Genomic DNA, 72089 nt, shown 5'->3' with positions numbered 1-72089 from the left:
CCTGTAGTCCCAGCTACTCAGGAGGCTGAGGCAGGAGAATGGCGGGAACCCGGGAGGCGGAGCTTGCAGTGAGCCGAGATCGCGCCACTGCACTCCAGCCTGGGCAACAGCGTGAGACTCCGTCTCAAAAAAAAAAAAAAAAAAGCCACTTTCATAGTATATTTTCTTTCATCTGGAGTTCATTTTTTTTCTAATAACTTAGAGTTTAGCTTTATTTAGGGACCTTAAACACTCCTTACGCCGAGTTCTATTAGGTTAACTTGGGTTGAGTATGGCTGCGGTGGCTAGCACGAAATTGACCAACCCTCGACATCAGTAGACCATAGTTAATCTTTTGTTTATTCCTAAAGATTTATCACTGCAGGGGCCTTTGAAAACAGTATGCTGAGAATAGATAGGGCTCAAGGACAGTATCTCCAACTGAACTTTTAATGAACTCCCGTAGGCGCCAAGAAGGCGGGTAGATAAGAAAGAATATAGAAACAAGGTACTGAGTAGAAGGTTACATGTGGGAAAAGAAAGTTTGTTTTGCATTGCATTCTTTCTGCTGACGTGAGGTTTATGGAGTATAAGTAAAGTGAGGCGGAGGCTCACATGTTCTCTGTGTGTCTTTGTCTTTGTGTGTGTTCTTTCATTCCCCACCACCCCCGGTGCGGCCCCCAACAAGTGGCACAGCGAGCAGGGTCAGCACGGGTGAGTAGGGGAGAACAAGAAGGGGAACCCCCTAGGAGCGGGTAAGGCTCAGATATTGTTAAGGGGAACCTTCTTAAGCTTTCATTATGGGAATTCCATCTCTCTGGCCTCAGAATATTTATGGCTGTTTCAAGGACTGTTGCTGTCTATGGGAGTAGAAGTGAAAGAAAAAGACTTTGAAGCAGTTGTTTGCCCATGTTGAATAACATTGTTACTGGTTTCAGTATCAGACTAAAGTGCAGCTGAATCGGAAAAAATGGTTACAGGTAGTAAAAGCTTTGCTTAGAGCTCTCCAGTTAGGGGATATTATGCCTCTAAAATTGTGGACCTTGTGTAACTCTATCGCTCAGACATTAGAGTTACTTGAGACTGATTAGGAGTGTGGTAATGTAGCCACAGGAGGAAAGGTATCTGAGGATTTGGAAAAATAAAATAAAATAAAATAGATCTGAAATGGAGCTCATTTGTGCCAGGGTAGCAAAAGGGGGAGAAGAGAAAAAGCCAGCTCTTCCTTCTTCTAAAGGAAATTCTGACATGCACTGTATTATGGAAATGCTTCAACAAATATTACAGATACATTCTTCTAATTCACCTTTGTGAGCTTTCCCTGTTTCTTTTCCTTCTGCCCTGTTAAAAGAGAATTTTCCAGTGCCTCCAACCCCCGGGCTTCCTTATCTTTACCTTTGTTTGGCAAAGTTTTCTCAGTGCCTTGCCCACCATTGGGGGAGGGAGAAAAGGAAAAGATTAAAAAAAAAAAAAATTTAAGGAGCTGGATCTGTTTCCAATTATTTGTGCTTCTTTTGCTCCTAATGCTCAGTTTTCAAATGGTGGCAATAATGTCCAATTTAATGCCTTACAAATTAAATTTTTAAAAGAAATGAAAGCTGCCATTTCTAACTATGAACCCCTATCCTTGGTCTTCTTGATATTTTTTCATCAGAAAATTTGATAATTTCTATAGACTGGAAGACTTTGGGGAAGGCTTTTCTTGATCGTTCTCAGTGGTTACAATTGCACAGCTGGTAAATGAACAAGGCGCATGTACAGGCTAGAAAAAATGTTATGTGTGATCCCCCAGGAGCCACTGAGGAACAACTCACAGGCACGGGCCAATATGCTACTCTTAGTGCTCAGGCTGGTCTAGAAGATGTTGCCCTTACTCAAATCAAGACTTTGTTTTTAAGGGCCTAAAATAAGGTAGAGATAACAGGAAAATCTTCCCTTTCTTCTGTGAAGATTTTACAGGGCACAAATGAACAATATTCAGATTTCGTAGCCCGTCTTCAGGATGCTGTCTTGAAAATTGTGGGTGCTGACCTTGCTTCAAAAATTTTGTTACAAACGTTGTCTTTTAAAAATGCTTATGCTGACTGTCAAAAATTGTTAAAATCGTTAAAGGCCAATGGGGCCAATTTAGATAAATATATTAAAACTTGTGTTAGTGTTGGAAGGGCTATTTATAATGCTCAATTATTTGCTGGAGCTTTGTCTAAAGCCTTAAAAGGAAATAACAAACAAGGTGTTTGCTTTCAGTGTGGTAAACCTAGACATTTCAAAAAAGAATGTCATAAAAATTGAACACTTTTATCCCTCAAGGCAGAAAGCTGCCTTCAGAGGTGTACAAATGTTGTGGTAAAGGTCGACATTGGACAAATAAATGTCGTTTCAAAACTGATAAAAGTGGAAATTTACTGTCTCCTCTCCTGGGAAATGGGAGCCGGGGCCCACAGGCTTGGGGCCCCAACAATTTATGTCACCAGGTCTGAAAGTGTAGTTGGTTTATCAGTCTTTACAAATGAGAAATATAAGAAAGGAAAAGAATGCACAAACGAACTAGGTTTCTTGTAATAAATCACTAAACTAGTCAAAGGACCAAAAAATACAAGATCAGCGTGACTCTGAAGGATGTGAGATTATGGTTCTGCACTTGTTACATTAAAGAGCTAAAATAAATAGACGTAATATTAACAATAATAGCAGTAATAATAGCCATAGTATACTGAGTACTTACTATGTGTCTACTACTGTGAAAAAATCTTCACTTGCATTTAGTTCTTCCAACATCCCTTTAAGACTGACAAATTTTATAATTATTACCATTTTGTAGACAGGAAAACAGAGTTAAGACAGTTTTATAAATGTATCCAAGGTCATATAGCTATTATATTTTGAAAATATGACTTTCTGTCCCCAGAGCTTACATGCTTAACTCTTTCCTCTAGACTGCTCTATAAAGTACAAAAATGGTAGTCACCCTCCTTGGAATAATCGGAGGAAAGAAAAATCAATAACTAAGTAAAAGTTGTATCTCAGCACCAGATCCAATCCCAATTTCAAGTATCCATTTAGCCTTGGATAGCATCACTGTGTTTTGAAAACCAAAATCCGTTGAGTATTTTGTGGTCCACCATCTTTTACAAAGCAGATACTCTATTGAATAGTAAGCTACGAACTGAATTTCTGTACCTGTAATCACCTTATTTGTTTACAAATATTTGTTATTGACTAAATCTGCATACAATACCCAGTGAGCAATGGCCTACAACATCAAGGAATAAATTCAAGTCCTCCTTAAGGATCCCACACCTTACCCCAGTTTCTCAGCTTTATGTGGCAACTAAGCAGAGCGCCGCTGCTGACTTAGTTATTACTCAGCCTTATACTTTGTCTCCTAATAGAGGAGTATATAAATTAGCTATTAGAGTGTGTGGCCCTTTGCCAAAAGGACATGATGTTACTAATAAAATTCTTATTATGGTTCAAGTCTCACAATTTATATGCCTAGAGGCAGGGGAACGTATTCTCAATAGGGAGGGTTTGGTAGCACAGAAAAAACTGTTTTTTGGGAAACTTTAGTTTCTAATCAAAAGCCCTTATGTTCATTGCACGTTAATGAAATAGTTTTTAAAGGGTTAATTGATACGGTGGTGAATATGTCTATTATTTGTTTAAATTAGAGGCCTATACAATAGGAAAAAAGACAAGTTTCAGTTATATTCACTGGCTTGGGTGCTGCTTCTGTGGTTTATCAAGACGTAGAACCTTTAACCTGTGTCGGTCCTAAAGGTCAACAAGGTCAAGTGTTTTTTTTAATTTTTATATTGTTCCTATCAATATTAATTTTTGGGAACAAGATCTTTCACAACAATTTGCTGCTTTTTTAAACATTCCTCATATTTCCTCAGCTGCCAAAAATATGATGTTCAAAATGGGCTACAATCCTTTAAACTCATAGCCACCACTCCTATTTAGGTGAAACAGTGACCATTATTTAAAGAAATACTTAGGACTCTAAAAGAGTAAGTCAAAAAACAAATGGCCGAGGGGAATATAAAGCCACGTATTTCTGCATGGAATTCCCGTCTTTGTCTTGTCTTAAAACTATAAATGTTTGCATTAAACCTAGGGAAAGTTTACAGCCTGGTCTTCCTAATCCTGCCCTTATCCCACAAAGTTAAAAATTAATGGTCATAGATCTCAAAAATTGTTTTTTCTCTATTCAGTTACAACATCTTTTTTCTATTCTAGAAGGAGACAGTCACTTGGACAGCTCACGTCATTTAACTCCTTTGGCTTTACAGGAACTCCAGCTTGTGGAAGAGCAACTTCAAAAGGCTCATTTATATTATATCCTTCCCGATGTTCCCCTTTCCCTTTGTTTATTTCATACTTTACATTCTCCTACAGGAATGATTCATCAGACCAATCGGCCGCTAGAATGGATCTTTTTGTCCAATAAAACATCTAAACGCTTGGCTACTTATATCGATTGTTTAGCTGAACTGATCATCAAAGGACGGCATCACTGTCGACAACTTTGGGGAGGAGATCCTTCCTTAATTATCTCTCAATTCACTCATAGTCAGACCATTTATCTTCTTGCAACTTCTGATTCTTGGCAAGAAGCTTCATCAATCTTGAGTTACAGTTTATCCTTATCCCTCGGTGCAACAGGGAGAATTGTTTGCTATTCTCATGGTCTTACTTGATTTCCCTACTACTGGTTGTAATATTGTTAGTGATTCTCAATATGCCGTTTATGTTACTTCTTATATTTCTCAGGCCACTTTACCTCTTTGTGCTATTTCTTCTCTTCAAAAACTCTTTTCCTTGTTATTTTCTACTTTGAGCCAACGTGGAGCTCCTTTATTCATCACTCATCTTCGTTCTCATTTTCAACTGCCTAGACCATTAGTTCATGGAAATACTCAGATTGATTCACTTCTAATTGGCCACTTGCAGGCTGCAGAACAAGAACATGCTCTACATCACACTAATAGTTCTGGCCTTCAACGACAGTTTCATTTAACTCGTAAACAAGCTCGTTCTCTTATTCGAGCTTGTCCTTTCTGTGCTCCTTTGAGCATTCCATCCTTCCATCCTGGAGTTAACCCGAGAGGTACTCAAGTTAATCAAATTTGGCAAATGGATGTTATACATATTCCTTCTTTTGGACGATTAAAGTATGTTCATCATACCATTGATACTTTTTCTCATTTTCAATGGGCCACTCCGTTGCCATCTGAGAAAGCTGATTCTGTTATTACACATCTCTTAGCTTGTTTTGCCATTATGGGCATTCCTTTTATACTTAAAACTGATAATGCCCCTGCCTAAGTCTCTCATAAATTACAAGTTTTCTTACAGCAATACAATATTCCACATATTACCGGGATCCCGGGCAACAGTCAAGGTCAAGCCATCATTGAGCGTGCAAATTTAACTTTAAAAACTCAACTATTAAAACAAAAAGGGGGAAATGAGCCCCCCCCCAAAAAAAAAACAGATTTTTTTGAAGGTTAACCTTTCTACCTTAATTTTTTTGATTTTGAAGGTTCTTTTTACCTTAATTATTTTTTGAATCAATGGAGACAATTGCAAGACTCCGCTGTCGTAACCCATCTTTCCTCACCTCCCTCGGTGATAGTCCCCGCTGACAATTTAAAGATTTGGTATCTTAATGAAGAAGGTAAGTATGTTCAAGGGCAAGTTCTAAAACAGGGACGGGGCTATGCTCTTGTCCTTACGGGGAGCGGACCTGAGTGGTTTCCTACAAGATGATTGAAACCCTGTTGAAAAGAAAACTGGATTCAGCATGCATTTCTTCCTTTGTTGGATGTGCCTCGGAGGGGGACTTATTTCCCTTAGTGAGGCTTTGTATGAATATTGCACTTATATTCCCTTTCCACCCTTGTATCAGGGAGTCGCCTGGGGAGAGGCGGAAATTAAGGTTTTCACCAATGACACTACTTGAATGCCGTCCCCCTATATAGACGAGGACAATATAGAATGGAAAACGGGAATTATAAACAACACATATCAATTTGGAGTGGAAGAACTTCCAATATGCATGGGAAATAGTTCTCATTGTCTCCGAAAATCGTATGAAGCCTGGGTTGTTCGCTATAATCATAGTTATGTGGCTGCTAATACTGTTATTATAATCATACTCTATATAGTAATGGAACTATTCCTAGTTCTTTACCTTTTTGTCCTATTCCAGAGGTTTCTCCTAATATTGAGGTGCTGGAGTGACAACTATGTCGGGGAAATAAAACCCGGATTTTATTAGAATACAATGGGATGCAAATAACTGATTGAAGTGTGCACGGTGATTTTCAAACAAAATTTAGTCACATATCTTTGAAATGGCACCGGGTAAATAAAAGTATTGCTGCTAACAATAATGAAACCTTGGTATGGTGTGAAGGAGGCCTAAGTACAGAGTCATCTTTGGAAGTTGTTAGCTGCAGGCGATGCCATTAGCACTTTTGTGGGGAATATGTCTCTTAATCTTTCTAACCCAACTAATTCCTCTCATATTCAGTTATATCGGAATACCTCTCGATATATTATTGCTTGTGTCCGTAAGCCCTACCTATTATTAGCAGGGAATTTGACATGGGATAATAATACGGGAATTGTTAATTGTACAAATACGTGTACATTTTTGTCTTGCCTCAATCATTCTTGGTGGCACAACTTTGCTGGGGATATTTATATCCTCAGGGCTCGTAAGGAAATTTGGCTACCTGTTAATCTTACGTGACCGTGGGGGGCATCACCTCTTGAAACTGATATTTGGACTTCTCTTCAGCGAACCCGCCGTGCCCTTGGACTTATAATTGCCTCGGTGATGAGTCTTGTTGACATTGCCTCCACTGCGGCTGTAGCAGGGCTCGCTCTTCATCAAAGCATACAAAATGCTGAATTTGTGCAGCAATGGCATGAACAGTCTCACCGGTTATGGCTTCAACAACGAAACATTGATTCTCAACTTGCTGAAAGATTAGACAACATGGAGCAAGCATTGACATGGCTTGGAGATCAGCTCACTGTACTCAGTACTCGGGTAACATTACAATGTGATTGGAATTCCACTCAATTTTGTGTAACGCCTGTGCCTTTTAACATCTCTCAAAATTGGACTGTAATCCGAAAATTATTAATTGGCCATAAAAATATTAGTTTGGACATTCAAGAGCTCACTCAGAACATTTCCGAAGCATTTCGACAACAATTACATGTGCTGTCTGGAACTGTAACCTTGCAGGAGCTGGGGCAGCGCCTTGCTGCCTTTAACCCATGGACTCAGATATAAACATGGATTTCTACAATCTCTGGAAGTATATTGCTTTGGGCACTTGGTTTGGGTCTACTTCTTTTGGTGATTCGATGCTCCCTCCGTCGCCACCAAAAACAAAAGAAAACACAGGAACAAATATGGGCTACCTTTTTAGGATTGAGGCAAAACAAAATTAAAAGGGGGGAAATGCAGGGGCCTTTGAAAACAGTATGCTGAGAATAGATAGGGCTCAAGGACAGTATCTCCAACTGAACTTTTAATGAACTCCCGTAGGCGCCAAGAAGGCGGGTAGATAAGAAAGAATATAGAAACAAGGTACTGAGTAGAAGGTTACATGTGGGAAAAGAAAGTTTGTTTTGCATTGCATTCTTTCTGCTGACGTGAGGTTTATGGAGTATAAATAAAGTGAGGCGGAGGCTCTGAGCGCGGCCACCATGTTCTCTGTGTGTCTTTGTCTTTGTGTGTGTTCTTTCATTCTCCACCACCCCCGGTGCGGCCCCCAACATATCACTGCTCTTTCCCGTGGGGGTGTGATTGAGCAAACTGTTTTGAGTTGCCTTTGTGTGTGCTTGGTATCTGCTCCTTTTGATCTGGGGGATCTAGAGGGCATTTCCACTGGGGCGGGGATGCTTACATGTGTAATCTTACTAAGAGTTAATAGAAAGGCCAGGACCAAACCTATTTGTTTATGGGGTTGTGGAGACCCATCTAGACATTTTCAGTGTACTGCTTTTAATAATTAAGCAACATTAACTGCAAAAATACTTACGTGTAAGATTAAAATGTGAAGGAAAAAGTAATTATGAATCGCAATTTTCAGTTCTGAAAATTTAGAGTCTTTAAAGTTGAATTGACAGAGGCTTGACTGAGAGAATATTTATAATTAGGGTATAACTGATTTAGGGTATAATATGTGGGGTATCACTTTCAGAGGGGTATGCTCTACGTCCTATACTAGTATTAGGGTGAAACTTTAGTTATTATATTTATTATACGAAATGGAACCTTAATTTAGTAGGAGGGTCTTAAGAGTTTTTTAGGAAAATTACACCAATTGAAGGGTAGCTGTTGGGATATTGATGGTTAAAATACAGTTTTTGGACTCTGACTGGGTTGCATTTAGTTTCTTGTTTTTGGGGTTTGGCAAGGGCACATTGACCTGGGTTGGTGATAAGTTCAGAGATGAGGGGATGAAGCGTTTGCCGATTTAATCGGAAGTAGTTCTTGGAAGTGCGTGGATGTGCGTGGGCGTATGCACCTATTGATTGATTATTATGTCCATCAAGCATGAATTAATAATCACCTCATGGTTGGAATGCCAGTCCAGAATATTCAATATAAGCTCAGCTTCTACAATTGATTTGGCAGAAATAAAATCCAAGTTCATCTACAGCTTATTTAGAGGGGACCAGGTCTTCTGCTATGGTGAGTGATAGCACCCCCAAAGTTAAAAATACCAAACGCATGGCAGTGCTCCCATGACTGGTTAATAGGGTGATAGTCATTAGTCCATAGAGATGTCTTACGTAAGGGAAAAGTGTGGGCGATCTTAATTTTATGGCCCTGAGGTAAGAACCAGATGCCAGGTATAGTTTCAATGTAGTTTCCCCCAAGTGTAATGGACCCAGAGCGAGGAGGGTAGCGCTCATGAGCAGGATGGTGATTTCTCGGAGGTTGTAGATTAAGAGACCAAAGTTTGGTGGGGGATATCCATATTGATGAGAAATTTCTTGACTGGGACGTGCTGTGGCCAATGAATGAATATATGTACTATGTAATATTAAGGATTGACAGTACTAATTGGGTTAAATTTGTATTGTACTGTTAATATTAGTAGGTTGATGGAGGGATTTCTAATACATGCTTATATGCATGTGGGTAAGCTTTTAATGCACTTTCATGCAGGAATGGCCTCAGTATCCTGACCGTGCAAAGGTAGCATAATCCCTTGTTCCCCAAATTGGGACTTGTATGAATGGCCACATGAGGGTTCAGCTGTCTCTTACTTTTCATCAGTGAAATTGACCTATCTGGGAAGAAGCGGATGTAGATAAATAAAACGAGAAGACACTATGGAGCTTCATTTTATTAATGCAAATAAAAACTCAAAAAGCCTACAGGCCCTAGCCAGTATCCCTGCATTAAAAATTTTGGTTGGGGTGACCTCAGAGCATGACTCAGCCTAACTAAGACTGCACTATTCTAAGCGTATCAATATATATCGATCCAGTAGTTTGATCAATGGAATAATTTACCCTAGGGATAACAGTGCAATCCTATTCTAGATTTCCATAACAACAATAGAGTTTATGACCTTGATGTTTGATCAGGACATCCTAATCATGCAGCTGCTGCTATTAAGAGTTCATTTGTTCAACGATTAAAGTCTTAGGTGATCTGAGTTCAGATCAGAGCAATCCAAGTCTGTTTCTGTCTATTTAAGATTTCTCCCAGAATGAAAGGACAAGAGAAATAGGGTCCACTCATAAAGTGCCCTTTCCTCATAAATGACGTTATCTCAATTTAACAAATCATTATATACCTTACCCAAGAACAGGGTTTGTAAAGATGACAGAGCCTGGCAATTGCATAAAACTTAAAACTTTATAATCAGAGGTTCAACTCCTCTTCTTAACAATATGCCCATAATTAATCTTCTCCTACTTATTTTTCCCACTCTAATCGCCATAGCATTCCTTACACTCATTGAGCGAAAACTCAGGCTACATACAACTAGCCAAAGAGCCTAACATTGTAAGCCCTAATGGACTGCTTCAACCATTCGCTGATGCAATAAAACTTTTCACCAAAGAACCCCTATGGCCCTCAATATCTACTATTACCCTTTGTATTATTGCTCCAAATCTGGCCTTTTCTATCTCTCTCCTATTGTGAACTCCCCTCCCTATAGGAGGTCCTCTAATTAATTTGAATATAAGCCTCCTATTTTTACTAACCATATCAAGCCTAGCCATCAACTCTATTCTGTAATCAGGATGAGCATTCAAATCCAAAGTATGCACTAATTGGCACATTACAAGTTGTAGGCCAAACAAGTTCACAGGAAGTAACCCTAGCCATTATCCTGCTATCAATTCTACTGATAAGAGGCTCATTTAACTTATATGCACCCATAACAATGCAAGAATTCCTTTGACTGCTCCTACTATCATGGCCCCTTGCCATGATATGACTTGTCTCCACACTAGCAGAAACTAATCGAGTCCCTACATTATATATATTTTATAATATTTATATATTTATATTTTATATAATCTATATTTTATATATTATATATAAAATTATATATTAATTTTACACCCTGTGTAGAGAGAATTTTGTTTCTATGTCTATCCATAATAAAATACTATGTCTGTCCATAATAAAAATACTAGTGAAAAGTAGGAATTATAATCACATAAGAGATAAAGGAAAATCTGTTAGTATCAATATGTTAATACATATAGATGGTGTTTGTTTTTAAAGGGTTTAGTAAAAGGCATTCTAGTTTTCTAAGCTATTTCCACTTTACAATATATTTATTTTTCTCTCTTTCATGATTGGAAAGTGTGCAACAGTATGCGTCCCTATGCAATCATCCTTGATTACATCTAAGGGAGTTTCTGCAGTAATAACATTACAGAGTTAATATATTCATCTAGGTATTACAGGGTAACCAAACAACATTCCAAATTCTTTCACCAGCAAAGCCCAGTGTAATCCTAATCCAGGTAGCCACTCGAATTAATGCAATTAACTCAGATACATAAATATAGACATATATTACATATGTATATGTCTGCATGTGTGGATGCACTTACATGATTATAAATACCATCGAATTTTTCTCTCAAACAGTATTTTTGTGGAGAATAATGTATATTCACTAGTTCATCAAAAATATGTTTAAAATTCTTAGATGATTACATTTGTTACAATGACTAGCTGGATTAGAAATAGATTGGGTTAAAAATGATGAAAGAATTGGGGAGAGGGGGCAGAGTGTTGGCTGTTAATTAACACATGGATCAAAGGAGAGCACTGATGTGTTTAGAAGCCACAACATTGACAGAGTAAAAGATAGACCTAAGAATCCAACTGTAAAACTCTTTACTGTGGTATTTTCTGCCATTTCTGCTCCATAACACACATCTTTTTTTTTTTTTTTTTTGAGACGGAGTCTCGCTCTGTCGCCCAGCCCAGGCTGGAGTGCAGTGGCGCGATCTCGGCTCACTGCAAGCTCCGCCTCCCGAGTTCACGCCATTCTCCTGCCTCAGCCTCCCGAGTAGCTGGGACTACAGGCGCCCACAACTGCGCCTGGCTAATTTTTTGTAATTTTTTTTAGTAGAGACGGGGTTTCACTGTGGTCTCGATCTCCTGACCTTGTGATCCGCCCGCCTCGGCCTCCCAAAGTGCTGGGATTACAGGCGTGAGCCACCGCGCCCGGCGCATAACACACATCTTAACCACTTTGTCTTGGTATCTGCAGCATTTCATTTTAGTCTAAATAGCATTTTCTCTCAAATTCATTGTTTCTCTCACCTTCATCTTCCTTCGCTTCTTCCTTCCAGCTGTATTTTTTCACTAGAGAACACTAGATATGTTTATGTAAAAAAGGCCAGAAACAGAGGCTCACGCCTGTAATCCCAGCACTTTGGGAGGCCAAGGCAGGTAGACCACCTGAGGTCAGGAGTTTGAGACCAGCCTGGCCAACATGGTGAAATCCCGTCTCTACTAAAAGTACAAAAATGCATTGGCAGTACACGCCTGCAATCCCAGCTACTCAGGAGCCTGAGGCAGAAGAATTGCTTGAAACCGGTAGGCGGAGGTTGCAGTGAGCGGAGATCGTGCCACTGCACTTCAGATTGGGCGACAGACACCCACTAATAGGAAATTTTGAGAAAAATGATTATATATACGTAGACAAACAATTATATGTTTACCAAGTAATTTGAAATGTAATGTATATCTAATATTTAGAATATATGATCAATATTCCCATAATCATGTCTGATGTACCATCCTCCACATTTGAAAATAGGTAATTCCCAAGTTTCAATGACAAGCTGTTGTCATAAGTGAGCTATCATTATTAAAATCTAAAATTGGACAGAATTAATACATGATATTATCAAATATTCTGACAGTGTAAACTAGGTACCATCAGTTACCATTTGAAATGTTGGTATAAATTTCATGGAGAATGTTATTGGGAAAATGCATTAAAATCCTTACACATAAGTTTGTCTCTGAGCCAGCAATACTAGTACTAGGAAAGAGTTCTAAAATCTTCACTGGACAACAGCAGGCAAATATAAATTCTAGCCTCAAGTATTTCTGTCTATGCTTCAAATCATACATATGCCACATGCAGCAGATAAAAAAACCTTCTTTCCTGTTTCTTTGTTTCACAATGGTTGAATCATGTAACTTCAGGATTTTAATACATTGTATTTCTCAGTGTTTTGGCAGGTGACCTGCGTTGAGAGCCCTCAGCTCTTCTCTCTATCTTCCTTCCTGTGGCTCTACTTTCTGCTCCCAGTATCCCAAACATCAGTCAGCAAAGCTACGTGACTTGTGCTTCTAACAAAAAGAAGAAAACAAGAAGAGAGGAGGAAGAGCAGGAGTGGGAGGAATTTTTTGAAAACTTATGAATTTACTGCAATGCTGCAGTCTGAAGTTTACAGAATAGTGCAAAAGATATAAATGTAAATAAACATATTTACAACGATAAAATCTTGGATTTAGCACCAGCGTCTACAGGTTACTCTTTCGGTCAAACATAGGAAATATCTCATGACAGTAGAAATTAGCATAAGTGAAACAATTCATCAAAATAAATTCAGGATTATGAATACTTATATTCAGCTATTTATTCCTTATACCTGTCATATTCTACTTGGAGGTGGTGGGACATAAACCCTGTGTGTCCTCTTCTGATATACAGAATAACAGGATTTAGCTTAAACTGATATTTTCATAATTTTATCAACAGACTTCAATCATATTTTTTAATACATGCACTATAAAGCTATGTAATCCAGCTTAAATATCCATTGTCCACAATGTTGGGAACAGAAGAGTTTCAGTTTTTGGATATATTTGGATTGTGGAATATTTGCATATACATAATAACATATCCTGGGAATTGACCCAGGTCTAAACACAAAATTCATTTATGTTTCATATAGACTTACGCAGATAGCCTGACAATAATTTTAGACAATATTTGAAATAATTGTGTTCACAAAACAACATTTGTGTGCACATATCATTTTATAACCCTTTATGAGTGTGCCTGCCTGGGGAAATCTAGGTGGACACAGAAAGATACGTTGCAGCTTAAGAGCTTGGAAGATTCTTTCGTCTATTAGGGATATGTTTCTGACTGCCATCTTTCACATGAAGCCATGCGTGGAATATTTCACCTTTTGTGACATGTCAGAGCTCAGAAAGTTTTGGATTCTAGAGTACTTTGGATTTGAGATTTTTTGATTAGTGGTGCTTACCCTGTATACTATTTCATCTTCATCTTCTTCATGTAGGAATAAAAATTGCATTTTTTAACTTATATTACAGAACGCCGACTTATGCATATTAGATTTCTTCATATTTTGATGGAACGAAGATTCTCAGGTTATATGAATGCCTTCCAATAATTTGTATAATCTGTCCATTTGATTTAGGGCTAATTTGTGAATTATGAAAAGATCTGCGTAAGTTTGGTTTTGCAGAAGCTAAGATTTTTGGTAGCTGTCGAAGAAATTTAAGGTGAATGAGTTTTAGTTATTCTCTGCATCCCTTGTTTAAACTCAATGCTACCTTATAACAAACACAAGTCCTAAACTAAATCTGGCTACATGAACCACATTTTATTAACTAAACATTTACTCATGTTTATAAGAAAAACAACTCATCCAAACTGTTTTGTAGGTTTCAGAATGTTCCATTCCATGAACTTTTAAATTTTTCAAACATAACCTTGCCAAAATTACTGAGGCAGAATTCTACTTACTTTATAGTCAACATCAGGCATCCAGAGTCCTTCCCGGTTCATGATTTGCACAAGAACAATTAAAAATTTAGCTAGAGCATTATCTGTAAGGCTGAAAATTACAGGGCCCACAGGATTCTTAATTCTTCCAAAGATAAAAGGTATCTCTAAAATACTTTAGCTTAGAAACATATTTAATTTTACCACTCAGAACCCATTTTAACATTCCTCATGCCAGATAAGAGACCTGTAATTTAAGTCTGTTACTGACATTCACCCATACTACTTATGGTGCTGGATATTGTATGAATTATGAGATGAACTGGTAATAGTTTCCTGTCAGGCTGGAGTTTCCCGACTTCTATGCGAGCTTACCATTTCTGTGCTTCAGACTGTAATCAAAATTCTAGCAGTGTGTATGCTATATTTTAACCTAAATAACAAATACAACAAATGGTTTCACACTGTATATCCTGAAGTATTTTAACATCTGTGAAAAATATTGTAGATGTAGCAAATATTAGAACAGTGTTTGATACAAAGAGGGGGCTCAATGAATGCTAATTCCATGTTATTAATTCATTAATTAATGAACTTATCGTTGTGTAACTACATCCAAATAGAGTAATATGACGACAAGCTTAGATGCAGAGTTAAGAATATTGAGCAAGAATGGATTAAGAGGTTGTGAGGTGTAGGACACAGAGAAACTTAATTTCTATAATTTACTGAGTCATGTTTGAAAGGACTTGTATGCCAACTAGGCACACAATTTTTTGTATTTTTAGTAGAGTGGGGTTTCACCACATTGGCCAGGCTAGTCTTGAACTCCTGACCTCAGATGATCCCCCTGCCCCGGACCTCCCAAATTGCTGGGATTACAGGTGTGAACCAGCGCACCTAGCCCTTTTTCCCTATTCCTAAATGTTTTCTCATAATTTGTTCCTTACATACTTCTTTGCTGGAATACTCAGACCCTTCTTTGCCACTCATAAACTAAAATGACGGTCCAATTCAAGTATCATAGGAATAGTTCAAGTAAATTTTTTTATAACTAGCCAAGAAAATAAATGGTTAGCACACAGGGACTAGGGAAGCCCAGAGGAAATGCTGCTGGATCCATTATGGACCCCAGACAGTGCATGGGTTATACTTAAAAGACACTCTATTGACCCTAGATGGGGAGAGCATTTCAGGCAGAGACTCACAGGTGCAACTGATGAGAGAGAATAGAACATGAAGTGCATTAGAGGAATTGCCAGAAATTGGGTAAAATTGGATCAAAGGAATGTGACCTTGTGATCTCCCCCATGGGACTGAAGAATGTTAGAGTGGTTGTTGGAAAGACGCCGTTCTGAAGGCAGAAAGACATTTAGGCACCTATTGTAGAAATCCAGATGAGAACGTAGAAAATAAAAATAAAGCAATAGTCAAAAATAATTTCACGAAATATTTGTAAATCAAGAAAAACCTGATTTTGGAAATATTTTCTTGTAGACAAGAATAAATAATTATCTAAGGCAATCCTTTATACTGTGACTTAAATCCCAGGAAGATGACTATGTTCCTCAGGTTTTGAGATATGGAATAAATGATGAGATAAAACAGAACATGTTGAATGTAAATGATTATGGAATATACAGCTGACGATGATGTGATATGATACATTATCTACATGATGCATTGAAATGAGGTGAATGATGTAGGCACTGACATGAGCTTTAGGCTATTATTGACCTTCTGTTTTCCTGAATCTGTGTTACTGTCCTTACTTGCACTAAATGGTTTAGCATTACTTGTTTTGGGGGCTCTTTTGCTAAAATCTTCATATAGGTTCAAGGCTTTCTGAGGAAACATGTTGCCATCAGTTGGAACACGTTTCTTGTTCATGCCTTCTACACACACATTTAATGACCATTTTTTTTAAATCTTAAATAAGCACTTATTACACACTGCGGCTGTAACTTCTGCAGTTTGAAATGCAATAGCAAAACTAGTATAGATTTGTTTTTCCTTCTTCACAATTTAATGAGTAAAAGATTCAACCCACGACCTCAGCATATATTTTTTTTCATTTCTTTTTCAGTAGAAAACTTTTACCTTCTCACTTAAAAGAAGCACTTTATTGTGACTTCTCTTTAGCATATTTGAATCACCAGCATCACTACTCATGTGCTTGGGGACACTATACAATAAGAAATGAATTATTTCAACACAAGCACTACCATACCATGGCAGTTGAAAAAAGTGATAACTGAGAGGTTATGGATGATTGTGGTGGTGTAAATCATGTCCTAGGTGGGACAAAGCAGGAATGAAAAAGATTTCTTCATGCTATTCAGAATAGCAGGGAACTTAAAACTTAGAAGCTGTTTATTTGTGGATTTTTTTTAATTTAATTTTTTTTGGCCAAGTTTTGATCCCTGGTAACTCAAACCTCAGAATGAAAAACTGTGGATAAGGGGGACTACTCTACCTAACCATAGACACATTTTCTCCATGATTTTCATGTGGTTAAACATAAAATAAGCTGATAAAATACACAAGTAAAATAGAAAATAGATTTCTACAATTGATGTTTTATAAATGTTTTTGAAATTAGAAGAAAAAACTTTTTAATGTAAAATTAGCTTTAGGAAAAAGCTTGTTGAAAGTGTGGACTTCTAATATATTCTTGTTTTTGAAATGAATATTAATTAAAGCATAATTAGAATTTTTCTTAAGTAAACAAGAAGGTACAGAATCAAAAATTCTTTGATGATGCAAAAAAGATGTTTTACGTATTTTTACTGACTCTCAAGTCTTGCAGGTTGTTTCAAGAGTGCAGTGAGGGTACATGTACACTTTTCTTCTTTCAGGGCTATGATAATGTATCTTTTGTATATTAACTTCTCATGGCTAAGAATGTTGAACGCATTTGGAAAACACTGTTGACAATTGTACCATTTACTTCCCTGCTCAACATTAAATTTGTAAATTAGCTTAAAAGATTTGATTCTTTTCATTTCAAATAACAGATATCATAAGTGATTTTTACTGGCAGGTGGTTTTAAGGAGTATAACTCAGGATAGATATTAAGATATACAAATTAAACTGGGGTTCTTTTTGTGATGTTTTACAAACATTTCAAATTAGTTAGGCACGTACTGTTTACTAAGCCTTATCCTCCTTGAGTAGAATGTAGAAATGAAAACTGTAATTTTTGACTTCAAACACTCAGTCTAATGAGGAAGATTGACCAGTAAATGTCATCAGTAAGAGGCTGTATTATTTGATTTAAAAAAAAGTGGTAGCGCTAAAATTTGACAGATACATACAAAAACTCAGAATGTGCTATTACTGTAGTTTAAATGAATCCCCTAAAGTGTGAAAACATAATCTGCAGTGCAATTGCATTAAGGGGTGGGGCCTAATTAGAGGTGATTAGGTCATGAAGACTCTTCCTTCACGAACAAATTAATGTCATTAGTGAAAGGGAGTAGATTAGTTCATCTCAAGAGTGGGTTTATCTTAAAAGTGTGTTCGGTCCTCCCTTGCCGTTCCACCTCCCACCATTGGATAAAGTGGCCAGAAGGCTTTCATCCGATGTCGGTATGTTGATATTAAATTTCCCAATCTCAAGAACTGTGAGAAGCGAATTCTCTCTTTAAATTATTCAGTCTTTGGTGTTCTGCTATAGCAAAACAAAATGGACTAAGGCAGCTGTTATAATAAGATGGCATTTCTTAAAACAATTATCTTTTTGCATATCTGTTTCCATGCTCATACATTTATAAAGTGGATGTAAGTGTGGGTTATAAATATACACTACAGTTTGTGTTTATAAAATGCATTATTCACAATAGTTTTAAAATAAGTGTAGGTTAATTATGTCCTTTTATTCTATACATCCATATTTTTCCTTTCCTTGATTCCAATAAAAAGTATTTAAATCATAACTAATATATAGCAACAAAAATTACTTTAAAACAAATAAATGTTCATAAAATATTTTAAAAATTGCTCTACAATATACATGTCACAAAAGCCTATAAGTTTGCTGGCATTTGGACCCAACTTTGCCACCAAATATTGCTAAAGAAATTTTAAAATAACACTTCTATATTAACATATTTTTGTAGATAGTCATGGTGGAAGAAATCCAGGACAATAACGGCAGTTGATAGAAAGTACATTTAACTTTTAAAAAGGTAGAGCATTTTCTGAAAGAAAATTATTTCAGTGTAGCCTTAAGAAAAAACGAGCCAGGCGGTGTCAGACGCCTGTAATCCCAGCTGCTGGGGAGACTGAGACTCGAGAATCACTTGAATCCAGGCGGACGAGGTTGGGCAGTGAACTGCGACCGCGCCACTGCACTCCAGCCTGGGCAACAGAGCAAGACTCCACCTCAATAAAAGAAAAAAAAAAAGTTAAATAAGAAAAGAGGTGGTGGCAGTTATGTCCAAGCATAGGAAACTGGTGTGAACCAGGCACAGCTACAAGATCCATGGGGAATCAGCATCTGTAGGAATGAGCGTGGGGAAGAGACAGAGTATCTTGTGAATTTAGTACCTCAAAAGTCACCAACAGGCATTCATTGAAAAGTGTGACATGGATGAAGCCGGAAACCATCATTCTGAGCAAACTATCGCAAGGACAGAAAACCAAACACCGGATGTTCTCACTCATAGGTGGGAATTGAACGATGAGAGTACTTGGACAAAGGATGGGGAACATCACACACTGGGGCCTGTCGTGGGGTGGGGGGATGGGGGAGGGATAGCATTAGGAGATACACCTAATGTAAATGACAAGTTAATGGGTGCAGCACACCAACATGGCACATGTATACACATGTAACAAACCTGCACATTGTGCACATGTGCCCTAGAACTTAAAGTGTAATAAAAAAAAGAAAGAAAGAAAGAAAGAAAAGTGTGGTGATCCAATTTAAGAAAAGCTACTGAAACTAGGGAGGGTAATTGGCAAATTTTAATATGCAAAAATCTATTGTAGGGTGTGAAGGTCTAGGGCCATCTCTTTCATATAAATCTCAAACATAACCAGTCACAAATCTCTTCCAGGAATAAGTTCTATACTAAGAAGAAACTATTGGCCAGGACTATCACAACAGGAGCAGAAGAAGTAAGCTCCCTATAAAATAAATAGAGAATGGAAGTAGAACCAGGAGTTGGCAGAAAGTAAGAGGGCACATGATTGGAAACTGTGAGATTAAAAGAGCTCTAGAATCAGGAAGTTAGGAAAACTATCTTGATCATGTTCAGGAAAGTGAATTTTTTGTAAGTTACATCAATAAAGCTGTTTCCTTCTTCATATTTAAGAGATATCAGGGAGGAAAATACATTTTCAAAAATAACAGACTTCAGTGTGACTGTTCATGAAATGACCTCTAGAGAGAAATTTACTAGATGAGCCCTGGTTGCAAGGTGACAATGTTAATGCCGTCGGCACCAACCTCAGGAGATACTGACTCAGTGGGCTTCTCTGTCACTTGCCCCACAGCTGTACCTCCCAGGATCCAGCTTTACCACAGGAACTGGCTTCCTCAAGCTGCCTGTAGCCTGTAGAGATCCTCTCCTACCATACCTCCTCTTACTCCTAGTCCCCATGCTCTCCTTTCTCTCCAGGTAATCAAGATAATCTGTTCCTAAAAATTGACTGCTGATTTATTTTTGGTAAATGTACAGTATAATTAAATATATTTTTTGAAAATGCAAACTGAGTGTCTTGCTGACATATATACAAATTGACAGTCCTCACTTTAATAAAGAAATATCATACAACACAAAAGTTAAAAAAACCCTTTGGAGAATAGCTCATTTTGATATTACTATGTTTGAACTGTATTACCTAATAATTGGCTTTCCATTTATAAATTTAGGGTCTTTAATAAAAATCTCACAATATTAAGGTTTGAGACAATTGATGTATCAAAATTATTTTATGTTCATTTATAGCGTAGTTTTAAATTTAAATTTTAAAATTTAAATAGTCCCTGACATAGTCAGGGACTGTGTCAGAATGTCAATAAATTTGGGTTATGAAACAAAATCATGGTTTCTCCTGTTTCTTTATGTGTGTGTGTGTGTGTGTGTGTGTGTGTGTGTGTGTGTGTGTGAATCACGTTCTTGTGAGTTAGGTCTGACATAAACAAAATAATCAGTTTCCTTAAGCAAATTGGGAGCCATGCCTGGATTTAAGTTATATTTTAAAGAATCACTGCCACCTTTATACTTTACTTTTTGAAGTGAAACCACCTCGCTTGAATACACTATAGTCCTGGAATTTGATATTAAGAATCTGCAGTTAGATAACTTCTCAATGCTTTCAACAAATTTTGCCCGTATTAAAAGTATTGTGAAAACTGCCTTTCAAAACTTTTTGCCTGAAAATAATTTCACAATAAATTTCCCCGTATGCCTGAAAAAGGACCATTGGCTGTGGCTGCAAAGACTGCTGCCACACAAAATGACAGCTTCAGGGCAGAACTCAGAAAGCACAAGGGAAGAAAGTGAGTACAGTCTGGCTCTGCATAATGACTTTTTGACCAATAGCAGAATGCATACAAGATGGAAATTCCATAAGTTATAACGAAACTGAATAAGTCCCATCTGATAGCGATGTTACAGCTGTCATAACATACACAATGCATTACTCATGGAAATGTATGATGAACAAAAGAAACAAACCAAACATATACCACGTGTTTCTAAAACGGATTATCTCTCCTCAAGAAGAACCTCAGGCAAGTTCTTCAGGAGATATTCCAAAAGAAGGCGTTGTTATCATGGGAGGTACAGTTCCATACATGTTATTGCCTCTGAAAACCTTCCAGTGGGCCAAGATGTGGAGGTGGAAGACAGTGAAGGTGCTGACTCTGACGCTGTGTAGGCCTTAGCTAATGTGCGTGCTTGTGTCCTAACATTTAACAAAATACTTTAAAAAAAATGCTTATACAACCATAATATAAAGAAAATATTTGCAAAAATCTGTACAATGTGTTTTGTGTTTTAAGCTAAGCATATTACAAAAGAATAAAAAAGTTAAATTAAAAGTTTAAAAGGTAATAATTTACAGTAAACTAAGGTTAATTTAATATTGAATAAGGAACATTTAAAAAATAAATTTTAGTCTAGCTTAAGAGTACAGAGCAATGTTTATAAGCTAATGTCCTAGGCATTCACACTCACTCACTCACTAACCCAGAGCAACTTTCAGTCCTTCAAGCTTTATTCATGGCGAGTGCCCTATACAGGTGTATCACTTTTTATCTTTTATACCATATTTTACAGTATCTTCTCTATGTTTAGATCTGTTAAGATACACGAATACCATTGTGCTAGAGTTGCCTGCAGTATTCAGTAGAGTGACATGCTGTATAGGTCTATAGCCTAGGAGCAGTAGGCTGCACCATATGGTCTAGGTGTGTAGTACGCTATACCGTCTAGGCTTGCTTTAGCACAGTGATGAAATTGCCTTATGACGCATTTCTCAGAATGTATTCCCGTGGTTAAGTGAGTAATGACAGTACTTAACAAGGTGCTTTCACATGGACCTTATGTTACTTCTTGAGTACTGTGCCCAGGAAGTGATGTGTGTATATCTGCAGTCCCTCAGACTTGAGGTTCCCAGATCCCAGAAGCAGTTCCCCCAAAAATTCCAGCAACAGGTACATCCTTCATTTTCATTTTGAAAGAAAATGTAATGCTCTCAGAATTGTGAACTTTACCATTTTGGTGCAGAAAAAAACTTGAGTAACAGAATCAGTGATGAGACTAGCTGTGAAAACAGAGAAGCTTTTTCAAGAAGTGTACTGTGAGCTATTAACCCATGAAAAGGACAAAGAATAATATCCCAGGTAAAAAAAAAATAAAACGAACACAAAATTGTTTTACAAAGATCTACCTGAATACTAAAATTTGGTAGAAACCATTGCTGTTATTTAGGAAGAAATACAGGGGAAAGAGAGGAAGGGAAAGATGGGGCTGGGAGACAGGAGTAGGGAGAGAGAGAGAACACAAACAGTAGACTTAAAAACTACAGATACCAAGACAATATGATTGAGTGTTTGGTATGAAGCAGAAGCGGCAGAGAAAACCACAGTAAGGCGTTATTTACAATGGAATTTTTAGGCCTGGCTTTTATTCTGTCAAGGTTGTAATGTTTTCCCTGGATCCATGCGCTAAATAACAGTCAACACCCACAAATTCTTTCATCATTAATGGTCAATCTAATCCTAATCCGGATATTCAATCTAATAAAAGCACGTACCACCGAATAACTTGGGGGGAAATCTGAATAAAGTCTGGAGTTCAGCTCGTCGTAACGTATCAATATTGATTTCCTAGATTTAACAAATGTACAATGAAAATGTAAGATGATTATTTTAGAGTAAAAATTAACCAGGTATGGGAATATGTAAGTCTCTATCATCTTCCCAACTTCTTATAAATCTAAAAAATTATGAAATAAAATCTGAAAGATTACGATGAAGGAAAACATCCACCTGTACTCCACAGCATATTTATATAATAAAAAAGGCAAGTTGTAGAAAGATTCATATACATCAAACCCTCAAATAACATCATTTCATTGTAAGTAATTTTGTTATAAAATTGATGAGAAAAAAAATCAATTACCAGCCATGGCCACTGTCCTTGTACAGTTTGTATGGTCACTCTGTGTCTGCGTATATACAATTACTGTGTATGTACAAATACTATATTTTATAAATATATGCCTAATATACCCATACACCCCACACCCATACACAAGGCTTTGAGAAAGGCACTTTGCTCTGGGAATGAGGCTTATGAGCAGTGAGTTTGGGAGTCAAATCCAGGCAATTTAGCTTCAAGACATCGCTCTTAACCATGATACCACATTACTCTCGCCTGACTTTTTCACAGTGGAAAATACACAGTAGAAACCTCATGCCAATTCCAGGAAATGTAAGGACTCAAGAATTATTTTGACATGTGCAGGAAATGTTGCTTCTTGTCTTCTTTATCAGTATCCCTTGTTCTCTACAACTTTGCTTTTCCTCACCAAACTTTACTTTTCTGACACATTTATGAGTGCATTCCGGTAAAGAAAGAGAGTTTTACTTTGTGTCAGACACTGATAGAAACTCTCCTTCTCCATATATGCCTGAACTCGACTGTCCTCTTTCTGTTGCCATTAGTTAACCCCGAATACCTTTTACCCTTTTAGATTCATAAGGGTGTGACTGAGCAGTTTCAAAGGCATCAACTTTTGCTTTCTCCTCCTCCCTTAGAGTCCTGCATCTGCACTGCTGGTCTCAGACAAAACAGGCAACCCCTATTTCCCATTCTGGGATGTTTTAATGACCAACTTTTCTTATGTTGTGAATTTGAAGGGCAAGGACAGATCATTGGAAAGCAGATAGACAGGGACCTGTGTTCTGAGAACTGGGCCAGAAGACTGACAGAGGCGCAGAAGAATTTCAGAGTGATTCTGGCAGGCATCATGGTTCAGTAAGGGCCAGAGGAGTGGAACATATGGGCACAGGGTGAGAGGCCTGTGACAGGACGCGGCCTATCTCTTTTGCAGCAGAATGTTAATAGACATTAGATTTTAGTAAACAGAGAACATATCTCTGAGTCAGCATCAAAAACTTCCACAGTCTGGAAGAATGAAGAGTCACAGGACCTAGCCTCACCTTCCCTTTTGAGTATGAGAGTCTACAAGGCAGTGAGAATGGAAAAGCTTTTATCTGAGCTTCAAACCAATATCTGTCTCTTCAGTCCACACTTACTGGTAAGGTCCAGTGGATGACTCGGCTACAGGTTTCTGAACTTCTGGCTTTTGAGGGAAAGACTTTGTCACCCTCTATGCTGAAAGTATTCTATGTACTAGGAACCCCAGTCAGTGAATCTTAATATCAAGAAATCTTGGGAAGCACAAGGTATTCTAAAGGCTTACATGAATAGTTTGCAGCCACATACAGACATCAGAAGAGGGGTCCTGACAAGGATGCACTGACCTTCTTTATCTCACTGTCCTAGAATTACTGTGTCTGTACGTGGTCACCTTGAAGGAGATGGACCACCCCTTCCACCCCTCTACTCCAGTATCGTGTGCATCTACCTCAGTGATTTTGCTGTGTTGTGTTCATAATGATTGTCCAGTTGATACCAAATCTTGAAGAAAATTTCCAAAAGAATATTAACATGGTTAATTGGTGATTGCCCCTTTACAGGAATCTGGAATCTGAATGGTGTTTCTATAAGGAGCTCTTTGGATCTCGTTTCACAGGACCCTGAATCTCTGGATATAGATCCTCAATGTCCACTTCTTAGGAAGAGTCGGTGTAGTAGGTTATATTCCTCCCCCATTCTCGCTAAAAAGTGCTAAAATATATATTCCGTCCCCCATTGTCTTTCTATGATGTAACTTCAAGACTGCTACTGCTGTGTGTGTTCTAGTCCCTTTATTTTGTGTAGGGTTGTAACTGCAGCTGATGTTTTACTCTGTAGCATAATGGTAGTATAGACTTCTCCTGACTCTGTGGGAATCTTCACTGTGGAAAATTATCTACTATGCTGTGAGCAAGGCCAAGCGACTACCTGGAGAGGTCGTTTGAATATATTCTAGGTAACAGCCCCAACCAAGGAACCCCAGACATCAGCCAGGATCATCTGCTGGACTGGAAGTAGAATGTTTGTTTCCATTATTTAATCAGTGATCATGAAAATGACCATTTGGTGGGCAGACAGACTCAATGGACTCACTATAAACTGGGTTTTCATCAGAACTGGGTTATGTTTGTTTTGTTTTTTGATTTGGTTTAATTTAGTTAGTTGTTTTTTTTTTCCCCCTGATACTAATATGTTTCCACTGTAACATGAGGTGATGGTTATGTCTCAGGTCTCTAGAGTATCAATGAGAATTCAGTCTGTGTGAATTGGAAGTATTAACACATTTAATACAGACAGTCTGCTCATCTGTCTATTTTTCCCTGGGTGATGCTGTTTGATTTAATAAATAGCAGAATTCCATGTGGGTTAAACTCTTTTGGTTCTTGCTCAGACATTGCTAGCAACTTCTCAGAGAAGCAATAGACTGTACCATTAGCCTATGTCTGTAGGTGGATATTCTACGTAGGTTTTTGTAGTGTGTTCTGATGTTCACACAATGATAAAATCGCCTAATAATGCATTTCTCAGAATGTATTTTGTCTCCATAGGATGTATGACTGTTAAGTTCCTATTCTAGCCCAAAGATTCAGTGAAAACTTCTGTGTAAAGTACATCTTTCCCCCTAAAGTGATGAGGTGTAGAATTTACTGTATTAATAGGAGGGAACGTTCACACTTACAAGTGCATTGTACAAAATCCTGTCAGTCTGTGATGTGCAAATTTTGTTCCTGCATGAGATCATTAAGTTGGAAACATACACCTACATATTTCCAGAATTCCATCCAATAAATTCACAAACACTTGAAAATCACAATACATATTTTAGGAAATGGGCCATAGGAGATTATTTTAATTGTAAGAAAATGTACAAAAAGGCTTTGCATTTTACATATTTTCTATTTAATAGCAACAAAATGAAGTGACACTAACAGATAAAAGCCTGAACAGTATGATTTCTTTGTATCAACAGTGAAGGGATCCCTTGTATATGGAGTTACCAAACAGTCAGGGTTCTTAATCCTGATCATCTGTGGCCAGTGGAAAAGAAAGGCCTGACAGGAAAATTTAAGGAGCCAGCCGGGTAACTCCATATGAGGGAACTCCTGGTGACATTCAAAAAACTCACACTTCCACCTTCAAAATCAAGAAACACACCAACCCGGCCCAGAGGTTTCTCTACGTAGTGAGGAAACAATGGGGAGGTGGTCAAGAGACTGAAACGATTATCCACCTTCACGCACAAAAGAAGAAATATGTCCTTAGATGTAACCATTGTGCTATTCTTCCTCATCCAGGAGTCCTTACAGACTCCCAGAGCCCAGTCCCAAGAGCTGTCCACATCCAGCTCCCAGTAGTGTTTCCCAGAGGAGAAGACCCAGGTTCCCCATGCAGCAAAATAGTCAGATCTGTCAGAATTCAAAGATCCACGTCTAAACATCAATCTTCTCACATCCCCAAACAGCCTGATATTGTGATTGGTGACTTCCCAAGTGAAGGCAATTTCCACTGTAGAAAAAAGAGAATGTTCAAGTGAAAAGTAGTTTATCAATTCTCATGTTCAGATAAGAAAGAGACTCTCACTAGAAAACACAGGTCAAGATTAGAAAGAAACTTCTGTCTGGAAAAATGTTGGAATCAAAGGGTGTTAGTATATCTGTACAAGTAATTAGCTAAACTACAATGATCACAATTTCTATAAACTCAAAAAGTATAAAGGGGAGGAAGGTCATGTCTATGTCTAGTTGAGCGACCTTTCGTAACAACTGAAAAACTGGAAGCTCTTGCCCTGCAGCCAAGTCCATAGCAATAAAATTAACCTCCATTGCCTCTTCTCTGTCAGGGCAGAGCAGGAGGCTGGGGACGGGAGATGAGGTGGGGAGCATTCCTAGACCCAAATAAAAAGTTACCATTTTGCCAGAAATATTATAATCTGCCACTGAAGCTAGCAAATTCATACTTAAAGAGAAAATCTGAATCTGCCTTCTGAAAAGTGCAGATTCCTTGCAAGAATTATCTGACTTTCATGTCAGATTCAGACACAGGCTTCTTTCGTCTGCTAGATTTATCATCATCTATCCTGGAGTTCTATCTAAGGCCTCATCAACCACTAAATCACGTTTCTATGCTTCACAGATTCTCAGTTTTTGCGCTGTTATATAAGTTACTCATGTATGCTTTTGTGGATTAAAAACGTGACTAAAATTATAAATGCTGTGAAACTTCACCCGAAATGTATTTTAAAAAACACTGTCACTCAAATCAGTTGTTAACTGCACTAAATTTGAAATGGAAATGTCCTAAATTAATTTAGCTCTGTATATTTCATGTAATAATTGTATACATGAAATTGTATCAGGGAATGCTTCCTAAAGTCCTCAAGGGCCCTTCTGCATGTTTTATTTTTCTAAGAAATTTGTTATGTGGCTGATTCCTATTACATTTCACCAGATTTTATTTATTCTGGTCAGTTTGATGATAGTGAAACTATAAATAGAAATACCTATTCACAGACTATTCTCTTCTTCTAGATGAAAGATGATTACACTGGTAAAGCTGCCCATAGAAAACCATAAATGAAGGCATTGCATGTTGATCCCACCAAGAGGGTGACACTCACCTCGGAAGCGGTTGAGCCTGTCCACCAGTCCAGTGATGGGCCCTACAGTGAGCTCTGGATTGACAGGCTGCGGCATGTGCAGCAGCACAGACTCACTCCTGCAAGGAAGTTGGTTGAGTTGGTTAAGTTTCCCATGTCTGTGTTTAATAGATTCCAACAGAAAATGCTTCATTCAAATCTACTTCTGATATGGTAATGTACCTTCACAATCCTAGGATGGGTTTGTGGCTCTTAGGGAATCTTTCTAACTATTCACTCCATTTCTAACCTACTGCCACTGAAAGATAAATGCCTCTCTCCCTATCTGCCACCAAATAGTTTATCTCTAATTAGGATTCTGAATCCTAAAAACAGGCAATTGTATTCTAGCAACTTCTGCATTGAACTATTCAAAACATAACCCCCTGAGTCACTTGGGAAACTAAGAAAAGGTTAATGTCTGATAAAAGGCATAGGTAACATTCAACACACCACACAAACACATGAGTACACGCGCATACACACACCATCACACTGGCACATTATGGTGTTAGTAAATTATGTTTTCATTTTGTTGGAAACAGCTTGATGTTTTCATGGCATGCCTTGTGCTCCAGCTTGCACTGATGACCAAAGACATACATACCTTGCCACGATGTCTCCCAAATCCTGTAGAGAGGGAGAGAGAAAGAAAAAATGACTTCTTTAGAAAGTTGTTATTCTTGTTGGGTGAGGTGGCTCACACCTGTAATCCCAGCACTTTGGGAGGCCAAGGTGGGTGGATCACCTGAGGTCAGGATTTCCAGACTAGCCTGGACAACATAGCAAAAACCCATCTCTACTAAAAATACAAACAAATTAGCTGGATGTGGTGGTGCATGCCTGTAGTTCCAGCTACTCGGGAGGCTGAAGCAGGAGAATTACTTGAACCAAGGAGGCAGAAGTTGCAGTGAACTGAGATTGGGCCACTGACTTCAGTCTGGGTGACAGAAGAAGACTCTTTCTCCAAACACACAAACAAAAAAGTTGTTATTCTGCCTATCTGGTCTTTAGCTTTGAAAACTTTAGAATTGCCATATACTATCACTGCAACTCTTTTAAAATGTGTTCTCATCTCTAGCAATTATACCAGTAAGACCTATTGACAGAATCAATTTCTGATAAATTCAGGACCCTAAATTTGCATGAGAGAGAAAGGTGTGAGTAGTGACTGCGCATTGCTGCAGCTGTCTACAATGTAGTCTTTTTCAGGGCTAGCCCCCAAAGGTTAATATGGCTGAAATTAAGAGCATTTCAAACCTAGGACTTCCCAAAAGGAGGAAGAAGGAAATGTTAGTTTTTCCATAATTTCTATGGATTATCCACTGGAGACAAAAGTAGAATTTTCACATGAAATTTTTTCTTCCACGGTTTTAATGAAATGTGCTGGAGGAGGAAGCTTGTGGTAGAAAATGTTCTATGGAAATCTAGTTGCACAATTTCATAAAGGTTTATTTCGAAGATTAGGTTAGCAGTTATCGTTTATCTCTATATGGCTCTCACCATCAATGTGGGAGAAGAAGAAATAATGTCTTGGGTACCCAATGGAAGGCAAAGATGTAAAGGGCAGCTAATACAAAGTATCTCAAGGGGCATCCTCCATTCTTACCTGGAGCAGCTCCACATCTGGTTTATGACACATTTTCATTAGTTCCTGATACATTTCTTTCAAGTGTTTACTCTTTTGATCCATGTTGACCCAACTTCTCTGGAGTTGCTGAAAAATCTCTTGGTACTCCTTGTTCAGTCTCTCTAGATGTTGTTTTTCTTCCCTATGGAGAACTGGATGCAGCTTCCTATACTCATTCCTGATCATCTGTGCCCGTAAAACCACATCGCCCTGTAGGGACATGGATTTTGTAGGTTACATACCCAGGCCTACTTCCACCTCACAGAACCCACAAATTCATCCTCCTCATTCCTTCTTTTATTTTCCATCATTTACAAACAGTCTGATGAGTTAAACAAGACCTTCCTTCAAAATTTAAGTAATTCATCAATTCCCAAACACCTGCAAATTAGCCCTTCAGATTTAAATGTTTAAATATATGTCCTCTTAAATCTGAAATACCATTAGAAAACAAGTAAAATTTATGATTGATTGTCAAATTGTCATGGATAATATATATAATCTTTGTTACTCAATTAGTTTGTTGTTTCACATCTCTGTACTTCACAGACTAAAGAATCACTGTCAGTAGAAATGATTTTAGTATATTATAATCAGAATCAGAAGCCATCACACAAAAAGGATCTTAGTAAAAAATTTAACCCCCATCTCTCAAACCGACTACCTCTTTTCTGTCTCCTATCTTTCTTCTGTCAAAAGCCATAGGCTCTGTATTGCCCTGCCATTCTAAGAACATGAATCTCCATTGCATTGTGTCTCTCCTCTCAATATTGACATAGTTATTCTCTCACTCCCCCAGTCATTTTTTACCCCTTCTCCTCAGCTTTTCATCATGTTACATTTTCTCCTACATGAACTGGCATCATCTGGGTCCTCTGCTATCAGACTTCACCAGCACAGGCACATTTCTTAAATGACTGTTCCTACCTGATTTCTTCCCTCTGGACAACATCATATTCACCATTAAATAACTTTATTTCTCAATTATGTACTATGTAATTAATATTACATAATTCATCTTATTCAGAAAACTCTGCCTGAAATATTTATTAATTTTAAGCTCATACTTGCCCTTCAGAATTTATATTTATTTTTTACTTATCTGAAGAACATTTCCAAAAAACCTGAACAAGCATGATATTGAAGAGTCTGGTTGTTTTCCAGCCTATGAATAAACACAGGACAAAATCTGGCATATGAGAATTTCAACTCAAGTTGCTAATATAAATGTTGTCAGCATGCCTATCTCAAGCTGGTTGTGAGGACTCACGGTCTCATACTTACCCTCCAGAGGAGGGCTGTTCTTCTCTCCTCATTTAGATTTCTCTGATTTTCTTGAATCTTTTTCCATAAAATCCTCATTTGCTCTAAGAGCTTCTCCTGCAAAAGAATTATGAGGTTAAAAAACAGAAAGTCAAATACCATAGATTCCACACTCTGAATGATATACGCAGGCAAGGGATGTAATCTATAAATACATTAGAGAGAAGGGAAAAAAACAATTTTTTCACTGCTCATCCTCAATTGATATTTTCAGTTCTGAGGTTTCAGAATATAGAACAGTTTAGAAAACTGAAGAGTCAAGATTTCCTGTAACCTGGCTAAATTCAGTGAAACATCCTGCTTCAGAACCCACTATGCTAGCCCCCTGATTTTCTAGTGTGCTATCCCCATACTCGTTTGTCCAGTAATATAAATATATTTCAAAAATACGTTTCTTTGCACTTGTAGTTTTGGTTGCTTTTCAATGCCTTTAGCATTGAACTGTAGAGTCAATAATAAGAACATTTACTTAATCAGTCTCTTTTTGGGTGCAAGCTCCATGAAGGAACGTAGAGTTGCACGTTTTATCCAAATGTCATAATTGATACCAAGAACAGCACCTGGCACTCAGTAAAGAAGAGAGTAATCACCACGATGATTCTCATCGTCCTTCTAATCTCTTTAACTCTGCCACCCTCCAGCTTTCAGGTGATTGCAGAGCTATCTCTTACCCGGTGTTCCTCAGCGGCCCCTTCAATGGGATAGTGATTGTGAGCCCCGTGCTCCTGAGAGTTGGAGCACAGCAAACAGAGCAGACTCTTTTCCACGTCACAGAACATCTTCTTTGTTTCCCTATGGGTCCCACATATTTGTTTCTCAGAGCTCAGGAATTGCCAGAGACTGGCTTTTCTCGCGATGGTCACTAAATTCTTCAGAAGAATATTGGTTTTGAAGTCCTGTTTCCGTGATGGTTCGCGGCATGCAGGGCAGTTGGCAGGACTTTGGGCTTCTTCCCAGGAAATGCAGAGACAGGGCCTACAGAAGCTGTGCCCACAGCAGATGGTGACAGGGTCTACCAGGTAGTTCGAACAGATGACACAGATGAGTTCCTTCTGGAAGGCATGTGAGAAGTCTGAGTCCATTTTCCTAAGGAAAGAAAACCACAAGAATTTATTCTCCTACCCTGAAGAGACAAAGATCCAAGCAAAGTTTGAATCAGGTTGTGATTGAATAATATCCTTTTTTTTCTAGAGAAGTATAGGATTTAATTTGCAATGACAGAAATAGGAAAAATGGAAAACTAAGGCACAAAGCGACATCAACCTCTAGAAAAAACAACTGTTCTCCAATCGACACATGTCCAGCTTTCCAAACTCTACTTTCTTGCATAGAAGAATGTCAGATTTTCTGAGGTGTTAGTGTCCACCAAATTGCTTAGGGTTCAAGGGTTTCATCAACCTATACTCTCAAGAGGTGAGTCTGAATAATCTGAAAATCAGTGACACTCTTAATTGCCAGTGATTGGTTTAGAGAAGGAAAGCTCACTAAGCTCTTCTACTCTCATTATTTTCTTTAACTACAACAACCATCTATAATGACTTTTCCAGAAGGACCCTGCTTGAAAATGTTAGAGCAGAACTCACACCTTTCTCCAAATCAGAAAAAGCTAGCCTTTACTCTCCAAGGTAAAACAGTCAAATCAAGGTAAGGTACCTCTCCAGTCTAAAGCTAAGAATCATTGTTCTTCTAGGCTGCTATGTTAATTCAATCAACAAAAACTTTCTGGCATGTTTACTGTTCCTGCACTGTCTGTTAATTTGGGGATATACTGGTTAATATTACCACATCCTTAAAAGACAGATAATTAAATTTACAGAAAGATAATGATAATTGAAGCATTATCATTACTCTTTCACACAGTCAGAAAAATAGTGAGTATTATGCAATAATACTAGGCGCTAGAGGCCGGGCACGGTGGCTCACGCCTGTATTCCGAGCACTTTGGGAGGCCGAGGCGGCCGAGGCGGGTGGATCACGAGATCAGGAGATGGAGACCATCCAGGCTCACATGGTGAAATCCTGTCTCTTCTAAAAAATACAAAAAATTAGCCAGGAGTGGTAGCGGGCACCAGTAGCTGTAGTCCCAGCTACTCAGGAGGCTGAGGCGGGAGAATGGCGTGAACCCGGGAGGCGGAGCTTGCAGTGAGCCAAGGTGGCGCCACAGCACTCCAGCCTGGGCGACAGAGCAAGACTCCGTCTCCAAAAAGAAAATAATAACAATAAAACATTGGCACTAGACAATAACTCAGCGTTTTAAATGAATGTATGTTTTGCTAAAATAAAAATAAAAACCTAGGCCAGGCAAAGTGACTCCAGCCTGTAATCCCAGAATTTTGGGAGGCCAAGTCAGGCAGGTTTTTTGAGCTCAGGAGCTCTAGACTGGCGACAAAGCAAAATGTCTAGATCATTCTGTCTCTAAAAATACTTATATAAATTTTAAAAAATAGGCCCAGCGCCGTCGCTCACGCCTGTAACCCTAGCACTTTAGAAGGCAGAGGTGGGCAGATCACAAGATCAAGAGATCAAGACCATCCTGGCCAACATAAAGAAACCCGGTCTCTACTAAAAAAAATACAAAAATTAGATGGGCGTGGTGGCAGGCGCCTAGAGTCCCAGCTACTCTGGAGGCTGAGGCTGAAGAATCATTTGAACCTGGAAGGCAGAGGTTGCAGTGAGCCCATATGGCGCCACTGCACTCCAGCCTGGCAATAGAGCATGATTCCATCTCAAAATAGATTAATTAATTAATTAATTAAAATAGATAAATAGCTGAACATGGTGGCCCACGTTTAATCCATAAACCTATGGATTATGTTTAATATAATTTTAAAAAAGAAATGGAACCATTTTTAAAACTCAGAAAATGAGATCATTGCATTAAAAATAATCTAAGTTTGCAGATAAAGTCCCCAAATTTTGTTTTGGTTTGTAAGCTAATAGTAGCTCCTACTCTGGAATTTGTGTACTTACCTCAGAAATGTATCTATGTTCTCACCAAAGCTTGCTGTCGAATATGATGGATTCCACTCAGGGATGAGAGTCTCACAGTGCAGAGTCGGTAGCTTTTGGAAGTCTCCAAGGCCAGTTGCAAAGTTGCTCTGTGGGCTCTGGAGAAGAATGAGCTTGGCTCCTGAAGTATCCTTTTATGAATCTCTGAAGACCACACCCCTTTCTTCCAATTGATTGCATTTCACAGGGCGTAGGTGGGTGTTAACATAGATGATTAAGTTTCTTCAAAATAGAAATTTTATTTTTATTTATATATATATATTTTTTTTTTGAAAGGATTCTGGCTCTGTTACTGGCTAATTTTTTGTTTGTTTGTTTGTTTGTTTTTTCAGTTTTAGTCGAGAGGGGGTTTCACCATGTTTGCCAGATGCGTCTGGAACTCCTGACCTCAAGTGATCCGCCCTCCTGAGCCTACAAAAGTGCTGGGATTACAGGCGTGAGCCACCACACCCAGCCAATTGATTTTTTATTGTAACGTAAAAATTTAATCTAAGAACACCGTTGGCCTCCATTCCAGAAGGGAAATTTCTCCTGCTCCTCATGCTCCGGATGAAGCCTTCCAAGGGTCTCTCAACAACCACAGGATGGAGGATTCCCTCCTATATTTCCTGGCACCGCCCAACTCAAGTCAAGGGGTAATGGAGAGAAAGTCTAGAAAGCTCCATCTCAGGGACGTCCCTGGGCCAAGATAGTGTAGGACATGTTGCTCCAAGGTAAATTTAAGGAAGGAGACCACTACTACTCCTGCTGCCCTCCTCCCCCTACCTTGCCTAGTTCACAAGACAGGAGGAAAGTGAGAAAGAAACAAAAGTAAGATAAATAGCCAGACAACCTTGGCACCACCACGCGGCCCTAGGAGTTAAACAAAGTAATAATAATAACATCAACCCCTGGCCTAAACTACTTGTGTTATCTGTAAATTCCAGACACTGTATGAAAAAAGCATTGTAAAACTTTTGTTAGCTGAGGCATGTAGCCCCCAGTCACGTTTCCCACGCTTGCTCGATTTATCACGACCCTTTCATGTGGACCCCTTAAAGTTGTAAGCCTTTAAAAAGGCCAAGTATTTCTTTCTCGAGGAGCTCGGCTCTTAAGACGCGAGTCTGCCGATGCTCCCGACCAAATAAAAAACCTCTTCCTTCTTTAATCCGGTGTCTGAGGAGTTTTGTCTGCGGCTCGTCCTGCTACAAATAGAAATGTATTTTATAAGATTTGAAAATATGGTAGCTATGTATGCTATTGTTTTTAATTTGCATATTATAGAAATTTAAAATAGGCATTTCATGCTTCAACAAAACTGATTTGAAATGCACAGGTCTACTTAAGAACAATTTTTTTGTTTGTTTGTTTTTGTTTCTTGAGACGGAGTTTCAGGCTGCAGTGCAGTGGTGCAATCTCGGCTCACTGCAACCTCTGCCTCCCGGGTTCAAGCGATTCTTCTGCCTCAGCCTCCCAAGTAGCTGGGATTACAGGCATGTGCCACCATGCCTGGCTAATTTTTTGTATTTTTAGTAGAGACGGGGTTTCTCCATGTTGGTCAGACTGGTCTCAAACTCCAGACCTCAAGTGATCTGCCCGCCTTGGCCTCCCAAAATGCTGGAATTACAGGAGTGAGCCACCACGCCCGTGCCACAATTTTTTTAAAAAAATATATAGTCAGCCCTTTCTATCTGTAGATTTCACATCAGCAGGAAAGGTGGATAGAAAATACAGTTTTATTCACTGTAATCCCAGGTACTTAGGAAGCTGAGAAAGGAGGATTGCTTGAGCCCTGGAGTTTGAGGCTTTAGTGAGGTATGATCAAGCCACTGCACTCCAGCCCGATGAAAGAGTGAGACTCCATTTCTTAAGAAAATGAAATAAAATACAGTACTGAAGGAAAGAAACCCACACATATGGGGGCCAACTTTTTATTTGTAAAGATGGTAAACTTTATTTTGCCAAATTTTTTTTTGTTTTCAAACTTATATTTTCAAATATTAGTATTGCATACAGTAAATGATTTTGTTAAAAATATCACAAAGTAGGAAGGACATAAATCCAGAAAAAAGGCTTTTAAGCGAATAAATTTATTTCTATGGAATAAATCTCAACAATTATTTTTCCTTTAGCTTTGATATATTAGAACTTTTATCAAAGAATGACACTCATTACATGAGCTTGAATCTGAGAACCTCAGATGTGGCTAATAAAGAACTAATGAATAATGTAAAGTAAGAGAATTATGAATGCTTTTCTAAAAAACAAAAGTAAATAAAACAAAACTGTTACATTCCATCTGGACTCTTAACCATGTATTTCAGAAATATTTTCTGTTTTATATTATTGCCTACTTCACTGTCTTAACAATATGAAGACCAGGATGTCAAAGGGCATTAAGCATGTGGTGAGAGTTACATTATGGCCAGTTAATGCAAGGGAGGTCAGATGTGACTTCAGATCCCACATACACAGCTACCTTTCCTCACTGAGGCAGAGCAAGGTAATCCAGAAAGTCTTATCAGACTCTGAGAATGCTGTACTTACATTATTCTGAAAATCACTTGAAAAGATGAAATAGTAAATAATTTATACTAAAATCTGGATTATTATTCTGATAGATCAATTTGATTTGTTTAGTTGTTTGTACACATTCAGCTTGTTAATTCCACAGAAGAGAAGGGTTAACTTTTCATATATACGTGTCTTTTCTGCAGGACTTAAGTATGCACAAATTTTGATATCTATCAGGGTCTTGGAACCAATTCCCAGAGATGACTGATTAAATTCGGTTTTATTCTGAAATTTTTATTTTGTGTGTAGAGATACATTTCCATGAAGTTATAACTATGTTCATTTCTCATTCCAATATTATTAAGAATTATGAATGATCAACCGATATTTCTGTAACGAGCATTTATTGATCCTTAGGGTTACCAGATAGGGATTTTTATAGGTAGGAAAATAAAAAATGACTCCCTCTTATAAGATCACTTTTTCTTTTTCTTTGGACTGTGGATAAATATCATAGTTGATTTCTTACAATCCAATAGAAAATTTCAAAATATATGTAGTAAATGATAAATATCATATTTTCTCAAACAATGTAATATAATTTTGCATAGCTTTATTTTCAGTATCTTTTTGTTTCTTCTTTTAAAAGAATATATGTTTATTTTAGAAAATGTAAAGATCAAGAAAGCAACAACAGAAAAGAAATATCTCCCTAATTCCATCAGAAAAATATAAAGTCATGGTTATATTCTTGTGTGTATAATTCTAGTCCCTTTACTATTTTAAATATATTTTTGTTTATGTATACAGAAAACTGAGTAAATCTCTCCACATATAATTTATATAAGAAATATATATTTATTTATTCTTTTTCCCATTTTTTATATTTAGAGGTTTTTATCCCCCCTAAATGTTGACTATTGCAATTTTTTTCTGCCAAACATTGACTATCCCCAGGTTGATCTTATATATATTGTCGAAGGTGTTAGGTCATTGGACAGCCAGAAATGGATCCATCTTTCTGTCCAGGGATTATCAAAGGGTCAGGATCGGGAGTAAGAGCATGTTTGAAACAGTTTGATTGGTTGTCCAATGGCAACATATTTTTTAACTTACCCATCGCCCCCACTTATGTTGTTGTTGTTCTTAAGAAACAGGGTCTCACACTGTCCCCCAAACTGGAGTTCAGTGGTGCAATCTCAGCTCACTGCAGCCCCAAACTCCTGAGCTTGATCAGTCTTTCCACCTCAACCTCCAAAATCACTAGGACTACAGTCACGTGCCACAATGCCCAACTAATATTTGTTCTTAGATTTGTCGAGACAGAGTATCCCTATGTTGCCCAGGATGGTCTACAATTCCAGGCCTCAAGCAATCCTCCCAGCCCAGCCTCCCAAATTTATGAGATTACAGGCATGAGCCACAGCTCCTGGCCTTCTCTCTTTACTTTCATTTGTCCTTCCTTTCTAGGTCTGTTGTGTGAACCGTCTTAGCCCATTCTATAAACATTCTTCTGCCGTGGTCATGTGAAACAATACAAAATTGCTTTTGATGATTCTTCATGTTTTATGTTAAATATTCTAACATAGTACTGTGATGTTTTTAAAAAGGACAAAAAACACAATAGAAGTTTGGCTAATCACAAGACTTTGATGATCACAGTTGTGCTATAATTTATTGTAATATAATAAAAATTCAGCACTTACTTGTAATGTGCCTTGGGACAAATCATTTAGTCACTTGATTTCTCAGACCTCAGTTTCCTCCTCTGTGAAATACTAATATCAACTATATGTAGCTTATTTTAAAGAATTAGAAAAATTGTCAGTAATCACTTTAATACCGAGTGTGATTGCTGTGGTTACTATATCGTTGCTACTATGGTAGCATAGAACCACTTACCACTTTACATTTTTGTTTGTTTTGTTGGTTGTTTTTGTTTGTTTTGTTTTGTTTTGTTTTTGAGACAGAGTCTCGCTCTGGAGCCCAGGCTCGAGTGCAGTGGCACCATCTCGGCTCACTGCAACCTTCGCCTGCCAGGTTCAAGCAATTCTCCTGCCTCAGCCTCCTGAGTAGCTGGGATTACAGGCACGTGCCACTGTGCCTGGCTAATTATTTTGTATTTTTAGTAGAGACGCGGTTTCACCATGCTGTCCAGGCTAGTCCTGAACTCTTGACCTCACGATCCACCCACCTCGGCCTCCCAAATTGCTGGGCATGCAGGCTTGAGCCACTGCACTCGGCCACAGGAGTCTTTAGAGATGATTGAATGTGGAAGTTCTGTTGACAAGTGGCTGATTCAAATTGTTAAATTAGAAATAGTCAATGTTAGAATTGTAGAGTGCTCTTGCGTTTCTCCTCTATATAATTTGGGAAACTAGTAAACAGCATGTTGTTTTATCAACAGGCATGTCACCTATGCTCCAAGCAGCCACAGCAAGTATTCAGGGGAGTCATTTCCAGGAATTTCTAATGCTCTGTTTGAAATGAAAAGCAAAGTGGACCCTTGCAAGGCTAGGGGAGAAGTGAAGAGAAAAATTTCTGTTGCAGCCTTCACAGTGCAGGCAGTTTCAGAGTCTTTGAAACAAGTAGCCTATGGGGATTCTTTAGAGAACCTATATAGAATTTGTGTGGTATATCACTCAGAAAGAACCATGATAGGTTCTACTGATGAATTTTTAAATTAGCATATTAGACATAAAGCTGGATATTATATACAGTTATGTGAGTGTCCATATATATGTTTGCATATGTGTTTTCTTTTATTGTCTTGTAATGGATTAAAAAATTTAAAAATTAAAATTTATAATCATACAAGGTTATTCTGAAGTGGAAGAATCAAACTCAGTATTAAATCCAAGGGGAATAGACAAATATCATAAAACTCTCATCTGGCATTATCGGGGAATCAAGTCTAATGTGTTCATGTCTCTTCATACATGGGAAAACATCAGTTTGTCATACAGCACAGTGCAGAATATGCACAACTACTCCAAGCCAGAGTTCTCACGCCCTGCCTGGGGCCCCCAAGGCTGAGAGGATCACGATCTCAGCACACTAGTTGGGACACTGGTTAAATTACACTTTTAGTAAATGTAATCTTTCTATAGCATAGGATAGCATTATTTTTTAATTGAAAATATTTTATTTATATAAAAGACTATCATGGAACATAGAAGTATTGAGAAAAATAATAATGAAATGAATATCTGTGAACTTACTAACCATATTAAGAAAATAACATTTCCAATATCTTTGGGTTCCCCATGCACTAATGACAGTTGTGTTTTTTCACTTTCTTGAATTTTCTGTTTACCTTTATTTCCTGTGGTATTCTTTATAATTTTATCACACAAGGCTATATTATTTACATGTTTCATGGCTTGACTTTAGGTAGTTTTGAAATTTTTAAAATAAAATCATACCATGTATAGTTTTATGGTACTTGATTTTTTTTCACTGGTCTTTAAGTGTTCAGATAGATAGATAGGTAAGTAGATAGATAGATGGATAGCATTTATTCAAATGAAAGTAAGATTCATGGTCCGTCACGAAAGAGAAAACATATAATAATGTGAATAGGGAAAGTTAATGTATAGAATGATTAATTATAACAGCAGCTGAGCAAGGAAATACTGTCTAGTAGAATGTAAGGAGAAGTCTAAATAATACGTGATGACACATATAAGGAATTGCCGTTGTTTCCAGGGTGAAGCTGGAGTACTCAATGGAGAGTCCTCTCACCCCTTGGCCTCACTGAATGTTTAGAAGTTGCTGTATTGTTGCTCTTGAAAAACTTGCTTTAAATCCACACTTCAGAGCTCCCCAGAGACTTGCCTTCTGGGCCACTGGTGAAGCTGTTTATGAAGAAATGTCATGCCAGACGGGCTCCACTGCAAATATGGAAAAGGGTAGTATCAGGAGAAGCTCGTGGCTGCTGAGTTCTCATGGGCCCCAGTGAACTTCAGGAAGTGGGTGCTATAACAGCAGCCTGAACTACACAATCTGGGCATTGGTGTATCCCTGTATGTCCTCCAGGCCAGACACTGGAGGTGTCATTTCCAAAGCAGATTGGAAGCACTTTTTTGTTATTTCTCTCCAAAGCTTTCTACTCACAAAGATTGACATCATAACACATGGCAAAGGAAAAGTATTTGAAGGATCCAGATCTATTTATGTAAACAAGCAAGAGTGAGTTTGTAGTGGATAACCCAAAGTTGGATAAACGGTGCATCACAAAATATATTTATTCATTTTCTACTGTTGTACATTTGGAATGATTTTTGTATATTGATTTTTGTGAACATGTCTCCTAACGCAAACACTCAATAGATTCTCATTCCTGACAGTATCTTCTGATAGGTGGAATGTCTGGGTTATATAATTTGTGGATCATCAATTCTACTGGGCAATGCCACAGCGATTCAAACTACTTTCACTTATTTATATTTCCACTGACAAGGTAATCATGTTATACAAAATAATAGAAGTATGGATGATTGTGGCAAGTTAAAGAAATACAAAGAACTCACCCTTACTAGAATCCAAGGCATTTGTGGGAAGAACAATTTGTACACTGAGCACCAAATACATTAAGTACATTTTGGAAGACATCGAGAGGAGTGTAACTACTTTCTTGTAGTTTATCAAAATCCCATAATGAGGTTAAGCAGGTAGGAATATAGGCACATTTGCATTTCAGCAAGCATTCTGGCCTGGATGCAATTGGAGGATATCACCAGCAAGAGGACAGAACTGATATTCTCTTGTGTGTATGAGACAGGATCTCACTCTGTCCCCCAGGCGAGAGTCAGTGGCACAATCCCGGCTCAATGCAAACTCTGCCTCCTGGGCTCAGGCAATCATCCAGACTAAGATTCCCCAGTAGCTGAGATTACAGGCGTGCACCATCATGCCTGTCTAATTTTTCTATTTTTTGTGGAGATGGAGTTTCCAATGTTGCCTAGGCTGACCTTAAACTTCTCAGCTTGACTGGTCAAACCACCTAGGCCTCCCAAAGTGCTGGGATTACAGGCATGAGCCACCATGCCACGTTCCGAAATCTTTTCTCATGACCACTGCTCTCACATAGACTTTACTATCAGAAAAGATAAGACTACGCTCATCCTTTGGCTTTTAGCTTAGGTATTATTTCTTTTAGGAAGACTTTTAGGATGACTGTCCCTTCCTTTCCATCAACTACTAGACCATGAGCTCCTTAAGGACTTAGTCTTGTTTTTTATTTACACTTTTTAAAAATTTACTTTAATTTTCAGGATGCATATGCAGAATGTGCAGGTTTGTTACTATTTTGGCTCGAATCCTTACCAGTAAGGAGAGTTCACAGTAGACACTCATTTTGTGAGTCATCAGAATAGTGCACATAAGAGACCCTCTGAGACATTCTGTGCTTTGAAAAGAAGAGTTGCATTGCACACTAGGATTTCCACAATGCCTTTGTTATGGGGTTTAGCTGAGCATGCTCACCGGCTTTTTGTCATGTCATTGATAGAGAGTTGGACAATATGGTAGATGTAGGATAGTGTGCATATTAGTATTCAAAACAAAGGACTAAAACCTGCACAATGCTTGAAAGATTTGTGAACTTTTAATCAATTCTGCCAGCATGCAAGAAGCATCCCCCAAAAATATTGTATGTAATTTGGTGGCTTAGGTACATACTTTGGCAACGTATGTCATGTCACTGAAAGGAAAGCTGTTTTCAGAGACTGCCTGGTTTCAAACCCTAGCTCTCCTACTTCATTAGAATATGTCTTTGGGCAAATTATTGAAGTTTCCTGTTCTCACATTTCTTAATCTTTAAATCAGTATAACATATTATTTATCTCATGGGGTTGTTGTAGGAATTAAGTAAGTTAGAACATGTAAAGCACTCAGAACAGTTTTTATCACAGAGTTGGTAATCAATAAATGTCTGATATTTTCACTTGAATGACAGGGTATTTTTTAATTAGGCAAGGAAATACTGCTTTTTCTCTCTTACCTATCCTGCATGGTAACACAGTTGTAGTAAAATAGATAATAACTTTTTCAGTTACTAGCACTAAAATTTGCAATTATTTTGTATTCTTTTATTTGCATCTCATAAGTTGCTTATTGTTTATTTCTGTCTAATACAGGGCAGTCTACAAAATATAGAATTGAATTTTTACTGAGAAGTGAGAATGCTAGAAAGTCTTTCTTCTCTACACTTAGCTAGATAATATGCAACATTTTAAGAAGTGTTTGAAGCAGTTTTCAAAGAACGACATTTCTGGAAAAGTCTGTACGTAAGTATCTATGATTACCTTTTCTTAACTTTATTGGATGTATTTTTTGAAGCATAATGCTGATCAAATGACACTTCAGAAAACATACTAATTTGCAATGCCATGGACTGATGAAAAAGACAGCCACTTCATCTTTTCCTAGGATATGTTGGTTTTTATAAATTTTATAATTTTTAAAATATCCATTAATAGATAAATGGTGATTTTCATATAGATTTTTACTTTTTCAACTTCTAGCAAGGTTTGTAATTTTCAGTTTATAGAAATGACCTAAATCCCCAAACATTAGATAATTTATGAATTTATTAAATCATGGTAAACGACAACAAAATCTATTAGCATGGCAACTGTGTTAAAAATAACTTTCATGCACTGTTAAAGGTAATTATGCACATCATTATTGTGTAAATAGCAGCCAGGTGCCAAGGCGCATGCCTGTAATATCAGCACTTTGGGAGGCTGAGATGGGCGGATCACCTGATGTCAGGAGTTTGAGGCCAGCCTGGCCAACTTGGTGAAACCTTATCTTGACTAAAAATACCCAAATTAGCCAGTCATGGTGGCAGACACCTGTAATCCCAGCTACTCGGGAGTCTGAGGCAGGAGAATCATTTGAACCTGGGAGACAGAGGTTGCAGTGAGCCAAGATCATGCCATTGCACTCCAGCCTAGGTGACAGAGGGAGACAACATCTCAAAAAAAAGTAATAATAATTATTATTATTGTGTCAATAATTACTACATAATTTTAAAAATATGAATACCTAACATTGATATAGATAGTTATGTACATATATGTGTAAATTATCAGTTTTAAAATTATTGAAAAAGGTGAATTAATAAAAAACAGATTTTATTTTCATATAACACAGAAATAGTCATAAAATAGTAAAAATAAGAAAAACAGGCTGCTACAACTAATTCCATCAACCATTATATATACAATTATGTGAAACACAATTGAGTTCCTTGCTGTACTTTTTTAAACAAGAGAGTTACACAGTACAGATGTGCTGGTAATCCCAGTTAATGTTTTATCTTTGAACATATTCAGATAAATAATGGCTAGGCACTTAAGGAATTATAATTTTAAAACAGTGAGAAACAAAATTTTAAAGTTAGCACGTGGCCCGGTGCAGTGGCTCACGCTTGTCATCCCAGCACTTTGGGAGGCAGAGGTGGGCAGATCACCTGAGGTCAGGAGTTCAAGATCAGCCTGAGCAACATGGTGAAACCCCGTCTCTACTAAAAGTACAAAAATTAGCTGGGTTTAGTGGTGGGTGCCTGTAATCCCAGCTACTTGGGAGGCTGAGGCAGGAGAATCACTTGAACTCAAGAGGCAGAGGTTGCAGTGAGCTGAGACCGAGCCATTCCACTCCAGCCTGGGCTACAGAGTGAGATACCATCTCAAAAGAAAACAAAAAACAAAAAAAAGCAATTAGCATGTGACAATATTTAATGAAATAATTGTTATAGTTAAAATATTTCTTTGAATAACCTGTGTTAAGTCAACTTTCTTGCCTCTCATTCCAAACTTGTCTGTTGAGCTTTGGGCCCCCAAGTGTGGTTTTTAATACTTAATAAACCTAATCAGTCAATTTACCCCTTTCTGTGCAATCTAATCAATCTCAGGAAGTGGGTGTGGTCTTTCCTGGGCCCATACCCTTTAAAAAGATGCTTGTCCAGAGACTTCTCTCTCCTTCAGTGAGGACCCACTGCATTTGTGACTGCTGGGCTTTGGAGCACCAGGAGTTACTTCTAATCTCGATATCTACAGAGCTTCTAGACTGAGACCATTCATAATAGCCTTGTGAGTATAAAATCTGCAGTAAACTCATCATGCTCACTTTTTCTCTTAAAAATACTTTAAATTTACCCGGCAGCATGCTTGGGTCTTTTCTAAGCAAACAAGTAACTGTCTTCATGATTTTACAGAAAATCAATGTAAAGTATCTTCAATTTGTAACATCTGGTTTGTGTTGCCTTGCTATTTGATTCTTCTTATGTGACTATTTTCTGTATTGTTAGATTTTTTTTTAAGTGTGAAAAGGTATATTTCGATAGTTTCATGCAATGATAGAACCCATAAAATACCTAAAATGTTCCCTAGAATGTTGGCATGTAGTAATGGTTATAATGTACACCAAAGTCAATGTAAAAAATGTTGAATTACTTTGAAACTTCTTATTGCAAAGGTCTTATTTGCTGTGTCTTCAAAATTTGCAGTTTGTAGACTAGATTTGAAAGCTGTTGAAAATAGTTTTAATTGGCCAGGCACGATGGCTCATGTTTGCAGCCTAGCACTTAGAGAGGCCAAGGCAGGCAGATCGCTTGAGGTCTAGAGTTAGAAACCAGCCTGACAAACATGGCGAAACCACGTTTTTACTTAAAATACAAAAAAATTATCATAGCATGGTGGCGGGTGCCTGTAGTATCAGCTACTCGGGAGGCTGTGGCAGGAGAATTGCTTGAACCTGGGAGGCGGATGTTGCAGTAAGCTGAGATCACGCCACTGCATTCCAGCCCGGGTGACAGAGTGAGACTGCATCTCAACAACAACAATAAATAAATAAATAAATAAATAAATAAATAAATAAATAAAAGGGAAAGAAAGAAAGAAGTAAAAAAAATAGATGTAACCCTCTGACAAGGGCTCCCAAGAGGCTGCAACTCCCAAGTCACTAAAAGGAATGGTGAATTGGTGGCCATGCTTCCATTAACTGCATTTCTGGATTTTCTAGTGTAGAGTGGAAAACCTAATACATATCTTCACTTTTATTGTTATTTTAGAAGATAATTAATTGTTGATTAATTCTTGTAAATTATTATAGCTTAAATATTCACTATTTCAGAATGTGAAAGTGTTCTCTCTAATCATCTGAATTGAATATGGGAAAAAATTTTCTAAATTAAAAATAATAGATATGATTTACGATTAATGTAGTGAAAGGAAAAGTTTTGATATTAAAGTTAAAAGGACAAATTTAATGATTGATAATTTTAGGAGCTGATAGTCCACTCTGATTAATCAATCTTAGATAAAACCTACTTCATTTATAATTGTGTGAGCAAACTTCATAGGTGAGTTTGCAGGCAGGGAGTACAGAATAATAGCAGAGATACTAAGTGTCTTTCATATATTATCATCATGGAATCGTTGAGAGAGAATGACAGAGACAGAACGAGATTAAGAATGTTCTTAAGAATGAGATTAAGAAATAAGAATCAGCTTATATAAGTGACTGAGAAATCATCTCAGCTTTCACCGTCTACCCAGGCTTTAAGCTTGCTAAGTAACTGGGAATGATTGAGAGCATGGCTTGTTTAACAAAATACCATGAGTGCTCTCATCTCATTTTCTCATTTGAATCGTAGTGGTTGTTCATATCCATAAGTTTCATACCCGTGGATTCAACTAATCTCAGAAAAAAATATTTACAGGAAGAAAAAAGCAGCTGTACTGAACAACATATCCCTTTTTTTTTTTTTTTTTTTTTTTTTTTTCTGGGAGACAGAGTCTCACTCTATTACCTATGCTGGAGTGTAGTGGCATCATCTCCGCTCACTACAACCTCTACCTCCTGGGTTCAGGCAATTCTCCTGCGTCAGCCTCCTGAATAGCTGGGACTACAGGCACGTGCCGCCACGCCCGGCTAAATTTTTGCAGTTTTAGTAGAAACAGGGTATCACCATGTTAGCCAGGATGGTCTCGGTCTCCTGACCTCATGATCTTCCCACCTCGGCCTTCCGAAGTGCTGGGATTACAGGCATGAGTAACCGCACCCTGCCACACATGTACATATTTTTAACAATCTTCTTGCTGTTCCTAAACAGTATGGCATTACAAGTATTTATACAGCATTTACATTGTATTAGGCATTCAAAGTAATCTAGACATAAAGTATTCAGGAGGATAGGTTTAGGTTACATGCAAATCCCACACCATTTACTAATAAGAGCCTGGAACATCTAAGGATCTTGGTATCTCAGGGATTCCTGGACCCCAATTTTCAATGGCTATTGAGGGAAAACTTTATAAATCCAGCATGTTTGCATTTACTATGTCTCAGTTTATACTGGAGCTAACTTATTAGACATATTGGACAGACTCAAGTAGACAAGGAAAATTGTCCACTGGCTTTTTTTTTTTCCTTTTCATCGGGGCAAATAAAAATAAGAGAAAGAAATTCTCACTTTTTTTTTAAATTTTCAGAGATATGGATTCAGACACCCTGCAAGCCTTCCAGAATGAGCTCATTTGCTCCATTTGCATGAACTACTTCATAGACCCGGTCACCATTGACTGTGGGCACAGCTTTTGCAGGCCCTGCCTCTACTTCTGCTGGGAAGAAGGCAGAGCACCAATGCTCTGCCCTGAGTGCAGAGAAATCTCAGTGAAGCCCGACTTCAACACCAATGTTGTACTGAAAAAGCTGGCTTCCCTAGCCAGACAGACCAGACCTCAGAACATCAACAACTCACACAGTATCTGTGTGCTCCATGAAGAGACTAAGGAGCTCTTCTGTGAGGTTGACAAGAGATTGCTCTGTGGGCCCTGCTCTGAGTCACCAGAGCACATGGCTCACAGCCACAGTCCAATAGGATGGGCTGCTGAGGAATGCAGGGTATGTGATGCCTCTAAGGCAGTTTGATATGTATAGAGTCCCAAATAAGAATGGTGAGGGCCAATGCAACGATGGTGATGAGAATGCAGATGGTGGAGGTGGTGATTATTCCATGTCAATCATAACACATAAACGTGTCCTTTCAATGTTGCTGACTAATTTAGCACTCTAATCATAGCTGTGTTGAGACTTCACTAAAGGAGGTTTCCTTAGAAACATTGTTCAAACGTGTAGAATGGAGCTGTGGAACAGGTGACCAGCACCAAGAACACTTTTCAAAGTCATGTTATATAAAAGCCAGTTTCTCAGAAAATTGATGATATTATCTGAAGGGTCCCTTAAAACTCTCTATTATATTTCTATGACTTTTCATATCCAAATTAATAGAACCAAATTTGTTTAACTTGGAAAAATCTGACCACTCCACTCTAACTTGAATTTGTGTTTCTTTCAATTACAGCCTTTTTATTTGATTGATAAGGGGATGAAATCTAGTATACTGTCTCCATTTTTGCTAAGCTTCTTGCTTCTTTTACAGGAGAAACTTATAAAAGAAATGGACTATTTGTGGAGATTCAATCAAGAGACACAAAACCATCTAAATCAGGAAACTAGAAAATTTCGTTCGTTAGTGGTAAGAATGAAAATATTTCCTTTATTTTTACGCAAATAAAGACAATGTTGGCTTATACTTTTTAGCTAAATTCAAATTACCAGTTAAAAGATAGTGATTTCATCCCAAGAAAATGTAGTGATTTCAACTGATATAATAGGAATCGCAAATACAGAAGCCCACACAAGCTAGCCAAGTTAATTCTAGTATATTGGATAAATGGCATGATATGTATTCTAGTTCAAATTTGAAGGTTAATATAAACTTTTTCAGACACTGGAGATGAGGCAACATTTCACTAAGATTGGGTGTGAGGAAGAGGAAAGAAATAGAATAGTATATAGAGTAAAAATATAGTAAAAGTAAAAAAAAAAAAAACCGTATAATATGATGTATGGCTAATTGTTCTTTAACATTTAGCGAATCAGACATGGAAAAATCCTAAAAGAGAGATTAATAGAGGAAATAATTGACTCAGTAAGAACTGTAAAAAAGGATCACAGTGACAGAAACCAGGAGTCTTTATATAGGTTTTAATTTAAAAAGGGAGAGAGAATAGGAATATTGAAAAAGATGGACAGAAAAAAACACCAAATAGTCAAGACTCTTTTCAAGAGTGAGGCAGAAAGTTTACAAATTGCTTGATTACACCCAGCATATAATTATTTGAACTTTTCTATTGAGAGTGAGAACATGTAATTCTTTTAACCAAACATCTCTGCAGGACTATGTGTCAATAAGGAAGGTGATAACCACTATTCAATATCAAAAGATGCATCTACTTCTCGATGAGGAGGAGCAACTGCATCTGCAGGCACTGGAAAGAGAAGCAAAAGAGCTTTTCCAACAACTACAAGACAGTCAAGTGAGAATGACCCAACATTTAGAAAGGATGAAAGACATGTACAGAGAGCTGTGGGAGACGTGCCATATGCCTGTCGTGGAGCTGCTCCAGGTGAGGAGGGAGGGTCCATCCTCAGAGACAGGAAGTCCTTGCTGGACATTGCTGCCAGGACATGCAAATGTCACCTGCATATGTCACTGCTCTAAGCTAAGTGACACATGCTGTCTGACTCCCACCATTATAGTACATCTGTCCAGTCACTTATTACTGGATACTTTGGTAATCTTTGGGAAATTTTTGCCATTTTAGGAGATCACATATAACAAAATTCTCTTCAACATAATTTAGAGTACTATCCACACAGAGAGATCATCTAAAATCATTAGAACTTGAGGCTAGGGGAAGGTTAGTAATACTCCATTTATATGCCCTAGTTCCTCCTCACTCTCTGATGTCCCATACAACAGTGATTTGCTAAAGCCATTGAGGGGTTTCCCCTTGCCTGGGCGAGGTTTGTGAAAGTTGCTCATCAATGTCCGTGTACTCTGTTTCTCATATGGTTCTGCTCTGTTTTTTACCAGTTGTCATGAGTGGTCAGACCTTTCCTTGGAAATAAGATTAGGAAATTAATGACACTGGAAACCTAGATATCTTTGCTTTACTCTACCATCTCTTGCTCAGCTCCTTTCTTCTTCATGCCCACTGATGATGCTTTCCATTATTTAGTTGAGGTTCTGTTATTAACGTAGCCTTGAATGATTACTTAGAGGGGAATGAAGAGAGATACACATTTTTAAAACACTAAAACAGAAAGAAAAAAGAGTATGAGAAAAGATGCAGAAGGAAAAATCTCTCATAATTAACATTGTCTTTTATTTTTTGCAGGATGTGGGAAATGTATCAGCAAGGTGAGTTTACACTAAAAAAATGCTTTTTCTGAGAAGTTCATTCTCTTGTGAATGAACAGGGTGTATACATTTTGAGGTACTAATATCATTCTCAGTGGCTATTTCCATTTTTGTTTGAAAAGAGAGCCTGAGGTCTCCTCTTTGGTCTGGAAAGTTTTCATCTTAAAATTTGTATGAATTCAAATATATGTAAAAACAGTTTGCCATTCTGAAGTTTGTTCTTCCCAGTCCATCCATCCTGTCCAGCCCTACCCCACAGATCTTAATACAAAATTGCTTTGAGGAATCATAGAGGTGTCTTCTACTCTGGAGGGGTAGGAGATTAAAAAAAAAAAAAAAGACTGAGGGAGGAGAGAGATTCCCTCTGGGTGTCCTGAGGAGGAAGGTTTTGTTCCTAAAAGTGTCAATGACCTGGACCTACTCCATCACAATACACCCAGTTCTAGGAAAGACCTCAGGAAAATGGTTGCCTCGGGACCCTCAGCAGCAGGGTGTTCAGGCTGGAATTATTCTCTTTTGTTTTGCCCAAAAGATGAAAGCTTTTTGTCTCAGTGAATATTCTATGTTAGACAGTGACTAGCATTAGTGACAGCTACAGGCTCAGGTCCCAAAGATTTTTGTTTGAGTTTTTTGCTCTCTGAAATGTTTCCAAGATTTTTGCATACCCTCAGGGGGTATGATGCGGAGAGGGACGCAATGTCTTTTAATGACTTTAGAAGTTGTGTAATGTCTGAAAACAACATATGTGGGGAAATTGGGTTTTTATGCAAAAAAAAAAAATCAGAAAAAGCAACCTCTTCTGGCCCTTGGAGTGTGGAATAAAATGTGCATGCAGTTAACCAAAACATGAATTCCTCAGAATTCATGTTTCCAGAATTCTGAGGAAACATGTTATATGAAAATATGATATCTTTGTATGATGGTATGATTAGCTCTGGGCCTGGACATATAGCTGAGGCCATTTTTTTGCAGGGCTGATTTGGCACAGATGCAAAAGCCCCAGCCAGTGTACCCAGAGCTTACTTCATGGCGCATAACTGGAGTCCTAGACATGCTCAACAACTTCAGAGGTAAGATCCAGCTGCTTAGCAGTCCAGCCTCAAATCATTTGCTTATTGCGTCCCTTGGTCGAGGCTTTTCCCATTTAAGTTGTATTATTTTTGACATGTAGGTAATACATAGTTTTCCAAAGCATGTGCATCTTCTCTACCTGCATAGTAATACTACAAAGATCAAAACTCAATTTCCTGAGTTAGAGTTTGATGAAAATGTAAAGCAAGGCACATACTTTGTCTGCAGAATAAGAGGACAAAGAGTATTCAGGTCATGTAGTTATGAAGACACTAGTTGTCACGGTGGCATCAGTATTTCGTGTTAGTTCAATTTAATTCAATTTTGAGGGTTAGATTTGGCATAATGGTTTTTAATTGGCTCTATTCCATGTGCATTTACATGCATTCTTCAAGTAACCTTTATTAGTTACAAAATCAGAGCATTTTGATAAAAAAAAGACTAAAATATCCATAATCAGGACAATTTTAATGCCATCATATACGTAACAACTGAAAGGTGAGGGATCTGTGAACATGGCCTAAGCATGTTACCTCCATTCAAGAGGGCAGGTCTAGGTAGCAGAGGGCAGGAATGCAGAGTAGATTGAATCAGGAGCTAAAGAGATATTGTAAAGCCAGAGTATTCCTTTCAGAAACTTATAAACTTTACATGTGTCAATTTCTAGCAAAGTTTAGAGGTTTGAGACTATAACAGGCATAACTTACATTCCAATAAATACTCACATCATGGCAAAGTGATGTCTACCTGTTGATGATCTTAAAGACAAATAATACAAGAAGATTTTCTATTAAAGAAAAAAAAAACATTTTATATATGTCCTGAAAAAAACTATGCAGAGGTAGACATTAAATCATTACTTCGCCCAGTGATATGGTCACATTTTTTCTCTATTATTTAAGGAATAGTATATAATTGTATGTGCTGTAGAGTTGTAATGACATTTCATCTTCATGGATGCATGGCGCTGAACTCTCTTGGCTTCCTCTTTTCTGTATTTTCTTGGAAGAAAAGCAACTGAAGTGAATAATTGGGCCACAGAGCCTCTGTCCCTCATAGCACTCACTAATATAGTACTTTTTCCTTGTCAGTGGATAATGCTCTGAGCACGGAAATGACTCCTTGCTATATAAGCCTTTCTGAGGATGTGAGACGTGTGATATTTGGAGACGACCATCGCAGTGCACCCATGGATCCCCAGGGAGTGGAGAGCTTTGCTGTGTGGGGAGCGCAAGCGTTCAACTCTGGCAGGCATTACTGGGAAGTGGATGTGACCCACTCCTCCACCTGGATTCTGGGAGTCTGTAGAGATTCCACGACAGCAGATAGCAGTATCCTTATTGATTCTGATGAAACATTTTTGTTAATTTCCTCAAAGAGGAGCAATGGTTATAGTCTCTCCACCAACTCTCCACCTTTGATTCAGCATGTGCAAAGGCCTCTGGGTCGGGTTGGGGTGTTTCTGGATTATGATAATGGATCTGTGAGTTTTTTTGATGTTTCTAAAGGTTCTATTATCTATGGTTTTCCTCTTGCCTCCTTCTCTTCCCCTCTGAGACCTTTCTTTTGCTTTGGTTGTACATGAAAAGTTGGTTTCATGATGATTTATTGTGACCTCCCATATATGATGTAAATAGTGTCCTGAGACCTTACGTGTGAGAGCCTGTGAGCTCCTTGTAACTTCATGGAATGTAATTACTTTGTGGTTATACATGGTATAACCACCTTGAATGTGTACATTTGTTAATTAAGTTATTTTAAATAATAAATTATTGTGGAATCTTTACTAGAACATCAATAATGGCTTTTCTTGTGCAAGTTTTGTTGAGATTCATTCACTTACCGTGAAAGTCATGTTCTAATGTATTTAATTCAGAGAATGTTAGTATATCACACGTGTGCAGCCATCAGAACTCTCTACTGCCTGGGCACTTTTATCATTTCCAGAAGAATCCCAATACCCATTAACATTTATTCTCCATTCACCCTCCCCCATTCCTTCACAACACTTAATCTACTTTTTATGTTTTTGCATTCAGGTAAATAAAATCATACAATATAAGTTTTTTTAAATCTGATTTCTTTTTCAGAGATTATGTTTTCAGTTTTTACACACTGTAAACCATTTGTCTTACTTGTATATTTGAACACGCTGGGGTAGAAAAATGAAATGGTATATATCTTATCTTACAAAGAATAAAGAGTGCTTATTTTCTTTTTAAGTCTGACCAAGTTAAGTTGACCTCACAGACTTTACTATTTCTCAACATCCTAGTTATTAATCACATTTCAGCTCATACAACAGTTTCTCAGTGCTGGGTTGCTCTGCTATTACATATTCTCTGAGTATATTATATCAGATTATAATATTCTGAAAACTCTTATTACTACCAGATGGAAAATTCCAAGGGGGTAATGGCACTATTTGTCTTCTTTGCTAATGCAATTTTTAGAATAGATTACACAATAAATAAAATGAATAAATGGATAAGTAGAGGAGTTATGTAATACTATTCTAACATTAAGAAACTTTCCAAAATATAAGTAGCAAAATAAGATAGAACATACTAATGAATATCTAACCAAAAAGTAAGAAATACATTGATTTTCAGATTCATATCAAAGACAATACTGTTATGTTAGGGTTTAAAATAATTGTAGCATAATTTTTTATAGGGTTGATTTCAATTGTCTTTGGTTTTTTAATATAAACCATTGAAAGAGGAAGGTTCCTATATAAGATGATGGGGAACAGGAACAGGACTTAGAATAAAGGAGACTGTCCTGATTTTAACTGACATATACTTTTAATCACTTACTAAGCATAAAGTGGCATGAACATTCTTATGCAGTAGGAAGAACAACATTAGTTTAAATTTTAAATAAGAATCCAGATGATACAGAATAGAAAATTCTATAGTAGAATGTGATAGCTACGTCTCCTAAGGCACCAGCTTATCTGCTTTAACAAAGACCATAAATTTGACATGATTCAGAAGGTGCATTGCTCTCACATGTTTGTACCAATATAAGAGTTGGTCAAGAAGAAGACTAACATCTTCAACAAGTGAATTTTTTCTCTGTGTGCAGAAAACTCCCATTTATTGCCATGACCCATGCAGCAGGAAAGCCAAAAGAAAAGTAGGAGGGACAAGAGTATTGGCTATAGGGAAATCACCTGGTATTCTTCACAATGCTTTTATTCCCATCCTATAGGTTCAAAATTAGGCAGATGGCACACCAAGTTGTAAGATATATCTGTTAACATTCAAAACAATATTTATTCTTATCATTTGATTCAGAAAACAAATTAAATGACTGGCACAACAGAAAATAACCCAAGAGATTTGTTCAATGAAACAAAGCAGAACCTCAACCAAAGAGATAAGGTGCTGCCTAAGGTTATCACTAGTCCTTAGTATTCGAGAATGAGTAAACCCTGCTTTTTACCACTGTCAAAGTGTCCAGTGTTGTCCTTTTTAGAGCCTGGCTAGCTGAGGGTTATGTGGCAAGAAACATCTTACTTGTATTTTAGTCCCTCAAATGAATGATTTAGATAGGAATGATTCTCCAAATTTTGAAAATACTTATCAGAAATGTTCTCTTATTCCTTCACACTATACCACACAGACTCTGTAATAATCTCTCTCTCTTCTGCCTCCACATGTTTATTGCAGAACATTAGGGGTTAGCAGAGAGAAAGCTTCTCACCAGCATCTTTTGGACTCGCTGCTTTTTTCCAAGTGATCTGAGATGATAAAATTATTCACCTTAGGGCTCCAACCCAGCACTCCTTTTTGATTTTCACGTATGTTTGTGAGCTTTTCTGTTGATGCTAAAACTCTACGCTACAGTCAATGCCTCATAATTTAATTACATTAGTTGTTCCTAGTTTTCAAGGAAAAATTTATTCCGGACATTCTTCTAATTTAGCTCAGATTCACTTTTGCAAAAAGACAGAATTAGCTACTTTACGATCGTTTAGTATTTGACTCTGATTTTGGAAGATGAAAAAGTGTTTGTGTCTATTTAGCATATTTTCTTAGACATTTAACCAAGATAATCTTATTCTATTGATTCTCCCAGAGATACTTTATTTACTCTCTTCACCTGTCAGAATTTATGTTAGACTATTCACCTGTCAGAATTTATGTTAGACTATCACCAAGAATTACTTACAATTGAAATAAATCAAAGAGAGACCACTAAGAACATTGTCAATCATTAATCCAGAAATCTTGAACTTCCTGAGTTGTTTATCCCTAAAAGAAGTTATTTATCTGCCAGGCGCGGTGCCTCACGCCTGTAATTCCAGCACTTTGGGAAGCCGAGGTGGATGGATCATGAGGTCAGGAGATCGAGACCATCCTGGCCAACATGGTGAAACCCCATGTCTACTAAAAATACAAAAAAATTAGCCAGGCGTGGTGGCAGGTGCCTGTAGTCCCAGCTACTGGGTAGGCTGAGGCAGGAGAATGGCATGAACCTGGTAGGTGGAGCTTGCAGTGAGCAGAGATCATGCCACTCCACACCAGCCTGGGCCACAGAGAAAGACACTGTCTCAAAAAAAAAAAAAAAAAAGTTATTTATCAATAGTCTGGTTACAGATTTTTTTAATACAATCATTTTGACTCTTTTCTAGTACAGAAAGTAAAAATTGATAAAGAGGATAACTTGGAAAAAATCTAACAAAACTGAGACACATTCTTGATTAGCACTCTATTTCTGTACTAAATTTAGGAGACATGTAAATGGCAGTTTTCTCCAGTGAAATAAGACAGACACACAGAGAAAAACACTTCATGGCCCCACTCATATTTGAAATCTATTTTTAATAGCTCAATACATTAAAAAAGGTGGTTACATTGATGGGAATAAAATAAGTAAACGAAGGGCAAAAGTTGTAAAGGCGCAGTAATGTAGAATAAATGAATCTGATGCACAACCTGTAGGTATATTCGATAATCTTGTATTGTTTTAGGGAAATATTCTAAGGGACTAGATTTTTGATGTTCTTATCATAAAAAAGAAGCACAGCTAAGTGATATGATAGATTTGTTAATTTTCTTCATTATAGTAATCATTTCATTATGTATACGTATCTCAAAACAACATATTGTGCACCTTGAAAATATAAAATAAAACAAATTAAAAAATAAAGGTAATTTTGTTATTGTACGTAAGCTGAAAATAAGGGAAGACTGGGTCAGTAATAACACTGCTTTGCTAACTTAAGAGAAGTCTAATAAAATACTTTTCGTTTTGAAGTTATCTGTAATAAAAAAAATAAAAATTGATATAAGGCTTGTGACAGTGGCCATACTTATAATCCCAGGGCTTTGGAAGGCCAGAACAGAAAAATCACTTGAGGCCAGAAGTTTGAGATCAGTCTGGGCAACATAGTAAGACCTTATCTCTACCAAAAAGTAAAAAGAAAATTAGCCTTTCATGGTGGTGTGCACCAGTTGTCCCAGCTACTCAGGAGGCTGAGTTGGGACGATAGCTTGAGTCCAGGAGTATAAGACTGCAGTGAGTTCTGATTGTGCTATTGCACTCCAGCCTGGGTGACAGAGTGAGAATTTGTCTCAAAAACAGCAACTCATTATTTTATGTAGCCATTTTACCTGAAAGGTATACTTCCTTCTTCTACAATTAATAAATCTGCATATGTCTAGGCCAGCTATATGAGGTAGAGCTAGGGCTTCTCTGGGGATGCAGAAGCCAGAAGCAGGGAGCTTGGCGTGCTCGACTGGCTCTGCCTTATGTTGCCCTGGACCCCCGCCCACGCCTCCCGCAGCCTGCATGGTGCTGCTGGCTGGGACCTGGCCGCAGGGTGGCAAGGCGCTCTGCATGCCGTCCCCACCCCTAGGCGCACAGGTCGAGGAGGATCGCGCTTACTACAAAGAGTTCCAGGACTTCTCCAGTCTGCCCGACACCCACCCGCAGCATCGCCTCTGAGGACATTTTTTTTTTTTTTTTTTTTTTTTTTTTTTTTTTTTGAGGGAGTCTTGCTCTGTCACCCAGTCTGGAGTGCAGTGGCATGATCTCTGCTCACTGCAAGCTCTGCCTCCCGGGTTCATGCCATTCTCCTGCCTTAGCCTCCCTAGTAGCTGGGACTACAGGCGCCCGCCACCACGCATGGCTAATTTTTTGTATTTTTAGTAGAGACAGGGTTTCACTGTGTTAGCCAGGATGCTCGCCTGACCTCGTGATCCGCCCGCCTTGGCCTTCCAAAGTGCTGGGATTACAGGCGTGAGCCACCGCCCCTGGCTGGACAATTATCCTTTCCAGGACGAGTAGGAGCACGGCATCGAGAGCGTGGAGAGCGCCCCGGAGGTCGTCCCGGAGGCATGGGGCTGCTGTGGACGCTGGTGCAGCGTGGGGTGACCGTTGAGAAGGCGCAGGAGACTGACCACAATGGCTGGACCGGCCTTAATGTCGCCTGCTATCACGGCTTTGTGGGTAGACCCTGGTGGCCTTAGATGAGTGCTCCCACATTGAGGTCAACTGACAGGACAGGGAGGGGAACACAGCCCTAATCATAGCTGCACAGGCAGGAGCTGCCCCTGGCCCCATGGGCACAGTTGCCTTAGACACTGCCTCTCAGCCTGGGCTTCCTGCGTCAGCATCACCTGGGCTGGTTCATTTGCGCTTTAACACAGATCTGGTGGAAACACAGGCTGCCAGGCCCTGCCCCTGGAGTCTTTCTTTGAATGGGCCTGGGGTGGGGCCCAAGAATGAGCAGAAGAACAGGTTTCCTGGTGAGGTTGATGCCGCTGGCCCAGGGATCCCACGTTGAGGACAGAGGGCTTTGAGGTTTTCATGCCTGATGAGGGCCAGGAACCCTTCCTGGTAGGCACTGAAGACCCGCAGAGTCACAGATCCCAGGAGAAATGTCGTCAGAGGGACACAGAGGCATCACGGAATTAAAGTGAAAATCGAGAAAGGAGCTGAGCATCTGTTTCATCACGTTCCTATGCTGTTTTACTAAAGAGGCTGTTCTGGCCCAGTCAGGGCACGCTATCATCAATCACCAACTACTTGTTGAACTATGTCCCGGGTCTTGACCTTGAAGGAGGGACGCGTTCGGGTTGAAAGCCGCCATGCCTGGTCGATCGCATCCCAGCCCTGAGCTGGCAGGGGCGAGTTTCCACCCGAGGGCCCCCGTCGTGGGATGTCGCCAGAGGAGTGGCCGTTTACAAGCTGGCTTCATGCAGAGGCTCCAGGAGCGCCCCTGCGGGTAGCAGCTCAGGGAAAAGTAGCAGCTTCAGCTGTCTCCGCTCCTCTAGAGGGCGCGGAAGCCCGAGTTCTCCAAGAACCGCCTGCAGAAGCTCAAGGACTGCTAGCTGTCCGCGCTGACGCTGCGCTCCGTGCGCGGCCCGGAGGATCTGGGCGCCCTGGATCACATGGTCAGGATGACCACGAGCCTCTAACAGCCCCGCCGTGGCCATCGCGTGCCAGACACTGTCCCCCGAGAGCACTCTGTGCGTGCGTAAGAGGCGGCTGGCGCTGCAGGAAATCCTGGCTCTGCAGGAAATTCTGGCGGCGCGGCGGGGGGTTGGGGGAGGGGGCGGGCGCAGGAGGCAGGGAAGCGGAGGGCGCAGAGCAGCCCAAGCGGCCCGGCCCAGCGGCCGCGGGCTCCCAGGAGGGCTCCGCAAGAGCCGGCCTCCCACCTGCCCCGCTACAGGGGTCCTGGGGCTCCGCTACCCCCGCCCCGCTGAAGGCCAGCCTCTGCCCCTGCAGGGCTTTCAGCGGAGCAGCTTGTGGCCGGCGTGGTGGTGCCCCAGGTCAGCCTCAGCATAGAGCCGGCGCCCACCTTCCAGTCCGGAGAGGTCGCGCGGAAGGGCAGCACAAAGGACAGCAGCCACCTGCGGATACCAAAGTGGCCTTACAAGGTGACCAAGGAGGAGAAACGGGAGGCGGAGGAGGCCTAGAAGAAGTGGTAGGCCAAGGTGCAGGAAAAGCGCCCGCCGCCCTGTAAGAAGAGGACATGAGAGTCCGCGGATGCTTGACGTGGGGTTCGAGGGCAGGAGGAGGCCGCGGGGCTGGGCACCATGGCCCCACCCGGGACCACCGGGCCGCGTGCGTTTCCACGCTGTCTCTCTAGGATGCTCCCAGGAAGGGGCTGGGGGAGGAGCCACGTTGATTCGCCTGACACCAACCACCCTAGGAATCAGTACACCTAGCGGGCATGTGGCCTTAAAGACTCCCTTTAGAATACCTCAATGAAGATTTTTTTAAAGATCGATTTATTAGGCCGGGCGCGGTGGCTCACGCCTGTAATCCCAGCCCTCTGGGAGGCCGAGGCTGGCGGATGACCTGAGGTTGGGAGTTTGAGACTAGCCTGAACAAAATTGAGAAACCCTATCTCTACTAAAAATACAAAATTAGCCGAGAATGGTGGCACATGCCTGTAATCCCAGCTACTCCGGAGGCTGAGTCAGGAGAGTCGCTTGAACCCGGAGGAAGAAGTGGCAGTGAGCCAAGATCACGCCATTACACTCCAGCCTGGGCAACAAGAGGCAAACTCCGTCTCAATTAAAAAAAAAAAAAAATCAATTTATTGAAGGGTATTTTCTGTGTAATTTTGTATTTTTAATCGTCATCCGATTTGCTAAGTTTTACAAGTGATAGGGCCCTTGTATCCAAGGCAGTTTTAATACACTTGCCTGAAAACCTTTTATTTAAAATACTGTTTCTAGCAATAAATATTTATGTTACCTGTAGGAGTTTACACAGAAATCATGGGATTCTCTCCTTTTTGGCTGTTTGCTTTGGTCTTCTCATCGTGGGTGCACGTGCACACTGGATGTTCTTATTTATTAGGTTAAGTGAGGCCGGATATTTCTATTTGGTGGAGGTATTGACTCGTTCAGCCACTTAATCAAGTGAGACAGAGAGATCGGATTTTATTGTATCTTTTTAAAAAGTATCCATACAGTCATATATTGGGGGAAAACATTTATCATCAAATTATAAAACAATGCAGCGATAAGCATGTATAGCTTGCTAGAATTAAACTCATTTTAAGCAAGGAGTTTTAGATAAACTGGATACAAAATTTTTAACATATTAAAAATAGACATGAGAAAAACGTGTCATTTGATAAAATGGGGGAAATGTAATAAATGATTACCAGAAATACAAAATTAAGCCTTATGTGCTCCTATGTAAATCGAATCCAGGCGTCCTTAAAATGTAAAAAAAGGATGCAGCAAAAGTAAGGAGCCCAGAATGATGCAAATTACAGGAATGGGGAGGAGGTGATGTTTAGAACAAGCAAAGAGAATGCAATGGGAAGCAAACTTCTTTTAGGCATATTCTCCTGGAGTGGACCAGGCAGCCCTCTCTTCCAGACTCAGTTCCAAAGAGTCCATTATGTGGAGGTTTCTTTTATTTTTCCCTTGAGGACTGCCCTTGGTGTTTATTTCAACTTCATGCGGACCTCATGGAATTTCGAAGACGTGGGACCTTGGCATTGTGGCACCTTCCTGCCACACATACATAATTCACAGCATTACCAAGTCCCTATGAGCCCTACCCTCACCTCTGTCAGCCGAGGACCCAGCCAGGCAGTGCCACATCGTCTCCCAGGCACGCTTCTCCAAGCCACTTTCCCTGCTGCAAAAGTTCTCAAGGCACTGCTCTGGGCAGTGTCACACGGGAGAGATGGGGAGGTAAATACAGATCTTAAAATGTGATATTCTGTGAATCTCTTCACAGACTGTAAAACAAATGTATGTGGCACATATACACCATGGAATACTATGCAGCCATAGAAAAGGATGAGTTCTTGTCCTTTGCAGGGACATGGATGAAGCTGGAAACCATTATTCTCAGGAAGCTAACACAAGAATAGAAAAGTGAACACTGCATGTTCTCACTCATGAGTGGGAGTTGAACACTGAGAACACATGTACACAGCGAGGGGAACATCACACACCAGGGCCTGTTGGGGGGTGGGGGGCAGGGCAGGGATATCACTGGGATAAATACCTAATGTAGATGATGGGTTGATGGGTGCAGCAAACCACCATGGCACATGTATACCTATGTAACAAACCTGAACGTTCTACACATGTCCCCAGAACTTAAAGTATAATAATAAAAAAATGTTTATGTCTTAATGTTGATGTTAACTTACCATAAATTAAATTATGTGTGTGTGTATATATATACATATATATGCATTTGAAAAATTAGGCATAACATCAAATTCATTTATTTCAAGCTTCTTATTTTATACATTAAAATATATATGTATATAATTTTCTTCTGCCTGAAAAAATACTTAGCTTCTCTCTTTGATTGAAATGATTCCTGTATCTCATCCTGGTTAATTTTTAAGTTTCCTAACGATTACCTCCCAAAATATCATTCAATATTCTAACTTCTAGTATCAATTAATGGAGTTCACAATTTATCTAAATATATTTATCTATAATATAACATTTGTGTGTTTCAATTCTTCTTCTCATTGAGATTCATTAATTTATTGCAATTTCATCTTATCTTTGTTTTACAGAATTATTTTTTATGATGAGATCACAATTTATTTAGCAATTCTACTGTTGACTAGTATTTATTTTGTCTCCAATTTGGAGCTACAATAAAAATTGATGCAATGATCAACACTGTGTTTATCTTGAAATACACATAGGCAACCTGTGGAATCTATTTTAGAGTTAGAATATCTAGCCCATAAGGAATGCTCATAGTCAGTTTGCCAAGAAGTATTTCAGTTTACATCCCTCCAGCCATGAATAACTTTCACTGATTCTTTGTCTTTCACAACAACACAATATTATGTGTCTTTAAATTTTGCTAATTTTTATGGATGCCTGTAGTTCAACTTATGGATTAATTTTTATTATTCTGAGGACTAATACAAGTAATCCCTTTTACATATTTGTCCAGTTATTTATGCCTCCAATTTTATGAAGTGCCTGTTCAAATATTTTCCCAATTTTATATTGGGTTCATTTTCTTTTATTGATTACATTCATTAATCACATGTATTGTATTTTATTGCATATATGTTGGGTTAAATATTTTTCTCCACTCTTCCTTTGCATTTTAATTCTTGGGTGGTATATTTTGAAATGCAGAAGTCATCATTTTTGATATAAACTCACTAAATTTTCCTTCTTAATTGTTACATTTTTGTCTTGGTTAGGAAATCTTTCTCTGTGAGAATATTTTATTGTGTTCCCTTCACCTTCAGAATGTGAATCCATGTGGAAATGAACTGTGTATGGTTTGAGGTAGGGGTCCGTATTCAGTTATGTCCATTTGAATATTTAATTGATCCAGTATTGTCCTGACCACCTTGTAAATTTCACTGTAGAAAAACACTCTAATAATGTATGAGCATTTGTGTATATGAGATTTAGAAAGATCGGCACAGCATAGGAGGTCAAATAAGATGACCTCAAAGTATAGATTCATAAATAAAACACATGGATAAGTATGAAGAGACAGAAAATATTAGATGAAGAGGCAGAAAATATTGCCAGGTTACCATTGAGTCTTTTGCCTCCAAGTTTTTTCATGAAGCCCAAGATCCCTACTTTGTTCCTTTGATTTTAACTTCGTTTAGACAACTCTGTCATCTATTATTTCACTTTGTGACATTCAGAAATAATGAAAAACCAGAGTATATATTCTATTCCATACATCATGGGTAATGATTTTCCAAAAACGATTAAACAAAGAACCAATACACGTGGTTTTAAAGTTTTCACCATATTTAATAGAAACACTATAAATGAGGTTTGATGACATTAGAATGCAACTAAAGACATTGAATATAACTTATTTGTCCTGTTTGATGAGGTGCAGAAATGAGGGCTTTCTGTGACAAATGGGTTCCCACAGCATATAGACACATTTCTGACTTGTCTCTGATCAGAAGTGACTACAGCAAAAGATAGGCCTGAGAGGAGGTGAGAAGGAGCAATTAGGGATGGTGTATATCAGGGAACTTTGATCAACATCAACAAAGGTCATGGTTCTACCTTCACAATCCAGGAATAATCCTACCCGACTGGTAGGTCTTGGAACATATTGCACCACAAGTGGGGAGGTGGTAAAGAGACTGCTGTGAGCGTCCTCCTTAACACATCCAAGAAGAAAGAGTCCCTCCTCTCCATCTATCTTATCATTCTGTCTCTTCTCTTTCCAATAATTGTTATAGACACCAACAGCCCAATTCCAAGAGTCCCCCACATGAACCTCCCAATAATATTTGCCAGATGTGAAAGTCTGAGCACCCCATACAAGAAAACATTCAGATTTTGCAGTGATGTGGGGATCATCCTGAGGGTCACATCCAACATTCATGCTTCTCAAATCTCCATACAGGAAGATATGACTATTGGCTCTTTCAGGCTGCAGAGTAAAATCAACTGCAGAAATAACAAAAAAAGTATAGCTACATGTAAATAATAGAAATTAGAATTCTTGAGGGAAAATTTGTTCTACCAAGAAATTTGAAGTTACAAGGACAGGAGAATTTTGATTACAACAGTTAATCAAGTATAAGGATGATTAATATTCTCTATAGGAAAAACAACATCCTAAAAACAGACATTGAAAATGTATTGAAAACTCAAAAATTGAGAGTTGAATATAAAACCAGCCTGTTTTAATCCAATTTCCAATGTAAAAGTGAAATGTTATATGCCCCGAATGCCCTTCAGCTATCAAGGTCATTATTAAAATATTTCTTGTTCTTAAATACTAGTGATATACTTTTGACAAGAATGGGAAGATTTTAGTTTATTCAAGCACTGCTCTAGATAACTGGATAAAAGTCCATATGTTCACATTATAAGTGGTAACTTAATGCAGATTTTTGCAAAATATTTCACCAGTCACTCTGTGGACTTCCCTGCTAGCTCTAGATTGAAACTGAATTTTAGATTTTACACGTAGGTCTTCATGTTGTAACTGAACTGAAATTATCATTTCTATTTTGACTTTCTATTTACAAAATAATTTCTTCTTTCTTTTTACATAGTAAGTCAAATTTTTACATTGTATCAATAATACACATCTACTGTAAGAAAATACAAATACTCCAACAAACTGCTGTGAACTCTATTCCCCAAAAAACTGTTTTTTAACAATGCAAGTGAAATACAGTAAAGAAATGTAAAATTTTTATGTAACTTTGGATTATTAAGCTTCCTTCTGAGCATTGTTCCATTTATTCAATTTTTTATTTCTTATGTCATTCCATTTACCCAAAACATAGCTCTATCCATGTGAGTCCAGAACGTATTTGTTTTTCACTATGTTTTACTCTTCATGTTATAAATTGGACTATAAATAGAAACACAGATATAATAGGGTTGCATAGTCATATCGCTCACTTCCTTCTGAAATGAAATAACGATTTGATGAAGGGTAAAATATTACCCCCATGATTCTAACAAGAAGTGATACACTGTGGGAATTCTGCCAATGGGCTGACACTCACCTCTGAATCCATTGAGCCTGTCCAGCAGTCCAGTGATGGGCCCTGCACTGAGCTCTGGATTCGCAGGCTCGGGCACTTGCAGCAGCAGGGACTCATACCTGCAAGGAGAAAGATGCAGTTACCACATCTACAGCCAAAAGGTACATAAAAATCAACTACTTTTATTTAAAAGACATTTCATGAGACTCCCTTTAACCCACACATTTGCTAATTCCAAAATTATCATTTTCTGTTTCAGATTCATTCTTATTCACAGTTCCTGATTTTCAAGCATGATAGAAAAATCTGTCTGAGTGAGAATTCATTTGGGTCTTTCTTCTCATTTTCCAAATTAGTAAGGATCATTAATCTTAAGACCAAGGGAATATTCAAAAATAAAATTCTGGGTTCCAGACTTCACCAGAATTTCCTGATATCACCATCTGGAAAGGTGGGTTTATTTTTAAGACTGCTGCATCTGTTGCTTCCTTCTCAAGGCCAGGGTGTTGAAATATGCTCCAGGCAGGGACATCTGCCTTTTATAACTGAGGTTCTCTGGAGGCCTACACAGTTCAAACATTCCAAATAGTTCGTCTCATCTGTTTTTCAGAATTATATATTTAAATATGAACTAGAAATCATCAACACTTTTCACTGCTAAAATACTTTCCCTTTTTCTCCCTGGCTTCCCTTGGTTGACTTTGTAGCCATGTAGTAAATGTAACATTTTCTCTTTCAAATATGCAGGTTTTTGAGCAATAAAAAGGAAATTAGTAATAGAGATGCTCACATTCTTATTCTTCTTTCACCGATTTTTTGTTTTCTTTCTTTTTTATTTTTATATTTTGTCTGTTTTTTGGTTTTGCATGACTTTCATTGAACTGCCTAATAAAATCACTGAGTATAGCCACAAAATAGAAGACAACATGGGGTGGGGGATGGAGAAAGTACAACCAGCACAAGGTAACGTCAATATCTGAATCAATTATTCCTTCAGTGTCAAAGTTCCTGCTTGGTTTTTGTGGAAACTGATAGAGCAGCTCCTAAAATCTTGGTATGCACTCACCTGTGTAATATGTCTTCAAAAGCCTGTAAGATAAAAAAGAAAAAGAAAGGCTTAGTGCTTTCCACATGATGCGATTTCCACTAAGTTCACTGTGAGATTTGGAGGCAGTTTCTGAAGATATTATTTTCCTACAATTTTCCCTCCTGGAAAGCATTTTTTGTTTCTTTTCTCATGAAAATCCCAGTCTGTCATATGTCATGAATTAATGTCCTTATAAAGTCTCAGTCTTGAAGACATTCTCTTTCCAAGTGAAGGAAGAGGAGGCCCCCAGAGTCTGTGCTCTGCTGTAACCATAAAGAAGCTACTCAGTCATCTTCCCTAAGCCCTGTTACCAAAATGAGTGCATCCCAAAATAATATTAATGTGATCCTAGATTCCCCAACTTCTCCATCATGCCGCGTCTCCAAATTAACCTAAGTGCAAATGAATCACTTCTCATTTTATCCACTTTCAAAAATCCTAAATATATCATTGACTTTTGATGGGAAATATTCCTTGGGGCTGTTACCTTGGTCATTCCACAAAGTTTTGTTGCTGGTGGATAAAGTAGGAGGGACCTTCGGTTGGTAGAATCCATAGGAGAGGCTATAACCTCCCAACTGAGTAGCATTAGTTATAGAAACGTGTTTTTAGAAACAAATCATGGAAGTAAAGTGGGGTTGGATTTCAGGAGAGAGGAAAAACACCCATGTATGTGAAAGTTCTACATCCTGATACCCCATGGTCAGCCCGTACCTGGAGTAGCTCCACATCTGCTTTATGGCACATTTGCTTCAGATCCTCATACATTCCTCTTAAAAGCTCCCTCGAATGTTCCATTCTGGCTTTGCTGTCATTGAGTTGCTGAAAAATGTCCTCGCCCTCCTTTTGCAGCCTCTCCAAGTGATGTTGCTCTTCTTCATGGAGAAATGCAGGCATCTTCTGATATTCAGCTCTGATTGCTTCTCTCCTTAAACTCACATAATCCTGCAGTGACAAGAGTCAAAATAGAAATGTTGTATCCATCTTCTCTTGAAGTTCACTGATTCCTCTTAGCATTCTGAACATCCAATATTTTAACCCTCAGTCTTGTCAATTCTCAGATTCCACAACATTTTATTCCTCTCCTTTTTTCTGCATTAATATCAACATAGGTGTTTCTGCCCAGTTATGTTTACTTGATTAATGATAAAATGTTTTCCAAGATCGTTATATAAAAATGGATTTCTCTCTTCCAACACACATTTATAGAAAGAAAACACAGTTCTTGCTTAAGAATTAAACTATCAAGCAATATTGGCTAGATAGGAAACCATTCTTTCTATTTTGGAGAATTGGGGCAATTTATGTAAACCCATTATATGAGAAATTATGCAATGACCACAGACTAGCATTGTCAACTCAATGCATTTCACCCAGCACCACATAGTCTAATTAGGTTTCATTTATTCTCATCCAAACTCACCCTAATCTGCAACATGGATTTCTTTGTGGTTCCTCAACCCCCCAAATAAATGCAAATGAAATATTACTGCACATGCTGTTTCCTATATCTAGAATTATTTTCATATATATACATATTTCTCATATATGTACTCATATATATATTTCTCATATATAGCTATATATGGATATATGAGGAATATCTATGTGTATCTGTGTGTGTATATATATTCCTCATATATATCCACATATATATATACACACACCCTCACCCAGGTACTCATATATATTCCTACATTTATGAGGAAGGGGAAGGCAAACAGGAGGATATCTATATTTCCTCTTGATTGATATTTTGTTTCAGTGTGAATTTTTCCATGAGCCTTTTTTCTGACCACACTAATTAAAACCCAAACCCTCATCCCCAGTCCCTAACCTCTGTGCTTCTTTTCTACTTTCCTGCTTGATTATTCTCCAAAGACACTACTACACTCTAACACATCATGTACTTCACATATCTGCATGGTGACCATTTGCTTCTCTCATTTCAATTGCAAGATTTTTGTGTTTTCTTTCTTCTTTACTACTTAATTTTCTAAGTTGATATTTGACATACACTAGGTATTCATAAAATATTTTTCAATGAATTTATATTAGAATGAATTAATGAATTAATATTAGATATCATACCCTCAAGATAAACGTCCACAAAGACAAAATCATTTCTAGAATTCTTCTCAAGTCCTTAAAGTTCTCCTTATATTAAACACTAGTTCCCATATTTCTCACATATTTGTGTCTTCAAGACATGAGTGTACATTTCTCACCCCTTTTTCCATTACGTGTTATGACTTATTCAATATTAATTAATTCTGATACTTAATTTCATGCTTCCTCTAAATTTGCACTCTCGCTCCTTCTGCCTGATATTTAACTCACATTTCAAATATATTTGCCCACCAGGATTCAAATTCATGCTGACTCAGCCTTAGAAGGTTTACTTGAAATTTCCATGATGGCCAAATAACGCTTGTGCCCAGAAGTTATCCAGGCAGCCCATTGAGAATGCTGTGAAATGGCCCAGTTTCTTGTATTTGCTGGTGTATTGCTATAGGTTTGTATGGAGACAGATGAGCATGCGTGGGTAACATCTGTCGTCTGGTTAGAAATCCTACCAAAGAGTCACACTATCTTATATAAAAAATTAGGGTATTTTTTCTTATGTGTTTTTTCCTTTTTTATTGAATTCCAAGAATATTATGGATTGAGATCAAGTTCCTATTTTAAGAGTCACCCATTTGTTCACCATAAGTTACTGAAGAAGGTAGAGTAACATGGTACTAACCTTCCAGCATCTGGATCTGGTGGTTTCCATGTTCAGGTTTCTGTGATTTTCACAAGCTTTTTCCCATAAAGACTCCATTTTCTTCAGGAGCTTCTCCTGCAAAAGAGCCATGAATTGAAGCACAAGTGAAGACACTAAAGAACCATTCACTCTCTAATATACGAAGGACCCCAAATGAGAGACAAATTGGTCCATAGAAAATAGTTTGCTTTGTTTCTCCAAATGTTTGTCAAATCTGAGAGGCATGAAGCCAAGGAAGCTCATAACAGACATGCTTAAAGGGACACAGAGAAGGCATCATCCAATCTCCAAGGAAATAGACTTACAAGAATTTCATGTGTCCTTTATAGAAATAGATGTTCAGAGGCATCACTTACCCGGTGTTCCTCAGCAGCCCACTCAATGGGACAGTGTTTGTGGTCTCGGTGCTCCTGAGAGTTGGAGCATAGCAAACACAGCAGGCTCTTGTCCGCTTCACAGAACATCTTCTTTACCTCTCTGTGAGTCCCACATATCTGCTCCTCAGAGGTAAGGAATTGCCTGAGACTGGCTTTTCTGGCAATGGAAGCCATATTCTTCAAGCGAATGTTAGTTCTGAGGTTTCTCCGCCATGTTGTCTTTTTGCATTTAGAACACTGAGGAAGAACCGTGATGTCTTGCCAGTTGAGGTAGAAACAGGGCCTGCAAAAGCTGTGCCCACAGTCTATGGTGACTGGGTCTATGAAGTAGTTCATGCAGATGGGGCAGGTGAGTTCCCTCTGGAAAACTTGCAGGATTCCAGAATTCATGTTTCTGAGGAAGAAAGAGCAGCATGTCATTTTGGGGTCTGGGTTGGTGAAAATCTGTCAACATGTGGTGATATGTGATAGGAATATTTTCTTCTCAACAGTGCTCATTAAAGTGAAACAAACTATTTCCTCTGCAACAAAAATGAAAAATTCATACACAAGGAGAGTCTTCAGGCTTTAGAGCAGACACCACTAACTAGATGACTCACAACCTTTTCCACTCCTAGTTCCTGCCCATAACATAATGCAAATCTATTCAATAACCTATTCCCTGGGATTGATACGAAACTTGGGTTTTAGTCTTAAGTGGTCTAGAATAAATCATGTTTGTCCCTATTCCTCTTTCAAGTAACTACTGAATGACTATGGGAGAGGAGTAGAAAACCTACACTGGGTAAGAAAACACGAGAAGATGGTCAGAGGGCTCTATGGCATATTTTCAGAAAGAGGGACCCAGAAGCCCGGCTCTTTGAAACAAAAGCAACCCCAAAACCAACCAACCGACCAGATAAACAAAAAGACAACAACTAAACCAGTCTATGTTCACTAAGAGAGAAAATAAATAATGAAAGATATTGAGTTATTTTTCTTGTGGCTTAAATTAACTTCCTCCTTGGGCTACTCAAACTATGAACTCAAATATTATCAGTTTTTTTAAAACTGAAATATGTACAATTATATTACTATGGCATTATTGTTATATTTAGGTGTTGACTTGACTGGATTAAGTAATATATGGAGAATTGGTGAAGCATTATTTCTGGGTGAGTCTGTGAAGGTGTTTCCAGAGTGACATGTGAGTTGGTGATCTGAGTGGGGAACAGCAGCCCTCAATGTGAGTGGACACCATCCAATCAGCTGGGAGCTCAGACCGAAAAAAAGGGCAGAGAGAAGGCCATTTGCTTTCACACACACAATTTATATATAGTTATAGTTATAGTTATGTATACATCCTACGGTTCTGTCTCTCTGGAGATCCCTGACCTCCAAATCTTTGCTTTGGCAGTTTGAAGGCATTTACCTTACTGTCTTTTACTAAGCAGTGTTGAATTTAAGTGCCAAAAGTGAAAATTTTAGAATTGCAAATATTTAGGCCTGGCACGGTGGCTCACGCCTGTGATGCCAGCACTTTGGGAGGCTGAGACGGGTGGACCATCTGAGGTCAGGAGTTCGAGACCAGCCTGACTAATATGCTGAAACCCCGTCTCTACTAAAAATACAAAATTTAGCCAGGTATAGTGATGGGCGCCTGTAATCCCCACTACTCGGGAGGCTGAGACAGTAGAATCACTTGAATCCAGGTGGTGGTGGTTGCAGTGAGCCAAGAGCCAAGATCATGCCATTGCACTCCAGCCTGGGCGGCAGAGCAAGATTCCATCTCCAAAAAAAAAAAAAAGCAAAAAATGCAAATATTTTTCAGAGGTCATCTGAGCCAATAACAACAATTAATACCTCATGTCATAAAATGAGTAGTAATATTATGAGTTACATATAATAACATTAAGTAGGTTTAAGACAGGTAGATATTTTTATCATTGTAATTTACTATTTGGTAATAAGTTGCACTCACCCCAGGGCTCTAAGAATGTTTTCTGCAGTTATTTTTCCAAAAAAAAGTTCTTTTAAGTACTCGCCAAGATCAGGAGCTCCTTCCCTGCAGAGCTGACTTTCTGAGGCCACCTGAATGCAGGTAACTCTAAGTGCTGTCCTCCTCTGGAGCAAAATGAGCTTCTCTCTTCTACATCCTTTTATATGAATCTTTGAAGACCACACCCACCTCTTTAGTGGTATTTAGCATATTAAGGAAGGTGGAGGGGGTGCGGAGCAAGATGGCCGAATAGGAACAGCTCCAGTCTCCAACTCCCACCGCGAGCAACACAGAAGACCGGTGATTTCTGCATTTTCAACTGAGGTACTGGGTTCATCTCACTAGGGTGTGCCGGACAATCGGTGCTGGTCAGCTGCTGCAGCCCGACCAGGGAGAGCTGAAGCAGGGCGAGGCATCGCCTCACCTGGGAAGCGCAAGGGGAAAGGGAATCCCTTTTCCTAGCCAGGGGAACTGAGACACACAACACCTGCTAAATCGGGTAACTCCCACCCCAATACTGTGCTTTAAGCAAACAGGCACACCTGGAGATAATATCCCACACCTGGCCGGGAGGGTCCCACACCCACAGAGCCTCCCTCATTGCTAGCACAGCAGTCTGTGATCTCGTGGCAAGGCAGCAGCCAGGCTGGGGGAGGGGCGCCCGCCATTGCTGAGGCTTAAGTAGGTAAACAAACCAGCTGGGAAGCTAGAACTGGGTGGAGCTCACAGCAGCTCAAGGAAACCTGCCTGTCTCTGTAGACTACACCTCTGGGGACAGGGCACAGATAACAACAAAAGCAGCAGAAACCTCTGGAGACGCAAACGACTCTGTCTGACAGCTTTGAAGAGAGCAGTGGATCTTCCAAAACGGAGGTTGAGATCTGAGAAGGGACAGACTGCCTGCTCAAGTGGGTCCCTGACCCCTGAGTAGCCTAACTGGGAGACATCCCCCACTAGGGGCAGTCTGACACCCCACACCTCACAGGGTGGAGTATACCCCTGAGAGGAAGCCTCCAAAGCAAGAATCAGACAGGTACACTCGCTGTTCAGCAATATTCTATCTTCTGCAGCCTCTGCTGCTGACACCCAGGCAAACAGGGTCTGGAGTGGACCTCAAGCAATCTCCAACAGACCTACAGCTGAGGGTCCTGACTGTTAGAAGGAAAACTATCAAACAGGAAGGACACCTACACCAAAACCCCATCAGTACATCACCATCATCAAAGACCAGAGGCAGATAAAACCACAAAGATGGGGAAAAAGCAGGGCAGAAAAGCTGGAAATTCAAAAAATAAGAGTGCATCTCCCCCGGCAAAGGAGCGCAGCTCATCGCCAGCAACAGATCAAAGCTTGATGGAGAATGACTTCGACGAGATGAGAGAAGAAGGCTTCAGTCCATCAAACTTCTCAGAGCTAAAGGAGGAATTACGTACCCAGCGCAAAGAAACTAAAAATCTTGAAAAAACAGTGGAAGAATTGATGGCTAGAGTAATTAATGCGGAGAAGGTCATAAACGAAATGAAAGAGATGAAAACCATGACACGAGAAATACGTGACAAATGCACAAGCTTCAGTAACCGACTCGATCAACTGGAAGAAAGAGTATCAGCGATTGAGGATCAAATGAATGAAATGAAGCGAGAAGAGAAACCAAAAGAAAAAAGAAGAAAAAGAAATGAACAAAGCCTGCAAGAAGTATGGGATTATGTGAAAAGACCAAATCTACGTCTGATTGGGGTGCCTGAAAGTGAGGGAGAAAATGGAACCAAGTTGGAAAACACTCTTCAGGATATCATCCAGGAGAACTTCCCCAACCTAGTAGGGCAGGCCAACATTCAAATCCAGGAAATACAGAGAACGCCACAAAGATACTCCTCGAGAAGAGCAACTCCAAGACACATAATTGCCAGATTCACCAAAGTTGAAATGAAGGAAAAAATCGTAAGGGCAGCCAGAGAGAAAGGTCGGGTTACCCACAAAGGGAAGCCCATCACACTAACAGCAGATCTCTCGGCAGAAACTCTCCAAGCCAGAAGAGAGTGG

General features: G+C 38.7%; 4 protein-coding genes and 1 long non-coding RNA gene across 6 annotated transcripts; 3 read left to right on the top strand and 2 right to left on the bottom strand.

Moving 5' to 3' along the window:
- The first annotated feature begins 544 nt into the window (after positions 1–544).
- LOC144334594 (uncharacterized) lies at positions 545–17261 on the top strand. Its single transcript, XR_013404554.1, has 2 exons — positions 545–693; positions 12741–17261. It is a non-coding gene; the product is annotated as an uncharacterized LOC144334594 (long non-coding RNA).
- Positions 17262–25753: 8492 nt separating this feature from the next.
- On the bottom strand, positions 25754–31605 carry LOC720590 (tripartite motif-containing protein 43). Its single transcript, XM_015128707.3, has 6 exons — positions 31195–31605; positions 30485–30580; positions 29180–29410; positions 28178–28200; positions 27553–27650; positions 25754–26441 (listed from the first exon to the last, which is right to left on the bottom strand). Exons 1-6 carry the CDS (start codon positions 31603–31605, stop codon positions 25960–25962), a joined length of 1341 nt encoding a protein of 446 aa, XP_014984193.3. The 3' UTR covers positions 25754–25959.
- Positions 31606–46531: 14926 nt separating this feature from the next.
- LOC144334540 (tripartite motif-containing protein 64C-like) lies at positions 46532–51960 on the top strand. Its single transcript, XM_077964783.1, has 6 exons — positions 46532–46939; positions 47478–47573; positions 48277–48507; positions 49282–49304; positions 50277–50374; positions 51467–51960. The coding sequence occupies exons 1-6, from the start codon at positions 46532–46534 to the stop codon at positions 51958–51960; spliced, it is 1350 nt and encodes a 449-aa protein (XP_077820909.1).
- A 4384-nt stretch (positions 51961–56344) lies between these two features.
- On the top strand, positions 56345–58762 carry LOC106995676 (ankyrin repeat domain-containing protein 33B). The gene is made up of 2 exons (XM_028833902.2): positions 56345–57859; positions 58119–58762. The coding sequence occupies exons 1-2, from the start codon at positions 57550–57552 to the stop codon at positions 58307–58309; spliced, it is 501 nt and encodes a 166-aa protein (XP_028689735.2). The 5' UTR covers positions 56345–57549; the 3' UTR covers positions 58310–58762.
- Positions 58763–62104: 3342 nt separating this feature from the next.
- On the bottom strand, positions 62105–68458 carry LOC144334539 (tripartite motif-containing protein 51-like). Of its 2 annotated transcripts, XM_077964781.1 has the most exons (6): positions 68048–68458; positions 67671–67766; positions 65639–65869; positions 64904–64926; positions 63859–63956; positions 62105–62782 (listed from the first exon to the last, which is right to left on the bottom strand). In XM_077964781.1, exons 1-6 carry the CDS (start codon positions 68456–68458, stop codon positions 62283–62285), a joined length of 1359 nt encoding a protein of 452 aa, XP_077820907.1. In that variant the 3' UTR covers positions 62105–62282. The 2 variants fall into 2 exon arrangements, with proteins under 2 accessions (XP_077820907.1, XP_077820908.1); XM_077964782.1 differs by lacking the exon at positions 65639–65869.
- Positions 68459–72089: the final 3631 nt, after the last annotated feature.

Source organism: Macaca mulatta, chromosome 14 (assembly GCF_049350105.2).
Source record: "Macaca mulatta isolate MMU2019108-1 chromosome 14, T2T-MMU8v2.0, whole genome shotgun sequence".
Taxonomy (NCBI): Eukaryota; Metazoa; Chordata; class Mammalia; order Primates; family Cercopithecidae; genus Macaca; species Macaca mulatta.
The sequence above is the reverse complement of the archived record's forward strand: the minus strand, read 5'-3'. Positions and strand labels throughout refer to the sequence as shown.

Coding starts and splice junctions, on each gene's coding strand:
- LOC720590 (XM_015128707.3), bottom strand. CDS start 31,605: ATGGACTCAGACTTCTCACATGCCTTCCAGAAGGAACTCATCTGTGTC. Junction 29,411..30,484: donor GAACAGCCCTCCTCTGGAGG/GTAAGTATGAGA, acceptor ATGTCCCTACAG/GGCGATGTGGTTTTACGGGC. Junction 28,201..29,179: donor CAGATGTGGAGCTGCTCCAG/GTAAGAATGGAG, acceptor CCCTCTCTACAG/GATTTGGGAGACATCGTGGC.
- LOC144334540 (XM_077964783.1), top strand. CDS start 46,532: ATGGATTCAGACACCCTGCAAGCCTTCCAGAATGAGCTCATTTGCTCC. Junction 48,508..49,281: donor CTGTCGTGGAGCTGCTCCAG/GTGAGGAGGGAG, acceptor TATTTTTTGCAG/GATGTGGGAAATGTATCAGC. Junction 50,375..51,466: donor CATGCTCAACAACTTCAGAG/GTAAGATCCAGC, acceptor TTTCCTTGTCAG/TGGATAATGCTCTGAGCACG.
- LOC106995676 (XM_028833902.2), top strand. CDS start 57,550: ATGTCGCCAGAGGAGTGGCCGTTTACAAGCTGGCTTCATGCAGAGGCT. Junction 57,860..58,118: donor CTGTCCCCCGAGAGCACTCT/GTGCGTGCGTAA, acceptor CTGCCCCTGCAG/GGCTTTCAGCGGAGCAGCTT.
- LOC144334539 (XM_077964781.1), bottom strand. CDS start 68,458: ATGAATTCTGGAATCCTGCAAGTTTTCCAGAGGGAACTCACCTGCCCC. Junction 64,927..65,638: donor CAGATGTGGAGCTACTCCAG/GTACGGGCTGAC, acceptor TTTATCTTACAG/GCTTTTGAAGACATATTACA. Junction 62,783..63,858: donor CAGGCTCAATGGATTCAGAG/GTGAGTGTCAGC, acceptor TTATTTCTGCAG/TTGATTTTACTCTGCAGCCT.